General features: G+C 35.4%; 3 protein-coding genes and 5 pseudogenes across 3 annotated transcripts; 3 read left to right on the top strand and 5 right to left on the bottom strand.

Annotated features, from left to right (window-relative positions):
* The first annotated feature begins 8,816 nt into the window (after positions 1–8,816).
* LOC120171485 (serine/arginine-rich splicing factor SC35-like) lies at positions 8,817–11,406 on the top strand. Its single transcript, XM_039179194.1, has 8 exons — positions 8,817–8,969; positions 9,086–9,164; positions 9,240–9,319; positions 9,432–9,498; positions 10,102–10,161; positions 10,638–10,838; positions 10,924–11,179; positions 11,296–11,406. Exons 1-7 carry the CDS (start codon positions 8,894–8,896, stop codon positions 11,162–11,164), a joined length of 804 nt encoding a protein of 267 aa, XP_039035125.1. The 5' UTR covers positions 8,817–8,893; the 3' UTR covers positions 11,165–11,179; positions 11,296–11,406.
* Positions 11,407–11,644: 238 nt separating this feature from the next.
* On the top strand, positions 11,645–15,599 carry LOC120171544 (annotated as a pseudogene).
* Positions 15,600–15,602: 3 nt separating this feature from the next.
* Positions 15,603–16,966, bottom strand: LOC120171543 (annotated as a pseudogene).
* A 123-nt stretch (positions 16,967–17,089) lies between these two features.
* Positions 17,090–19,117, bottom strand: LOC120171446 (annotated as a pseudogene).
* Positions 19,118–32,953: 13,836 nt separating this feature from the next.
* Positions 32,954–34,385, bottom strand: LOC120171595 (annotated as a pseudogene).
* Positions 34,386–38,227: 3,842 nt separating this feature from the next.
* LOC120171596 (peroxidase N1-like) lies at positions 38,228–39,470 on the bottom strand. The gene is made up of 3 exons (XM_039179273.1): positions 39,051–39,470; positions 38,785–38,947; positions 38,228–38,691 (listed from the first exon to the last, which is right to left on the bottom strand). The coding sequence occupies exons 1-3, from the start codon at positions 39,453–39,455 to the stop codon at positions 38,276–38,278; spliced, it is 984 nt and encodes a 327-aa protein (XP_039035204.1). The 5' UTR covers positions 39,456–39,470; the 3' UTR covers positions 38,228–38,275.
* Positions 39,471–58,138: 18,668 nt separating this feature from the next.
* Positions 58,139–59,510, top strand: LOC120171594 (peroxidase N1-like). Its single transcript, XM_039179272.1, has 3 exons — positions 58,139–58,576; positions 58,670–58,832; positions 58,923–59,510. The coding sequence occupies exons 1-3, from the start codon at positions 58,172–58,174 to the stop codon at positions 59,342–59,344; spliced, it is 990 nt and encodes a 329-aa protein (XP_039035203.1). The 5' UTR covers positions 58,139–58,171; the 3' UTR covers positions 59,345–59,510.
* A 1,374-nt stretch (positions 59,511–60,884) lies between these two features.
* On the bottom strand, positions 60,885–61,773 carry LOC120171597 (annotated as a pseudogene).
* Positions 61,774–63,087: the final 1,314 nt, after the last annotated feature.

Here is a 63,087-nt window from a genome sequence, read left to right as displayed (position 1 = left end):
CCTATGAATCTTTCCCATCTAGCTTATCTTATACGTTCATCTTATCATTTATGTTCAAATCCCCTAGTTGGTGTACTATTTTCACTTCATCCTATAGATCAATATTATCCAGTTTATTTCACTTATCATATAAAAATATAATTATATTTTACTATGATCACATAGTTTATATCTCATACTTTGCTTTCTCATGTTCACCTATATCATGTCATATGGCTCATATCTTTCTCATGCAGTCACATAGTTCAGTTTCACATATGTATATATATATATACCTTATATAGCACATACTTCTCATAACATTACATTCAAAAGCATGTCAACACATATATTCATTCATACATACAATTCATGTCATTCATATACGTATAATCATATATTCATGCATTCTAACATAGGAAATAGACTTGTCGCAAGTCTTGTTTCCATTTAGCACCATAAACTAACTAATATGCACTCACCTGGCCTCACTAGCCAAATCCAATCTCTTATCTTTCCCTTGATCGATCTTACTTGCTAAACGTTCCGGAATTGCTTTATGCGTAGAATCTACATAAATGTACATTTCGAGACCATCATTAGATACCTACACCTTGTAATTGGATACTATCAATTTAAACGAACTTATTAAATCCATATCCCCAATTTCCTTTAGGGGGAATCGGTTCCCCCCCATGGGGGTATCGGTTCCCCTATGACATACTGTAAATTCTTGTTCGTTTGAAGGGGTATCGGTTCCCCTTGAATGGGTACCGATTCCCCTTGCCCAGAAATCATATTTTCAACCCGAAATTTACTTCATTTCCTCTCAAACACTTCATATATCATCCCCTTTTCATCCTTAACTCTAGTACACATACTTAAACCAATCTATATTCATTTATTTCATCTTAAACCTCAAAATCCTATATTCCATACGAGATTCAAAAATCATACCAAATTTTCAATGTGTTCTAATTCCAATTCTAACACCTTATACTTCTTAATTAGATTGATGACAAGTCAAATTCATCCTTAGAATTTCAAAAACCTTTCTATATCAAAACTTCATTTCTACTCTCTTAATAGAAATCCCTTTCTAATTCTCCCTTCTTGATGTTTTAAGTTTATACAAGCTTTCCTTAAGCTTATATAACCCCCAAAGATTCAAAACCAACTTATAAATTCCAGAAATTAACAGTTAAAAATCAAACTTACCTTTAAGCTGGGCTACGAGAAGAAGAAGAAAAGAGCAAGAAGAAGGCTTCCAGAACTCTCCCAAAACCCACGTATATCACCTGTATTTAAAGGAAAAATACAAAATATCCTTTAATCTTAAAAGACTGAATTACCCCTTTAATTATCCATCTATGCTATTCAATCCATCATCAAAATTCTTTACTTAAATCCCAACACTTTTAACTTATTTCAAAATTGAGCACTAAAATTCCCAAAATTTACATTTTAGTCACTGACCCGGCTTTCGGGATGTTACAAAGAAGCTCGACTCACCTGTCATCCCTCAAGAGTCCCCCCCCACCGTTCAAGAGGCCACTGTCATCGTTGAAGAGGTCCCTCCCACCATTCCAGAGCCCGATTCACATGGGGTAATATATCGAATTATTGAGAAACCCTCACCGTTGCCGGACATGATGGATGAGAGTTGGCTCTCGTATGAGTTACCGGCTAGTACCCTTCCGGTATCTAAAGTGGAGAGGAGACAACTACCGGAAACAATTGTGGATAATACCCTTTGGGCTAAGACCGCAGTTGATTTTTATCTACATGAGCGGAGCCAAGGGTGTTACACTGACATAAGCAAACTCAACGATGAAATGTATTTGTTGCTTGATCGGTCTTGGTGGGGTGTGCTATTAGGGGTTGAAGACAGTGGCTATTTCGATGGGGAGGTAAGTCTTATATTTATCTTATATATGATTTTGATTAATTTTTTTTAAAAATTAATGTAATTCACTAATATATGTCTTTTTTTGTAAAACAGTATATCGATGTGTGGGTGTCACGTCTTCTAATAATAAGGAAGCTTAGGAAAAATAAAAAAAATTCGCGATATACAATAATGCAGTGGCTTTTCACGCAGTTCACTTGAATAATCAACGAGATGAATCATTTTCGTTGGGCAATGGACAAGCTAAACTTTATCCTGCATGGTGGGAGGTCGATAAGGTTAGTGTTTATTTTTTAAATTTTTTAAAGGTGTTCATAAATAAGTGCGAAAATAAATGAATTATTACTTATGATTGCAGGTGTTTATCCCTGTTTTGGAACGTCGTCATTGGCTTCTCGTCCAACTTCAGCTCCCATCCCTGAAGATAATAGTATATGACAGCATGATAAATTACATATCACTGTCTGATTTGAGAGATATTATCAAGGGATGGAGCTCTCATTTGGCTAAATTCTTGGATGGGATTAATTATTGGACTCATTCTGGACACAAGAAGCCAAAGAAGTTCAATGTCACAGTTGTCAGAGACGAGACCACGCCACAACAATCGCCGGGAGCCAGAGGGGATTGTGGTCCTCTCGTATGCATGTGCTTGGCGCGTTTGACGACGGGAAACACAGAGTTTCTACCTCCAACCGATAGAGATAGAGCTGCAGTAGGCTTGTGGTTTCGGTATTATATGGCTAAAGCAATATATTCGAGACGTTGCCTATCTACATCCGCGTTATGAAAGTGTCCATTGTTAATTGGTAAGTCAAATGCAAGTTTTGTTAACATATATACTCCTTTTGGTTTGAAAATGTTTGGTTAAGTACCTAGAATTCAATAATTTGTTGTTTGTAGGTTTTAGATGTGTAGGAAGTCTTGTTTGAGCAAATGTTTGGTTTCTGCAGGTTAATCCTTAAGTGAGCTGCGTGAAATGGATGTACGGGTGCAAAAGTTGATTCATTGATTCAATAATTGATGAGGAAATAAGAATTATTATTATTTTTTGATTGTTTAATTGATTTGTAAAAGATGATTTGTAAATGTTGATTTGTTTAATTGATGTGTACATAATTCTTATTTGTGATTGTTTAATTGATTGAAATGTAATAGTTGATTTGTTGATTTTCAATCTGCATTATATTGAAGGCAAAACAGACTATCGCAACACGAAACTGACTATCGCAACGAGAGAATCGCAATGCGAAATAAAAATCGCAATGCGAAATGAAAATCGCAACGAGAAAATCTCAATGCGATTTTCATTTCGCATTGCGATTTTCTCGTTGCGATAGCCATTTTCGCGTTGCGATAGCCATTTTCGCGTTGCGATAGTCAAATGAATGTCTAATAAGTGATAACAACTGAACATATCATAACAATGTTCAAACTCAAGTTACTAATACATGTCTAACTGAAAATGTTAAAAGTGCACACATAAAATACACATAATACAACGTTTGCATTTAAAAATCACCTAAGTTAACGGTCCCAAAAGGTGAAGCCGGTTGTGATTGGGATTTTGAAGATGATTGCGATTTTGATTGCCTTTTGCTTGACACCATATGAGCTTTGGATTTTGATGAGGATCCATATTTTGGTAGAGGAAAAAGATGATTGTGATGGCACTAGTGAACCACATGTCAACCTTGTATGACCACTTTCCTTGCACCGACTACATGTCGATCTCTTTTTCTCTTCACCCTTAGACGGTATACGATCATGAATTTTTGGTCGGCCATGTAGCATTCTGTCCATGGCTGGTAGCAAAACTGTTTGTAAGTCATCTGGTATGTCCCACTCAGAAGGATGTGGAATAGGGTAGACAATCTCGGCATAAGTCTGTCGATATACTTCTGTAGTGTAGCAATCCATAGCGTATGTGCTTGAATCATCTTGGTTTAGATGAAGAGCAACTTTTATAACATGGCCACACGGATAACCAGATGTTTGCCATTTCATACAACTACACGTCCTTGCATTTGGATCGACAAGCCCATTTAAGTTATTATCCAGTACTTCAAACAAAGTGTTTGAACATGGTTTAACTATCCATGACGTTGACTTCACAACACGTTTCGTTATCTTTTTTTCAGTCCAAAGTGTAACACGATGTTCCAATGTTCCTGTAAATTTAAATAAATAATACTTAGTAAAATATATGATAAGTTATGAATTCAAATAAATAATATCTGCATGGTTTCTTTTCTTGTAGTACCACTGTTGAATAGAGGCTCGAAAAAACTCCATTAACATATTAATGCGTAATTTTCGGGAATGACGACTTAGAGCGTTGATTGATTCTGCACTATTAGACGTCATGAAACCATATCTTGCTCCAAGTTGATGTACTCTTGACCATCTTTCAAACCCGACATCTTCTAGTGTTTGAGCACACTGAGGCAAAACACGTCTTAAACAGTTTATATGCTTATTGAAATCCACTTCCCGATAAGCTTTTACAGCCTTCCAGTATGTCCATTTGTGCTTTTTTATACCAGCAGACCTTGATTTTAGATTTCTATACAAATGAACACCACAAAGTCCATGAAAAACATCTAGGAAACACCTTCTAACAGCGTTGTCAATTGAGTTTGCCCTATCGGATATGATTGTCAGATTGCTAATAGGACCTATGCAATCCCTAAGATGCCCCATAAACCATGTCCATGAATCAGAGGTTTCAGATTTGTCAACCCCGTAAGCTATTGGCAATATCCCATTATTAGCATCAATGGATACTGCTAATAAGTTTACTCCAAGGTATCGACCTTTCAAATGTGCTCCGTCAACTATAATAACTGGGCGCATGCAAGTAATAAACGAACAAATCTACAAAATAATATACACAAGAAATATAATCATTTAAATGTGAAATGCATGTAACTAATAAAAATGAGTCAACAGAATTATATTGATTTACTAACCGCAGCACCAATGGCGATAAACAGCAACTCAAAGCATCCATCTCTATCTGTTTTGATATGAGTTACCGACCCAGGATTTTTTAGCTTTAAATTGTGACAATAAGCCGGCAGTTGGGCAAACGATGCTTCTGGCGACCCCCTCAACAATTCCAAGGCATAACATTTGGCTCTCCAAGCTTGAGAATATGATATACTAATCTTGAACCGAGCATTCATGTCAGTCATAATTTCATGTCCCCGATATACCCTGCCATTCAAAAACATTAACTCAACCAAAAAACCACCAAACACCTTTTTGTTTGCCTGTCTATGGTGAGGAAAAACTTGGGTTCTTGAACATGTATGTTTATCAATAAAAGTCCTAACTTGAAACATTTCACAATCTTTTATCCTCTTTGCAATCATACGCCACGTACAGTTTTTGTCAATCATACACCTTGTTTCGAAACGATATTTGCTTGATTTGTTAACTTTTAGTTGATAGCCATCTTCCACACATTTCATATACAAAGCTATCTTCAAGTCTTCCTTTGTATCAAAACAATCATCTTTCTTGATACGAATAACTTTTGTGTAATAATCAACTGCTTTCTTTACCAACTCTTCTTCCGGTATCTGAAGTAATTCTGGCATATTCCAGTTATACTCCCGTGGCATTTTCTTTTCTTCGGGGACTTTTTCTTCTTCTTTTTCTTCTTCAGGATTATATGAATTACAGAACGGATGTTCAACATGTTCATTCACATTCGTAACTTCCTCCTCATTATCATCAACAACATCTTCCTCGGCAACGGCTGTTTCATCATCAAAATTCGGGTTTTGACCAATATCAAATCATTACACGCAGTGTCTGTTTCTTCTTCTGAAACATCATCAAAATCCGAGTATTGACCAATATCAAAGTCCGGGTATTGACCAAGATCAAATTTCGAATACTGACTAGTACTCACAATTTTTTCTGTTGGCTCATCATCGTCTAATTGGTCAATACAAAAACCAGAATTTGGTGCTGAAAGTTGATTGAGATTTGGATTAGAGAAAAGTTATGGGTTTTGAGAAAAACTTAGTTGATTACTACCCGCTACTGACCCAACAATACTACTTAGGTTCAACAACATACAATGTAACATCATAACTTGAAACACTAATGTAAGCAATGAATCGTTCAACATCTTCATTGTCGGTTAACAAATAAACTTTACAATTTCTCTGATAAGATAGCCTAAATCCACTTAGGGGCTCTAAATTCAATTTCTTTGAAACACGTAACATTAGAGTTTCATAAGTTAACTTTTTTAATAACAGTTTTAGTTGAAGATTCATGGGTAAAGGCATATATTGTAAAACACTATGAACATTCTCCCATGACCCTCCAAAACACAAATCTATCCAAACATGATCAATATTAGATGATTTCATGGTTGTAAATTAATTTACTAAACAAACGAGCTGCGAAATTAAGACCTGTTGCCGGATGGGGAAAGATGTAGGAACAGATATAGGAACGGATGTCGCCGGAGAGAGTGATAGATGGAGATGGAATGAGTTGCGATTTAGGGATTTATGTTATGAGTTGTTGCTGCTGCGTAGATATATACCCAAAAAATTTATGTTGCGAAACTAAAACCTGTTGCGAACTTTGAAAATCGCATTGCGATTCTGTATTATCTCGTTGCGAAAGTCAGAATCGCGTTGTGAAAGTCAGTATCGCGTTGCGATTTTGTATTATCGCGTTGCGATAGTCAGTATCGCATTGCGATTTTCCCAATTCGCGTTGCGATTTACTTATTCACATTGCGAATTGGGAAAATCGCAACACGAAATTGGAAAATCGCATTGCGATAGTCATAATCGCGTTGCGAATCTGGAAACTGATTTGCGATAATGGAGATCGCGTTGCGAATTAGCGATCGCATTGCGATTTTGTTGGTCATTTTGGCAAATCCGGAAAAAGTTAGTTAAAATCGTATATTATATGAGATTTTTGGTCACTGATGTTATTTTCTCAATATAAAAAGTTAAATAAGTTTAATTTTTATTTTTATCCTTCTAATTTATGAAAACTGAAAAATAAACTCTTTTATTTCAATTTATCAAAATCTAATTTAATACTTTATTAAAGTTAATATTAATATAATTGTTGATAAATACGAATTTGAGTCGCTCACTTTTATTTATTTATTTATTATATTTAAATTGCTAACAACCGATTTGTACTCATTCCTTCAAATAAAAAATAAAAACAATAATTTTTAAAATATTAAATAATAAGGATAATTATATAAACAACACTTATTTATGATTAATTACGTAAATAAGATTCATTCATGGTTAGTGTTTGAAATGATATCCTTGAAACTAAAGAGCGTTAGATATAATGCACTTTTAATATGAATCAACTTTTAATACTGTAAAGGTAAGGACGACCCTTCTAATTCAGTTTGTTCTATTTGCAATTTTCAGAATTTAAACCACTGACCTTACTTAAATGATCTAGTGTCTCATCCTACTAGATCAACTAATTGTTGGTAAAAGAACAACTCTGGATCGGTTATTATATTTTTAAATCTTATATTATTTAAATATTAGCTTTTTAAAGATTTAATTTTAAATATATATTTATTAAATGATTGAATATAAAATATGCTGTTATTGCCCGATTTAACTCATATTTTTTTATGTATTTTTTATTTTAGAACAAGAGACGATATGCAGAGCGCACTTTGGATGAAGTGTTTAGTGTAGAACGTTAGGGATGGCAACAGGTCGGGTTCGGGTCGGGTATTGGTTCTCCGTATTCGTTTAAAAAATTCGTATCCGTTCTCGCTTAAAAATTGTGGGAATTTAAACGGGGATCCCTATCGGGTAATTGAAGAAAACAGCGGGGAAACGAGTATCCTCGTTTAGCCTAAACGTTTATTTAAATGGGTATCGGGTCGGATATATATATATATTTAAATTAAATATATAAATATTATATATATATATATATTTTAATTTAAATTAAATTTATTAATATTATATATATAAATAATAATTATTATTTTTAATATTTATCGGGTCGGGTATCGGGTCGGGTATTGGGCCAGGTAATCGGGGCGGGGATTATCAAACTCGTCCCCATCCCCCTCCCCGTTTAGCATAAACGGTTTTTCCCCATCCCGTCCCAGTTTAGCATAAACGGTTTTTCTCCGTTCCTGTTTAATTCGATTTTCGATTTTCCCCGTCGGGTTCGAGTTTTTTACCATCCTACTAGGGTGGGAAAAAAAGAAAGAATGTTAATATGAAAATAGTATTAAATTAAGAATTAATTATTTTTAGAGTGATATTTAGGTAAATAGGCCAAAATCCGCAACGTCTTTTAATCTCCCTGATATTCATTACTAAAAAGAAAAGGACAAACTATGCATTTAATACCTAAACTATTAGTTTTGGTCTGTTTTAGTACATAAACTTTAAATTTTTAAAACCATATTTAATGTTTAGTTTTCATTTTATCTTAGTACTAATCTTTGAAAATTTAATGTGTTTAGTACCTAAGCTATCAGTTTTTATATGTTTTAGTACCTAAATTTTCAATTTTTTCAAAACTTAACGTTAAACTTTGAACGAGGGTAAGAAAATGAAACAAAAACTAAATTTTTTAACCGTGAGGCAGGGTTTCAAATAACGGTTGCGGTCGCATTTTCTGTAATTTCGGGTTTACCGTGATTGTGGCCATCTAGGGGGCTATTGGGCACTATTATGGGGGTAGCGGGTAACTCGAACGGCGGCGAAACTACAAAATCACGTTTTAGGACCATGATTTAAAACCCTGCAGTGAGGTACTAAAACGAAACAAAACTAAATTTTAGGCATGGTTTTGAAAAAAATGAAAGTTTAAGTACTAAAACGGACTGAACCTATAGTCTAGGTACTAAGTGCGTAATTTATCCAAAAGAAAAATCTCTTGATTTTAACTATACAAACAAACCCTAACCCTAAAACATTATTTTCTCCCCGCTCATCCTCTCTAGTCCTCTCAATCGGGACAATGTCTCACTTCGGAAGGTCAGGCCCTCCCGACATCAGTGACACGTACTCTCTTCTCGTCCTCAACATCACCTTCCGTAAGTTTGTTTCTCTTCGTCTCTCGCCCGGTTTTTTTAACAATTTCTCTTTGTCTACGAGTTTGTTTATACTGTGATTGAAACCTTCGATTTGGTTTGATTTTGAATTTGTATAGGCACGACTGCTGATGATTTGTTTCCGCTCTTCGACAAGTACGGGAAGGTCGTTGACATCTTCATTCCAAAAGATCGAAGGTTCATTTTCTCTTTTCATCTCTTTCTCGATTGTTGGGAATTTTTAAAGATAATAGCTTTTGTTTTTGACGGTAGGACTGGTGATTCTCGAGGTTTTGCATTTGTACGCTACAAGTATGCGGATGAGGCTCAGAAAGCTGTAGATAGGCTCGATGGTACATTTCTTGAACACGTTCACTCTCCTTGTTTCTTATATTTTAGAGCTTTAATATGCATTAAGTGTAGGTAACTGATTCAATATGTTGTGACATTTCATTGTTCTTTTAGGGAGAGTGGTCGATGGTCGGGAGATAACTGTTCAGTTTGCAAAATATGGGCCAAATGCAGAGAAGATGTAAGTTGTCATTCATTTATATATATTTCACTGGATCATATTGGAAGCCCGATATGGAGATGTATGCTGTAAGAAATTATTTGATGAAAAGGTAAATTTGACTATTGTTTTAAGAAGGTATATTGTGAAGGAAAACACCCTGTTTGGTTTTCACAGGGATAATGTCCACTTGCTTAAGTAATTGGTATTGGTGATTAACTCATTAGTATCTATAATGGAAGTTTGAAAAGCTTATTTGGCCTGTATGGGTGGGATTCTTAGTTTTGTTTTCAGAATAAGGCTGCTGACTTTGATTAGGAAAAGTGTACAGAGAATTGAGTTATTAATAAAAATCATTGGGCACTCTTTTCCTTCTTCCGCTTATTGACGTTGAACGTTGATAATGAATGGGGGTTTTCACCAGGCCCCGCCTATTTTCAAAAAGAAAAAAAAGAAAAAAAAGAAAAGCTTGTTTGGCATGTTCACTTAACATTTGAGGCTACATCTACGTTTATTTTTTTATGGATATCTCCTTATCCTTTTAGTATTTTTATATTCCTAATATTTTTCGTAAAATCTACACAGTGTAGTGAGTTTCATGTACTTTGGTAATTTTCTTTGCAGTCAGAAAGGAAGGATTATTGAATCATTTCCAAGGTCAAGAAGCCGCAGTCCTCGCAGAAGGTAAGTTATTCTGTGCATTCTTTTTCTTTGAAAGCTTTTTGTCTGTGGCTCATTTTCTATGATAGATAGCATTTCTTTGTCTTGTGTCTACTTTTCTGATGAGTTACTATAGATATAAATGAAGGGGTAACCATGGGGTTTTTTCACAGATGTTTTTTCCTTACCAAGTGAAGCACTCTAGATTAGTAGTAGCATGAAGGTGACAGTGCTACGTGGATAAATTGATTTAATTATTTATCTGCATGTTCCTGTGTTGAGTATCTGAATGCACTAATTGTGGTTTATTTCCCATTTACATCTTTACAATTTTATATTTGATTCTTTATCAGAGTTGATTTACGGGGGGAAGTCCAGTACTTGGTTGGTTGGATTTATAATGTCTTTTAAGCATGTTTGAATAACTAAACCTATATGGATTGGTCTTATTCTTTATGATCTCATGGATATGCAATGTTTGCTGTGTTTAATATATTCAGGCACCGGGATGACCATTACAAAGATGCGGATTATAGAAGTCGAAGTAGAAGCTATGACAGATATGAGCGTGATCGATATCGTGGGAAAGACAGAGACTCTCATCGCCGAAGCAGGAGCCGTAGTGCTAGTCCTATCCATTCTAAAGGGAGAGGAAGACGTCGCTATGGTGATGATGGGCGAAGTAGCAGTCGATCAAGGAGGTTTGTACTTTGCTATTCATGACTTTCAGTTCTTTTATCTCCCCATTTTCTTTAGTTAACTCATTGTGATGCTTTTGTAATTCAGTGCATCTCCTGCTCGCCGTAGTCCTAGTCCTCGAAAGAGTCCTTCCCCACGTAGGGCATCTCCACCTAAGGGTGAAAGTCCTGATAGACGGAGCCGCGGTGGAAGGTCTCCAAGTCCTCGAAGTGTTTCCCCTAGGGGTGAAAGTCCTGATAGACGGAGCCGCGGTGGACGGTCTCCAAGTCCTCAAAGTGTTTCCCCACGAGGCCGACCTGCTGCTGATTCACGGAGCCCGTCTTCTTGAAACTTGGAGATTGATGTAAGATTTTCCCCATTTTGTTTACTTTTCCCCTACTTTTTTCAGTCTTCAATTTCTTTTTTGTAAATTGTTTATTCAACCGGTTATGCTGACATCTCTGCTTTTGTATTTTGTAGGAATTATCTTGCAGATGCCATTGGAATTCCTTGAGATTTGACGCAGCATGTTGCTGGTTGCTATTTTGTTAATGTTGAGGACATTCAAATATCATTTTTTTTATTGTATTGGTAGGACTTGTTTGTGTTTTAATTGACTGCTCTGAACCTATTGTCTCCATTACATAAGCTGTGTCATGGTGTCCGACTTTTGTAGTTAGTAGCTTGATCTTTGACTACCCCATTAAAGATTCTGTGATTTAAGTCTTATCATAGTTTGCTCCCTAATACTTGTTTTTTTTAATTCTTTATTATTATTATTTTCTAAAAATGCTGATTGATCTCAAACCGTCTGTTGGCTTTTATAGCAATGTCCGGGGAAAGAGTGAGTTGGGCAAATGGCCATGATGTTGCTGTTGGTGCTGTTTTTATCTATTGATGAATGATCGTGATTGTGATGCTGGGTTATTGCAGTATGCTGATTGCAGGGACTGTTTGTTAACTGTTTCTAACTGAAAGATGTGATTGGTAAGAGCTGTTAATCATGTCTTGGTTTCCACAACGCTTTCTATCTTTCTGGTTTCTGATGTTTGCATCTGATTAATCCTTGGGTCTTCTGATTTCTAAATATTGGCTTTGGGGCTTAGTTGCGGTGATGGTAGTAATGTACCCTAGATATTTTGACCTGTTCCTGTTGGTTGCTGTGTTAATTGAGCTCTCTTGCATGAGACCTGATGTGGTGCAGGTCTGGTCTGGTCGAAACCTTATAGATGCATTAATTGAACATGGTAACTGGTTTCTGTTTAACTGTCTGATTGCTGAATTCCATAAAAAATGTTGAGTTGTAGCACAGTTGACCGTGACTGTCTGTAGCTATGGAGTGGTGGCTCGTCGATAACCACGAGTACCAACTAATAGTCTGTAGCAGACTGTTGCTGCCTCGTTGGATCATGTCGAAAATGGTTTTAACAGTCGTCTGGCCTTCTGCCTTACCTGCTTGTAGCGGGCTGTTGCTGCCCCTCCTGCAGGATCGTGTCGGTTTTAACAAATGTGGTGTTGAAATGCATACGATATGCTGTCGTCGGTCGGGTGATTTTGATATTTTTTTTATCTTTGAAAGTTCTTTTGCTATTGAAGTCATATATCACTCTACCTATAACAGCTCTTTACTCGTTCGTTATGAAAATGGTGCTTTGTTCATCCTAGAGTTGAAGCACGAATATACTCTGAATCCGTCCAATGAATGACGAATAACGAATCATTTATATTTTATCGGAATAGGCGTTTATTGTTTTCTTTCGTAATAATTTAGAAGTAATCTGTTTAATTCGATGATGTTTGTGAATGTGAGATGTTTTATTTTTTGTTTACTCCCTAAAAATATTTTGATTTTATAAATACTGATTTTTTATATTTTTAAAATTTAAAAATATTTTAATTTTATGTATTTATATCGTGTTTACGAAATAAATCATTCTAATTGTGTTATATAAATCAATATTATATTTTATATTAAATATTAAATTTATTATAGACCACTAAACTATGTTCTCTTTTAAAAGTTATAAATAATTATTAATTTCATCAGATTGTTTTATATATATATTGAAATATATCAGATTGTTATGGTCGTTACAGCGGTATAAAATCATCACTAAATTTACAAAATGATTATTAAAATTTATTAAATTGTACAAAATGGTCATTGAAAATTATTGAACTGTCGTTTTTAGAATTATGGAACTTTGTTATTGTTTTAACGCTGTGATGATTATTTTATAACTGTCATTTTATAACTTTTGAATTTTTATTGATAAAAAATATCATTTAGACATAATTAATTAGGAATCCATTGAGTGACTTTAGTGGTAAAAATTAATGTTGATTTTTTTAGGGATTTTGAGTTCGAATAGTTATGTATGAATCATGTATGATTTCAATTATTAAGAAAGATTTTGAATTAAAAAAAATCAAAAAGAATGTTGGCCAAAATAGAAGAATCTAAGTTGAAAAAGAAAAAGAGATTTAAAAGAAATTGAAAAACAAGGGTAAATTACAAATTTGGTAACTGAACTTTCATATTATTCCTATTTTACTCACCGTACTTTCAAAATTTTCAATTTGCTCATTCAACTTTTATGGATTGAATTTTTTTGGTCACTCTACTGTTAAACCTCTCGTGCCGTTATGATGTGGCTTAGAGAAATAATTTTTTAATCGTTAAAAGCCATAAATGCAATGACAGATCAGAAAAAAATAAAAGGCAATTTACAAATTTGATAATTGAACTTTCATATAATTACTATTTTACTCACTCACCTTTATAGATTGAGTTTTTTTTGTCACTCTATGATTATCTAATTACCTTATCATTGATTTATTTATTCTTTTATGTCTAAATTTAGGAGGAAGCTATAAAGAAAAAATAAGGTGGAATTAAGCCCAAGAAACCACCACTCATTTCTAAGGTAATTTCTGTGCGTAATTGTAAGTGTTAGGTTACGGGTTTGTGCTGATTCTCATCGAAGTTTATGTCAGGACCATGAACGTGCTTACTTTGACTATGCTGACTGGGCACTTGGAAAGGTACTTCAGAGAGTCTCCAAATCCCAATCAACATTTATTTTTGGTTATCGTAGCTTGGCAATGCTAAATTGCAAATAAATCCTGAGTAAGCTGAAGTTTCCTATATCTTCTTGTGTTTTGGATACCAACAGCAAGGTGTTAATAAGCCGAAAGGGCCACTTGAAGCCCTCCGTCCCAAATTGCAGGTACTAATTTAATGCTTGTAAAATTATTTGATTTAATATTCTCTTCTTGTATTATAGGATTTGACTTCCTTGCACTGCATATTTTGGTCCAGATTTGATGAATATGGAGAACTGAACTTTTAATGTGGATATGTATTTTAAGAATTATTGTTAACTGCAATGATTAGTAAGAGCAACGGAGTAAGTAGTCGTTTGCTAATGCTGCAGAATAGAACTGTTTAAAGAAAGCTTAAATCGATCTGGTCCACTTTTCTAGGATGCCCCAATCTGATCTACTTTGTTCAGTTTCTAATTGGGTCACAAATAGACCTCTTTATGGTTCAAATTAGTAAAACAGCTTGGCTAGAACTTTTGCATCTCTAGAGGAGCAAAAGGGATTGCAATAGTTAGATTCTCTTAAGGTCTTCAGCTACTGGATTAAATGGCTTGAACAATTGTTTCTTGACCTTTTGGTAACATGAGTTGGAAGACCAAGCCCATGCAAAATGTTGATTGGGGTTTTTGGATTTTCTTGCTTTATATTTATGTTGGAAAAGGGAAGTTGATGCAAAAGAATCTTGTTACTACCAAGATCTGAATTATAGCACACGTTATCTGTGTTGTGTATTGACATGATGCCAGTGGTTGTTTCCATAATTATTTTGAAGAGCAAAATTGATGGTTCTGAACTTCTGATACATGAATTTATCAAGAATCATGTTGTGATCAGGATTTTATGCAGTTCATGTTTGTTATTTCAAACACTTTACCTTTGAGAAAGAAAAAAATGGTTCGAGGGTGATCTGTTCAAATGTAGTTTACCTTTATTTCGTGTACACTAATTTTCTTGTGTGTATTTTGAAGTCCGGTGAGGTATTTCTGATTTTGATAAAGCTAATAATTAGCAGCATATCATATGGTCCACAATAGATTCTAGGGTCATAATGATGAATCTTACGGTTCTTACATACTAATTATGTGTTCTGTGAGTTAATCACTTTGTATAAATTTATTTAGTAATGCTATGATGCTTGTGATGACTTACTTTTCTGCATTTTTTTCTTCAGCCCACACAACAACAAACACGATATAGGAAATCCCCTTGTGCCCCATCTGAAGGTGAAGGTATGCCTAGTTACTGAACTTGACATAGCAAACTTGTATCGATGAATGTTCTTTTTGCATCTGCATTTTCTTTTTGTGCGGCAAAACGGCCCTTCAATCAATTTCATTCATCATGCCATCATGTAGATGGAGGAAGCGCTCAACTTGAGGATGGGCCTGCCAACGAGCGAGAAACTGCCCTCAGTCTTCTGATCATGTGAGGACTATTGATCGTTATTCTGATACCTGGCCAGGTAATCAATAGTTTTCAATTGTTCCCATGAATAAACTTTGTGCAGATGTTCCGATATTAGTTAAGTTTGATAAGTTACAACATTAATGCAGTCAAGAATTGTGAGAACTGAAATGTCTATTGGTCCAACTGAAATGTCTATTGGTCCAACATTTTTTCGCATGTGGAACATTAATCTTCGTGACACGAGTAAAATCACTTATTAGACGAATTTCCCCCCCGATTATTATCATATTCAGCCTATGTTAGGCATGTTCATTGCTCCATGAAAGTGAACCAGTCATTTCACTTTTGCATGTTATTTAAAGGGTAAGCTTGTTGGGTCTTGGTTGATGCTTAATGCGAAAACCTTCCCATTAACTACTGACCCCGGATCTTAGTTTTAAAAAAAAACGAGAAAGAGTTTCACCGAATCTACCATGACCCTGAAACATATATATTCCACTAAATTGTCTTCAGCAACCTTTGATCAACCCGACCAAGATACCGACAAGAATGTTGTTATTCTTGTCCTTGTTGCTTTTGAATTCCCGTAGCACAAGGTATTCCAAAGAGGTGCCTGTTTTGGATGCTAAAGCTTTGTTGATCCCTTTGATGTCGATTCCCGACCTGGTAATCACCGATCGAAGTAGACTCTCTCGATCATCCAAGTATTTCATCCTCAGTTGTTTCGCAAAAAATTTCTCCGGGTGTTGTATGTACCAGATCACAACCTGAAGTTCCTTCCCGAATTGCCCACATTTGCTTCTCTTGACGGACCTACTGAACTCATGGCCATATAATTGCTGGTAGGAATTAGTATGGCTCTCACTTGGCCATTGTTCCTTTGGCTCAAAACTGAATTGATTGTCTTCAGGTCTGTAGTTTTCCCACTTTTGAGTGCATCATAAAGAGTCTTGCCGTCACACATAGCCAAGCTCATATCCGCTTTACTACTGTAATTCTGACCGGATATCGTTTCGATATCGAAACAGCCAGTGGAACCTAAGCAAGATGATAAAAAGCCCCATAAAACGAGTTGAGACTTCAAGTTTGAGATAGCTACTTAATCCGCCATCGATTTTCACAGTTAAAACCTTTTTGAGGTTGGATTTATATCGAGTTTGATAGCGGTGCTTGATCCGTAACGACTCCGAAGATGTTCTAATGCAGGCCACTTCGTTGAGGCTATTGAGATTTAGGCTTCCTCCGAATTACGAATGCCTCACGCGTTCGAGAGGTTCAGCCATGCGGAGATAAGCTATCCTCTACATATACGGCAACAGAACATGACTATATTAGCACACATAAACTGTATAAATTCCAGGGGAAACTTGACGTAATTAACCCCGGAATACGTACTTACGGCAAATGAGTTGTTCCTCTGAACATTTGACATAACTGAAGATGATCTTGACTGCACCGGCAACCGTAAGTACGGCGAACGAGCTTAAATGCATTTGGGTCTCGATTTACAAATATTCCGACGAGTTCCTTGTTGCTAAATAAAAAAATTAATCATTAAATTAATTGATTGAACTTAAATAATAACCTTAAGAAGCCAACGTCCGAATGGAACAGATGGTAAAAGATTCTACGGTGACATAAAATTGCAATGTACGATTGTTTCTGTATTGTTTAGAATTTTTTTTTATATTTACATATAAAAAATTTAAATATTTTCTGATAAATCGACAAAAACCGACATCCTTTTTATGCATAATCAAAGTTAAAACAAGCAAGTTTTCAAAACAACTCATCAAATATTATTCGAATATCAGGACAAAGAAAAAAAAAGTATTTCCATGTGATACAAATTTTTGATTCAATTAGGCATGGGATGAACAGATAATGAACCTGAGATCGAGAGCATTACTCACTATTTTCCTCCAATTAAAAGCGCTTTTATGATAGCATCGGACATCACATCACCTAGAGGGAAGAAATGGCTTGCACCTGAAATTTCATGGTAGTGAATCCAGGGACGGTTTATTGTAATAGGCACAGTCTTATCCCGATCCCCATGCCAAAGGTGTACAGAGCCCTCATTGTTCGAAAATGGATTTGCTAGATCGAGAGGATCGAATTCCCATGCACCGTGTAAAACTATAAGATCACGATGAAGGGACTCAAACACTCCTTGTGTAACTTGTTGAGACGCCTGGCTTGACAAAGCATCAGAGCTGCTGGCTAAAGCACTAGAAACAGGGAACAGTTTCTGAGTGTTCCACCAGTAGAAGAGCCAGGGGCATAGAGAGCAACGCGAATAGCCCACTGGTCTTGTGTCGACTTCTGGTTGAAGGCTTCATTTGATACGTTTGCGGGAAAATTAGGTCACCAATAAGTAACTGCCGGAGCTAATAGCGCTACTCCAGCTAACCTTTGAGGTACGTACTTAAGACAACTTCAAATTGCCTGCCCTCCCATGGAATAGCCGATTACATAGAATTTGGATCCTAGTTCTAACTGATCAGCAAGCTCTTCGATATCCATTTCCATGCTCTTTACTGTTCGTTTTGGATTCGGATCACTTTCCCCGTAACCTGGTCTGTCGAAAGACACAATGTAGACCCCTAACTCTTCAATAATTTCCGGAGATAGAGTATTTGCAACATAAGCATTATGCCTACCAGACTTGAAACCATGGACGTAGATAATTTTATACTTGGCCACATCTTTTGGAACACCGTATTCTTTGTAGGCTAAATACCTTCCATCTTTTAGCCTTATTCTCGGTGCTGTCACTGAGGGGCCATTCGGAGAACCGCATATCTTCAGCGGAGGTGGTTGGATCACCGGTAAATCCATGCCAAAATCCCCACAAACAACACTGCTAGTATTTTCTTGAAGATACCTGAAAACTTCTACCTTGTAACGTAAATATTTTCGTTAAAAGTAACTAGCATGGTGGAGGTTCACAAAGAGCTATAACTCGGAGCATATAACTGAGCAGTGCAACAAGCAGCCGAGAAGGATTAAAGGTTAACAAACGCCATAGACCATTAAGGATAACTAGCAATATGTCAAATCTCCACTTCTGGTATAGGAATGTTCGTCTACTATTGTCAAGGACATGGAAGTTGAATATAATCATTAACATGCATTAGCACTTTATTAAGACCTCAACATATCAGCGAGGAGTCGACGACCGCCTTAAAAGTATGGAATTAGAAACAGCAGTCGGTCGGACAGTAAGTGCAAGAACACCAGAGGGGAAGTTGCATGCACAAAGCCATTATTTATCCTAAACACAAGCCTAAAACATCTGCAGGCCATCAGTCAGCTCAATTGTTCAAGACTTTGAATCAAGATCACACCTATCTATCAGATCCATTTCTACAGCTTTATCATAACAAGTATAAGGTAGAATTGAACTGCTTCAATCACTTACTCGAGAGCTATTACCTTAAAACCACCAATTTGAGGTATAAGATCAGTGGAAATATAAATTTAACGAAGGTATATAAACCAATTTAGAAGAAAAGTATGTTTTAAAATTTCAAAACAGTGATGAAATACAATGAATCGCAAAGGATCTTTTTTTCACAGCTGCTTATCTTATCAACCAAATCAGCAAATCGCGATTCAGCAGCAAAAAGCTTGAAGCTCAATTGAATCAAATGAAACTAAAATTCAAGAAAAACCCACCTCGAATGTTGAAGGAAGAGGTTTGATCAGATTTTCTGGTGTGAGCCCTGGCTGATGCCGCTGATATCTTCCTTTTAACTGCTCCGGTCATAATTTCTATGAGAATCTAATCATATGCCAAAACCAGCATCTAAATCTATCTACTCTAAATTCGAGATGAGTTAAACTCACCAACTCTAATTTAAAATTAAATTAAGGGTAAAGTATATAAATATCCCTTACCTTTTAAGTTTCTTACATTTTGATTACCTAACTTTTGAAACTTACAATAAAGTCATCAAACTTTTAATTCGTTTACAGTAAAACTCCTATCGTTGCCTCCGTCGGTTTTTGCTGACGTGGTACTTAAGTCCCGTTGACTCTCATCCTCCCCCCCCCCTCCTCCTCAGTCCTCACACACAAAATCTCACCTATAAAATCAATCATCTTGGTCTACTTAGGGTAAAATGGATTCTTTTCGTTACAGCCGTTACCCTAGTTTAAACTATGAAGGAGGAGCTTATTTCTCAAATGGATTCTCTATAGTCTTCAGAGAAATCGAGGATTGAGAAATTCATTCGAAGAAGTAATTTCGCCGGCAATCATCGGCAAAACATGCCCGATATGCCAGAGAACCATTGACGTTCGTGCTGCGGCTGTTCTGACGGTTTGTTCCCGTGCTTACTGCTTGGATTGCATTCGCAAGTGGAACAATTTGAAGAGGAAATGCCCTCGCTGTAACTCCACCTTCGATTCTTGGTTCTACAAAATCGATCTCTCCTCTCCAAAATTCCTCAAACACCAACTACCCGCTTCCCCGACTGTAGATCGGTTACTCTTCGACCTCCGTCCACCGTAATCGTTCGTCGACGGTGGAATTTTTGTTAACGAATTTCTGATTAAATGGAGTAAAGAATTGATTACTTAAGTTATTCTTTTTTTATTTGTTTATTTAGTGTTATTGAAAGAACTATGAGAGAAATTAACAGCGTTAATAGGAGACCGAGGCCATTGCCTTGGCGGCGATCATTTGGGCTAGCTGGGACTGTGCCACTTCATGTTATCGCTGAAAGGAAGCTTCAATGGCGTTCCAGGTACTTTATGTCGACCAGCTTAGCTATATGATTGTTCTTTTGTTTTTGGGGTTGAAAAAGAAGAAAAAGAAAATGGTTGATGGGAAAATTTTGGGTTTCTTTTTTGCAGTGTGTAATCGAAGAGTGCAAGCTGTTCCCATGTCTCATGGGATTAATTCTCAACAGGTATGTTTACATGGTTTAAGGTTGACAATTTTTTGCATATTGTCCTTTATTTAATTTGTTTCTATGGGGCAAATGCACTTTAAAAGAAGAACAAAGAACCAAAACAACATGAATCAACATATTAGTTTAGTATATGATCTTGATGTGTTCTCTCATTGCTTTCAGAATGTACCCAGAAATGCTTTTGATAAAGAGAAGATTATGCAAAGAATAGAACCATGGATTCTAACGGAGCTTCAGGCTATCCTTGAGGATCCAAATCCATCAATTATTCTTCATGTTGTGTCCTCACTTCTTTGTCCTGGACATGAAAGAAAGTTCGATGGCTCTTCTTCCACCTCTTCAAGACAGGTCAGTTTTGACAATAACTTCCTTGCTCCTTTGGAACCTTTCTTGCACGACCAAACCAATATGTTTTGGCATGAACTGAGGTGAGTGTTACACCTTTACCGAATGTTGTGTTTTTGTTAGAAGAAGGAGAAGGTTAACACAAGAGGAAAAAGAAGGTTAATGGAGGTAACATGCCACGTCAGCCCTAACTAATAGAAAGTAACGACAAGTACTTTACTGAGAACAACTAAAAATTTGATGACTGTATTACAAATTTTAAAAGTTAGATGACCAAAATACAAACACCCTAAGAATTCGAGAATTATTTATATACTTTACCCTCAAAATAATTTGCAATTAATGCGATAATAAGAAGTGATCCATACGTAAATTAGGTATAACATATTTTAAAAAAAAATACTTAAATATATATCGTTGATTTGTTTTTATGATAAGAAAAATAATACTTATAGCATCAGAACAAAAGAAATAATGTTTATTAAAAAATAATATTTATTTATAGCATCAGAAAATAATATTTATTTAAAAAACAAAAATTAATTGTTGAGATCGAGCCTCTTTTGATTATTTCATTATCTCAGATTGCCAAATTTGATTTGGTCGAAAATCTGAATACATTTGTTAGGCAAGCCATGCCCAGCTGTCACTTTTGGGCTAGCCGGTTGGCAGTTCAATGAAGCAGTCTACGTGTAATTATATACTAAAATATTTGAGTAAAAATAAGAAATAATTTAAAATCTAATAAATTCTTGGATGTAATTGTATCAAAATAAAATGATAGGTCTAGACGTGAAACAGAAACGCGCTCGCCATTGCAAATTGCAAGTTGATTCCTGTCTACGGCAACGAATTGGCCCCTCCCTGCATGCATAAATTAACTGACCATATTCCCATATGTAATGGGGTACGGGGAGGTAGGGAAGTAGGCTGTCCCCAACGTTAGGTTGAGAGCAACTTCCGTGAAAGACCTCCAGTAATTATGAATTGTCCACCGTGTGACTTGATCCCACGATCACAAGGCTAAGAACCTTGCGCTCTACCAACTCATTATTATTCTGCATGCATGAATTAAAAAATATTTTTACAAAAATCTAATGACATTTTGTAATTTATATTTTAGAAAAAGTTAATTTGATCCTTAATTTCTTTTATCTCTTTTAGTCTTAAACTTTGAATTTATCATCAAATCGAACCAAGTAACAACAAATAAAAAATTACAATTTTTCATATTTTCATACATTTATATTTTTAAATTTTTTAAAATATGCGTTATATTTTATAAAATTTTAAATTGTTTTTATGTTTTGGTAAAAGAATAAGTAATTGACTTTTCTAAGCCTTACCTTCATTTCACGATGCATATAAATCTACTCTTATTAAGGTGGGTGAATATTTAAAATTATCATATATTTTAGATTTTTACGTATTTTTTATTAAAAATTTATTTTTAACTCTGTAAAATTTTATAAATTCGAATTTATTCCTATAATATAAAATTTTATGTCCATGTCCGAATAAATATATATGAGATTGTCCAAAACAAATACAAAAACGTTGACATTCCATAAATGTCAAATTTCCTTTTAACATTTGACTTTTGTTCTAACTAGACTTCAAACAGTCCTTCTGAATTAATTAGCACAGTAATTTTCGCCGGTGTCTATCTTAAAATTATAATTATTTATATACACAAAAATTTTATATTTTAATATATGCATACACACTTTAAAAGAATTTCTAAATGTTTTATTTCTCTCACGCACAAAAATATAATGCAAATATCAAATAATATTTGAGTGTTTAAATTATTGATATTATATGTAAAGCAAAAATTGTTGCAAAAATTTTATTATTCCTTATTGAATACAAAGAAAATAATTTTTACAATTTCAACTTGTAGACACTAATTTCCGTCCATTTTTTTTTATTTTTTATTTTTTTATTTTTTTATACATATATACACATATATATTATGTAGTTTGCAAATTGTTTTTGAAAATACATATATAATATATAGTTTAAAACATTTTTTGAAAATATGTATATTATATAGTTTTTCAAATATTTTTGAAAATTATATAATATATAGTTTTTGAAAACGTTTTTAAAATATATATAATATATACTTTTGAAAACGTTATGAAAACATTTATATAATATATAATTTTTAAAAAAATCATTTTGAAAATATTTTTTTTTGAAAATTATATAATATATAGTTTTTGAAAACGTTTTTAAAATATATAATATATACTTTTGAAAATGTTATGAAAACATTTATATAATATATAATTTTTAAAAACCATTTTGAAAATATATATAATATATAGTTTTTTAAAACATTTTAAAAATTTATATATTATATGTTTTTGAAAACGTTTATATATATAATATTATTATTTATTTTATTTTTAATTTATTACTTATTTTTATTTATTTATTATTATTTTTTCTTTTCTTCCTTTCTCATTTTGTCCCAGGTCCAGTCCAATAGTCCAGATAACGGGCCTGAACCAGCCCAAACAGATGAGGGTTTCCTGCTTAAGGGAACCACACAGTCAGCGCCGCAAGGAGAGAATCAAGGGGACTGGTGCAAAACGGCCGGCGGAAATTCCGGGACTGACCCATCCCGGGATAGCCGGTATCACAAATGACATGCACGGGGAAACCGGAACGACCCCCTCATTTCGGGGCCAACAACCACCCCACCGGGGCTATAAAAGCCCCGGTGAGACATGAACAGGGGGAACCCCCAAGAACGCTGCCAGAATATCGAGCCATCACATACCAGAAACGAAACCGTAAAACACATCATCGGAGAGAACACAGAACCGAGGAAAACAAACGAAGAAGAAATCCATCTCAACATATCAGAAAAAACCAACAATCAACCATTACCAAACCCCCACAGACCCACAAACGGCCAACAGTAAACCAGAGAGCCCGTAACCAGAAAACAGTAAACAAAATCATACCCATCATCGAGAGATCAACATATAATCATCAAAATAAACCAAAATAAAACCAGAGCGAGAAAAAGAGAGATCACCACCGTGCGAAGCAACGGGAACGCCAAAAGTCACCGGCGACGCGGGTTTTTTTTAAAAAGGTCAAGGGTGAGAGAGGGCGTCTTTTGGGTGCGTTTGGGTTAGTTCCGGCCACCGGCGCCGCCGTGCGACGCCGTAGCTCCGCTTTGGCTCTCTTCCCCGATGAAGGAAAGTTGAGAGAGTCTGAACTCTCTCTCCCCTTCTCTTTTCTGGAAGCAAAGAAGAAATAAAGAGAATGCAAAGGAAAAAGCCTTTTTCGGGCTTAAATATTCGAACACAAAACGGTGCCGTTTTGCTACCAAACGAAACGACGCCATTTGGCCTCTATCCCCCGTGTTTTCAAGCATTTGGGGGAAAACCGCACATTTGGTCCTTCATTCCCTGTAATGTTTTTGTTTAGTCACTGAATGAAGTTTTAATTTTCTATTTCAGGCGTGCATCTTTCAATAGTTATATTTCAGTCACTAGTGGTTTATTTTATCATAATTACATATGTTTCATGTTGGTCATAATATTTTAAGTTATTTCATTTTAGTCCTTGTTAACATTTTTATCCCGTTTTTCATTTTATTTCATTTTATTTTATTTTTAATTTATTTCCTATCATTATTATTTTTGATTTCCTTCTCTTTTTATTATGTTTATTATTATTATTATTATTTTACATATTGTTTCCATTTTTTTTGAAATCTAACATTTGCTTCTTTTGTCACATTTTTATTCTAATTTTTTCCTTTGATTTGCTTATTAATTAATTATCATTTTTTTTGATATTTCTTTTTTTGAATATTTTTAGTAATAACATCAATCAATCAAAGGTAAGTAATTTGAATCGAATATTTTAAATCTTAATTTAAATTTCCATTTTCGTAATTAAAGACAACCGGTGAATTAATTGGTACCGAAAGGGCGGTTCAAGGGTGCTAATCCTTCCTTGACCGTAACCGACTCCCGAGCCCGACATATTTCTGGTGAAACGCGGATCAGGTAAGATGGTGTCCGGCCCACCTAAATTCGTTTTAAAGTGGTCGGTGGCGACTCCAATTCATTTAATCCAAGTCGAAGCCCAATTTCCAGGCCCAACCGAAAGCCGGATCCGACAGCTTGGCGACTCCGCTGGGGACAGGTAAGTGAGTCAGGCCAGAATTAATTTTCGGTTGTCTTTTTATGCGAAAATGGTAAATTTAAATTTTAATTTATTTATTCGATTCAAATTATTTACCTTTGATTATTTTGTTTCAAATAAATAGTTGTACTAATGTTTTTTAATGATTTCAGATTTTTTTCAAAATTGTCATCTCTAAGCTCTAAACCCGAGCTCCGAACCCTTTTAAGTGGGGGTGAAAGCGACGCATTCGTGTGAATTTATTCACTGCATATGCCTAGCAAGTAGCCTTCGGGATTCATATACCTTATGTCTTCGTGTGAATTTATTCACCGTGCGGGCATAAGGGAATGTGTCCCCTCGAGTTTAACTTAGTCCACACAAGCTTGTGATGGGTTTAGGACTAAGGGTCTGGTAAGCCCAAGGGGGCACCGGCAAGGAGAACTCGAGTACCGTTTTTAGAACCTAAACCGGGAGAGTACAGGGAAGTAGAGCCCACCCCAAAACCTCATTCCAAACCCTAGGATGCTTTGTTTCCTGCTTTATTTTCTGTTCAAAGCATGCGAACTAGACAAATATGCGGTTAGGATTTGTTTAAAATTAGCCTGCGGAATAGAAATCATGTCTGGGTAGGAATTAAAGCATGAGGGGTAGATATCATGTGGGGTAGGATTTTTTTTCATTTTTATTATTGTTTTGATTTACCTCACTAACTCTTTTATTTTTTGTCTTCTTTTATTATGTTTTTATCATTCGCATCATTTAAACGGGGTGTTGATCCACCAAAAATGTTTGTTAAACGTAAATAATCTGTATTAATGGGCAAAGGGGTTATAATACAAAGAGATAAAAAGCTCAGAAGTCCAACCGTGATCAAAGAATACTCAAAGGCAAAGTTGCAGGGGCAATACGAGGAAAAGGTCACTGACTCAGTCGCTCCTTTCGAAAATACAAGAACAAGATAGTGAAACACTAGCTGAGCTAGATGCCATTACTGACGAATTCAAGAAGCAAGCTTTGGATAGTTTCTCTCGATGGAGGGCTCCAATGACACTTTCGTTAGAAACAAGCTCGGTAGAAAGTGAAAGTCGAAGATGCAGTCCTTCGAGATCTTTTTTGGGGCAAGCATCTCATTATTTGCACATTTTAGCCAAAGGAGCCGGAATGGTTCGACAGGATATTCAACTAGTGAAAAAGACGAATCAACTTGTCAGAAGCTGTACATGATTCGTACCATCAAAAAGAGTTTTTTGTCTCTTCAGACGTAACACTTTTGTCACCAATAAGGGTTATTCAGAATAACAGGCACATTTTTTTGGATCAATGCCTCGAAAATTTCATGCATCATATATTTAGACATTTTGCATTTCTTATTTTCTTTGCATTTTGTTATTTTATTTGCATTCACATTAACTAACATAAACATGTCTCATCAAAGGGAACAAATACTGGATACACCGCCTCAAGCATTGGACACACCCCATCCACATAACACTCGTTTGAAGAAGAAGAGGATGGAAGCCAGAATTACACAAATCGAGGAGAATATGTTAAAACTACAGAAGGAGCTAGAAGACAAGATAAACCAGAACAGTCGAAATACTCTGGAAACAATCACAAAGAACCAAGAGTCCTTGGTTGATCAGATCGTTGCCAAGTTAATTGGCCTACAACAGACCAGTGTGCCTGGGGCAGGTTCATCGGAAGGAGTAACTATACAACCTATCCCACAAGTGGTCATCTCACCTGAAATCTTACCAGAACTTCGAGGGGACTCATCTGCTGCAAAAGCAAAGCCCTCGTCCTCTGTATTTAACCCTAAGAACAATCCGGGTTATTACCATGTACCGGATTTGGACGAAGAGGAAAAAGCGAGGAAGATGGAGAAAAAAATCAAACAATTGGAGGACCAAATGAATATAGTCAAAGGAGACCGTGACTACCATGAAATCGATGCAACAGAACTTAGTCTAGTCCCGGACTTGGTTCTTCCCCCGAAATTTAAGTCCCCGGAGTTCGAGAAGTTTGACGGGAATAGTTGCCCATCCGCTCACATCACCATGTTCTGCCGAAAGATGACAGGATATGGAGGAAACGACCAACTCCTGATCCACTGCTTTCAGGATAGTCTGTCGGGCTCAGCCATTCGGTGATACAACCAGCTAAGCCGATCAAATATCAAGACCTGGAAGGACCTGGCCAAGTCATTCCTGGAACAATACAAGCATAACAATGACATAAGCCCAGATCGAGTTATGCTACAAAACATGGAAAAGAAGCATAACGAGAGTTTCAGGCAGTACGCACAAAAATGGAGGGATTTGGCTGTGCAAGTTCATCCACCGTTAGATGAAAAGGAAACCCGGAAACTTTTCGTGCAGACTCTGAAGACTCCATACTTCGGGCATCTGGTGGCGATCACATCAGAAAGCTTTTCAGACTTGGTTATGGCCGGAGAAATGATTGAGTCGGCCATAAAGCAAGGCAAGATTAAGGATGGGGAAGCCAGTAAGAAGCCTCCTATGAGGGAGAGGGATGGAGAGGTTAATAACATCAAACACTCCAGCAAAGGTGTTACAATCTCCAGCCCAAAATCAACTGCAGCTGTACCGTTAGGTACTTCTAAACAAGATTCCAGGAGGGAAAGGGAACATTTCGACCCAATTCCCATGACCTACAAAGAGCTTTACCAGCAACTTCTTGACACCCATGTGGTGTCACCATATCCAGTAGAACCCATGAAGCCCCATACCCAAGTGGTATGATGAGAATGCGTATTGTGAATATCACGGCGGAGTCCCAGGGCACACAATTGAGAACTGTTACGCATTCAAGAGGGTTGTACAAAAGATGCGTAACCAGAACTGGATCGACTTCAACAACTTGGGGGCATCCAAGTGAGGAATTTCATTTCATCATTTGAGGCATTCTATTTGACTTTGTTTTTCTTCCATTTTTTCTCAAATTTTTGTAAAGACATTTTTATGTTACTTTAAAAGATGTTAAGCAATGGATCATATTTGCAAATTTGCAATTCTTTGCATATCATTTGAATTAAGAAACTCTGTAAACGGTTTAAAGTTACGAATCTTTGACGAAGTACATGATTTAAAACAAGGACTTTGACCTTATCCAGAATATACCCTCAAACACCATACCCGTTCTTGGAATTAACCAATTTTCCTTTCATAAGGTACGGACAACATGGGGCATCATTTGCATATGACAATTACTATGTTTTTATTTAAGATGTTCAATGACGATGATGATCTTTACAAATGAAAGAGTCGAGTATGTGAATCTAGTTTAGGTCAGTTGCTTGAAAATTGAACTCTAAAGATGAAATTTTTTACTTTCAACAAACACGTAGACTATAACAGGTTCTTCTTGACAATCTTAAGAAATTAAATCCGTAAAACTGAGCTATTCCACTAAGGCAATTGGTTATAGAGGAAACTTGAAAGCCCTGGCCTTATGAGTAGATTACTTTCAAACCATGACATTGCTCGAAAACTTGGCAATTCGGTGTTTGCTCCACTGCTTTTGTCAGGCTGAAGACTTATGATGAGACGAACCCTTCAGTTAAACCTGATAAAAGTGATTATAATACTAAGCTGTCCCTCTAAAGCAATTGGTTGAACGCCCCGACTTTATGGATTTTGCTAGCCAGACAATGGCAAAGTAAATGAAATTTATCTAAAATAAAAATTTTCGGTAATGTTGGACTAAGGGAGTTAAGGAACACCTGTTATAGTTGACTACACACAAGCACTCAAGAATTTCATTTTTAGACCGATATTTTTTGCACTGCCTTTGTTAGAAGAGCCTACAAAGCTTGAACAAATGAAAGATTTCAGAGGACTGAGATAAAAGGTCTAGTAATTGATCATGCTAGTTGCGTCATTTTGACCGCACCCAATTAAAGTGCCAAAGCATGTTGTGATTTTTAAAAAATGACATTTTTTTTACCAAAAAAACCTTAGAAAGGAGGCCAACCTAAAGCCGACTTGTCCCTTTGAACATTTGTCAAAGATTTGTAACTATGAAAGCATTAAAAGAGCTCTTGATTCCTTTGATATTTTTTGAACTCACATTTACAATTTGATTCAATTGCGAACAATACCTTACATTTCTCTCTCCTGAAACAAAAACGTTTTCAAACAGAACAATCTCAGATATGAAATGTCTGTAAAGCCCAAGCTCGAGAAGCAAATGGGCTTTCAGAGTCAAGCTTCGACTTCAGGATGAAGGTTACTCTACTTGCAAGCACCTTTAAAGAACGATGGTGTAACTCAGCAGCAAGAAGCTACACCTCAAGCGACTTTACATAACTACAGATCTCAGAACCAATTTCAGATGGGTTCGAGAACCAATTCAGATCAAATTCAGTTCAGCTCAACTCAACAATGAGCAACATGTTTTCAGTTAACACTTTCAAGCCAGATTTCAATTCCACGACGGAAGATATCCGGCTGTCAGAATTTATCCGTAGGTTTTCCTAGACCAGCTTAGGGGAACCACCGGAAGAGTCATGACCGTTTTCGACCCGTAAAGGGAAGCCATTTTTAAACAAACTATTTGCAGCTCAGCTCAAGGCCATAAGGGCTATCTGCCAAAGACCCCCGAGTTCGATTACACTCAGCTTCGAGGGCACATCATTTGCAGCATAACTTAAGTCGAGAAGGGTTATCTACCAACAAAAGACCTTCGAGTTCGACTATGCTCAGCTCCAAGGCATATCATTTGCAGCACAACTTAAGTCTAGAAGGGTTGTCTGCCAACACAAGACCTTCGAGTTCGACTACGCTCAGCTCCAAGGCACATCATTTGCAGAATAGCTTAAGTCGAGAAGGGCTATCTGCCAAAGACCCTTAAGTTCGATTACACTCAGCTTCAAGGGCATAACATTTACAGCATAACTCAAGGCTAGAAGGGTTAGCTGTGATCAAAAGACCTTTGAGTTCGACTACGCTCAGCTCAACGGCACATCATTTCCAGTGTAGCTTAAGTCGAGAAGGGCTATCTGCCAAAGACCCTTAAGTTCGATTACACTCAGCTTCAAGGGCATAACATTTACAGCATAACTCAAGGCTAGAAGGGTTAGCTGTGATCAAAAGACCTTTGAGTTCGACTACGCTCAGCTCAACGGCACATCATTTCCAATGTAGCTTAAGTCGAGAAGGGCTATATGCCAACAAAAGACCTTCGAGTTCGACTATGCTCAGCTCCAAGGCATATCATTTGCAGTACAACTTAAGTCTAGAAGGGTTGTTTGCCAACAAAAGACCTTTGAGTTCGACTCCGCTCAGCTCAACGTCACATCATTTGCAGCATAGCTTAAGTCGAGAAGGGCTATCTGCCAAAGACCCCTGGGTTCGATTATACTCAACTTCGGGGTCATATCATTTACAACATAGCTCAAGGCAAGAAGAGCTATTTGTCAATAAAATTGTCGAGTTCGACTCTATTCAGCTCGATGATACCTCAATCACACTACTGTCCGGCTGCAATCAAAGTTTTTCAAGTCGAGAAGAAGACCTTGGTTAACCGTGCCTTAGTGACAAGAAACTGTTTTTCGGCAACATAGTTTAAGCCGAGAAAAGCCATATGTCGACGAGGACCTTTCGAGTTCGGTTTTATTCAGCTCAAGGGCCTGTCTATCACATGGTGGAGTCAAGGAACTACTTTCCAGTCGAATTTTAACCAAGGTCTTTAATCCGGGAAGAAGACCGAGGTTGACTACAATTGGGCAACGAGAAGCCACATCCCGATTCAAACTTCGAGCTACGGTTTCAATTCCGTGTCATTTCGAATTCGCGAAGGAGGAGTCATCCGCAACCTGATTCGACAGGGAGTTATTCTTTCAGAGTCAATTTTTCAACTTTAAAGAGCGAAAATTTGTGTCTTTTTGTCTTTGTCCTATTTTTCGTTCCACGAAAAAGGACAAAGAGGGGCAGCTGTAGACACTAATTTCCGTCCATTTTTTTTTATTTTTTTTTTTTTTTATACATATATACACATATATATTATGTAGTTTGCAAATTGTTTTTGAAAATACATATATAATATATAGTTTAAAACATTTTTTGAAAATATGTATATTATATAGTTTTTCAAATATTTTTGAAAATTATATAATATAGTTTTTGAAAACGTTTTTAAAATATATAATATATACTTTTGAAAACGTTATGAAAACATTTATAATATATAATTTTAAAAAAACCATTTTGAAAATATATTTTTTTGAAAATTATATAATATATAGTTTTTGAAAACGTTTTTAAAATATATAATATATACTTTTGAAAATGTTATGAAAACATTTATATAATATATAATTTTTAAAAACCATTTTGAAAATATATATAATATATAGTTTTTAAAACATTTTAAAAATTTATATATTATATGTTTTTGAAAACGTTTATATATATAATATTATTACTATTTATTTTTATTTTTAATTTATTACTTATTTTTATTTATTTATTTATTTTTTTTTTCTTTTCTTCCTTTCTCATTTTGTCCCAGGTCCAGTCCAATAGTCCAGATAACGGGCCTGAACCAGCCCAAACAGATGAGGGTTTCCTGCTTAAGGGAACCACACAGTCAACGCCGCAAGGAGAGAATCAAGGGGACTGGTGCAAAACGGCCGGCGAAAATCCCGGGACTGACCCATCCCGGGATAGCCGGTATCACAAATGACATGCACGGGGAAACCGGAACGACCCCCTCATTTCGGGGCCAACAACCACCCCACCGGGGCTATAAAAGCCCCGGTGAGACATGAACAGGGGGGACCCCCGAGAACGCTGCCAGAATATCGAGCCATCACATACCAGAAACGAAACCGTAAAACACATCATCGGAGAGAACACAGAACCGAGGAAAACAAACGAAGAAGAAATCCATCTCAACATATCAGAAAAAACCAACAATCAACCATTACCAAACCCCCACAGACCCACAAACGGCCAACAGTAAACCAGAGAGCCCGTAACCAGAAAACAGTAAACAAAACATCATACCCATCATCGAGAGATCAACATATAATCATCAAAATAAACCAAAATAAAACCAGAGCGAGAAAAAGAGAGATCACCACCGTGCGAAGCAACGGGAACGCCAAAAGTCACCGGCGACGCGGGTTTTTTTAAAAAGGTCAAGGGTGAGAGAGGGCGTCTTTTGGGTGCGTTTGGGTTAGTTCCGGCCACCGGCGCCGCCGTGCGACGCCGTAGCTCCGCTTTGGCTCTCTTCCCCGATGAAGGAAAGTTGAGAGAGTCTGAACTCTCTCTCCCCTTCTCTTTTCTGGAAGCAAAGAAGAAATAAAGAGAATGCAAAGGAAAAAGCCTTTTTCGGGCTTAAATATTCGAACACAAAACGGTGCCGTTTTGCTACCAAACGAAACGACGCCGTTTGGCCTCTATCCCCCGTGTTTTCAAGCATTTGGGGGAAAACCGCACATTTGGTCCTTCATTCCCTGTAATGTTTTTGTTTAGTCACTGAATGAAGTTTTAATTTTCTATTTCAGGCGTGCATCTTTCAATAGTTATATTTTCAGTCACTAGTGGTTTATTTTATCATAATTACATATGTTTCATGTTGGTCATAATATTTTAAGTTATTTCATTTTAGTCCTTGTTAACATTTTTATCCCGTTTTTCATTTTATTTCATTTTATTTTATTTTTAATTTATTTCCTATCATTATTATTTTTGATTTCCTTCTCTTTTTATTATGTTTATTATTATTATTATTATTTTTACATATTGTTTCCATTTTTTTTGAAATCTAACATTTGCTTCTTTTGTCACATTTTTATTCTAATATTTTTTCCTTTGATTTGCTTATTAATTAATTATCATTTTTTTTTTGATATTTCTTTTTTTGAATATTTTTAGTAATAACATCAATCAATCAAAGGTAAGTAATTTGAATCGAATATTTTAAATCTTAATTTAAATTTCCATTTTGTGAATTAATTGGTACCGAAAGGGCGGTTCAAGGGTGCTAATCCTTCCTTGACCGTAACCGACTCCCGAGCCCGACATATTTCTGGTGAAACGCGGATCAGGTAAGATGGTGTCCGGCCCACCTAAATTCGTTTTAAAGTGGTCGGTGGCGACTCCAATTCATTTAATCCAAGTCGAAGCCCAATTTCCAGGCCCAACCGAAAGCCGGATCCGACACAACTCACATATAAAGAATACTAAAATAATTGATTATAAGAAAGAATCATCATTCTCGCGTGAACTGTAATTAATTTAGTTAATGGCAGAACAAATTCTTCGAATTTCACCGTTAGTGCCCGTCTTCATTCCGATGTTACTCATCTTCACCATGGACCTTGCGAACTCCACGTTAAAGTTCAACGGCCGCGACCCTCTCTCGCCCAAGAAACGCTGCACAAAGGTTCTGGTGGATGCATCGGTCCACAGTTTTTTGATCCGACTCCAATATTCCCCGACCGTTCCTCAAGTTGGCAAAGAAGGACGTGTCGAACCTGCTTCCACTACCGGTGTCCAAATCAACGCGCCTTGAGCCGTCACCGTTTTGCGGGCAAAGGGCTCGCAGTTGAGGAACGAACGCTGGGTTGATTGTGGGGTCGGGACCGCCGTTGGTGAAGTTGTATAGTCTGTAGCTGAAGAACTGGCAAGCTGAAGTCCCTATGGTGTGTCCTCCTGCAACAGGTTAAAGAAACATCAAAAGTTTAGTCAACCAGAAGAAATATAATTTCGTTAAAGACATTCCAACATTGAGGCAAAATAGCTTACCAACAAGGGCAACAAGATCCTGAGTGTTGAGACCAAAGGCAGCGAACTTTTGCTTCTGAGAATCGATGGACTCTGTAAATCCTGGCAAATTGGAAGTATCCGATGCCAATGAAACTCTCCCATCTCTGCGTCCCGTTGGCACCGCCCAGTTAATTCCTCGAGTCTGCATTTCATATACGTATGAAAAAACATAATCAGACAGTCGTCGGATTAATTTACAAAGTTTTTCCTTTCAGTAGTATATTATTACTACATGATTGAGAAAACGCAGTAGTATTTACCAGAAAGACGGAGTCACGAGCTGCGAGAGATAGAATATCGGCGCACGAAACGACGCCAGGGCATGCAGCTTCTAGCTGAGTTTTGGCATCGTCTATAACTTCGTAGCCTCTCAGCAGTCTGTTCGGAGGTGCAGTTTCTCAGTGTTAGGGCCATCGATGAGGATGGAGGCGTCACATCCTTGTACAAAGCAGTCGTGGAAGTGCATCCTCAGCAGACCGGGTGCGATGGCTGGATTAGAACGAAAATGGGACTGAACCGTTGACCTAACAATGGATTCAGCTCGAGGGCATGTTCTTGCGTAGAACCCTACTCGAGTTCCCTGAGCACGGGTCAATGCAGCCGCCATGGAAAACATGACTGCCATTGCAAGGAGGAATCTAGGGTTGGTGAATCCGATCTTCATTGCGATTGTAAATTGAAATGATAAGAAATAAAGAGGTAAGCTAAGAGAAAAGATTGGCTGTAAACTTGGTATATTTGCTTACGATTGTGTGGAACGAGAAGAGCTGAGCAGAGCAGGGTTTATTTATAGGCCAAAAGGAAATCCTGTCAACAAAGATAAGAAGTAAAGAAGGCCGGCTATAAGGAACCGCCATAGGAAAGTGCAGTTGGTATATAATTGTAGTATTTAAGAGCTTTTAGCTTAAGCATGCATGCAAGCGTGGGGCCAATTCGTTGCCGTAGACAAGAATCAACTTGCAATTTGCATAGGCGAACGCGTTTTGATTTCACGTGAAGACCTAATATTTTATATTTAATTATTGACATGCAATCATCCAAGAGTTTATTACATTTTTTATTTATTTCATTCAAATAGTTTATGTAATTAGATGTAGACTGCCCCCATTGAAGGGCCAACTGGCTAACCCTAAAGTGACAGCTAATCATAGGCTTGCCTGGTAATTGTATTCAGATTGTCGACCAAATCAAATTCAGTAGGCTTCAATTAATCAAATAAGGCTCTCGCTTTCAATCCTTTTCTTTTATATTCATAATTTTGGATGACATGAATAAGTCAAAATCTCATTAACTAATTTTTTGACTTTGATAAATTGCATTTGATGTAAGACATTAATTTTAATATTTCCTTAGAATTAAAAAAAAATCTATGATTTTACATCAAATTTGTCGACCATCTTTTTTTATCAATATAAAAACAATATTAGCAAGGGACACTATGGCACTTGAAGGTAAGCCTCATCAAAAATCTCCAAACTTAGATGGGGAAAAAGACTGCAAACCCCCTGGCAAAGCCACAAGTGACCGAGAGAGGCAATATAACTTCAGGATCAGCCAAATACAACCGCTTAACCCACAGCCACCGACACAAACCAAATAGAACTAAAGACTATAAAAAATCTGCCCAACAATGCAAATCTCTGCATCAAGAGATAGACAAAGCAGCTAACCAAAAAGGCCAGTTAAAACATACCAAACCACACAGAAGAAAGCAAAACTAAAAAATGGCTGCTCGATGCTGAATGATCCTCATCAATCCAGGCAACTCTCATCAAACCAACCAAAGATCTGCAAGGACTCGATGGAATTTTAAAAACAACCGGACCAATCGCACTTACCCGAGTATCGATTTCCACTAAGACCGACCACCTAGACATTGGACGAAGCATAGGACCATACGAGGAGAGCATAAATCAACTATAGAAGCAGAATCTACTCGCCTTGACTATACCAAAACCTCTAAGGCAGTCAAAATAGTTGATAAAAACACTCCCTCAACAGCGGGTGAGGAATTAACCTCATGCCGGTGACAGAGCCCTAAAAAACTACTCTAATGATCTCTTTAGTTGAACGGAGGACGCCTCCTACACCAGCATCAGTCGACAGAGCACCCCAGCAACAGAAAACGTGAACTCTTCCGTAGGCACAGGCGCACGAACTATAAAGGGGTTGTGATGCTTCACCAAGCAATACTTAGGATTACTCCACCAGTCCAACTCATTCACAACTTATTTTTAAGTGATTTAAGCCAAATCAGCGCACGAAGTTTCGATAAGAGAACCATATCCTTAAGCAGCTTTTGTTTTTCATTAAACATCTTTTCATTACGACTCAACCAAATAGTCCATAGCGCAGCCGAAAATGAAAACATACAAGCATTTCTTACCCAAATCGAGAGAGATATGGAGAAGCAAGAAAGAAACATATCCCCGATATTACTCGGTGCAGACCACCCCATGCTCCACCACCTAACAATAGTCAAGAAAGAAGCATTGGAAGAAGCGATGTTTACTTGTCCAACACTTAACTTCTTCATGCTGCATGGTCAAGAGGGATGAGCAATGGCGGTGAATATATTTATGGGTGTGTCTAAATGTACCAAATGTTTTACTAAACATACCAATTCTTTTAATAGAATAATAGAAAAGGAAAGAGAGGGCATCATTTTTATTTCTTTATTATTTTTTTAATAAATATGTAGGGTGTATGGGTGGCAAAGAAATAAAAATGGGCAAATGGGTTATGTTATTGTGTGACGCACGGGTTGGGTGTTATTCGATCAAAAGTCTCATATCTGCTATAAATTTGTTTGATTAAAAATATTTGTGATACCTGAAAATTCAAAGAAAAATAAAATTAATATGTAACAAAAATAAAATAAAATTGAAATTGAAATAATTTAAACAAATCAGAACCTACTATTTTTTTATTATTTTAATATATATATTCTCAATTCATAATTTTTTCTGATTTAACTCAAAATATATAAAAATGTCGAAGATATTTTTTGTTATTAATATTTAACTCTTCCTTACGACTAACATATGGGTTTCTCATGCAGATGCAACTTTTATATTCTAACATTAGTCAGATCATCTAACGGTTAATAACACGATGGCCAAAAATCAATGGATGAGATGGAATTGCGCACGCCAAGCATAAATCAATGTGTGCTAGGGGTGTGCGAATCTGGGTCGGTGATTTCTCGGTCCGTGTCCCGACTCGGATGTTCCGGGTACCCGATAATCGGGTACCTGGATTTTGCGGGTACCCGTATGTCGAGTACCCAGATACCCAAATTTTTTTCTTCAAATTATTAAATTAAAAAACACACATAAATTTGAAGACTATAATCACTTGAAAATCAATAGGTATTCATGTTTTATCATATTAACTGTTAAATGTTATTTTATGTTTTTAAAATTTAAATATTATGTTTCATGTGAAACTCTAAATATTATGAGGTTTTATTTAATGGGTAGTGAGATTTATTTATGATGAATTTTAGTGTGGTGGATTATTTAAAATAATAGGTAGGGGTTTGACTTGGTATGTTTAGAAAAAGTTGGTATCTTTAGTAGTACCTTATATTTATTTGTAATTGACATTATCCAAATAAAAATAATACAAAACACGTTGACATTGAATAAATGTCAAATTTACATTTAAAATATATAACTTCTTTTTGTAATAAATATAACATTTGACTTTTAATTATAAGTGAGGAACCCAAACGAGCAAAACCCGGATACGTACCCAAAGACCAAAGTCATTACACGACAAGATGCTCTTTTATTTTAATTTAGGGTTAAATAATGATTTGAATAATGATTTGGACGCAGAATTATACTTTATTAATAATATTATATTTTAAGATTTTTTTTTGAATTATTCTAGTAACTCAACTATACTTTATCCAACAACTTAGTAATTTAAGATTTATATCTCAAAATCCTGAGAACATTCTTTCTTTAAAAGAGAATACCAATAAAATACAATAAAAATCCTCATAAAATATATAATTTGTACAATCTCAATTCATACATCAAAGAACATTAGAATAATAGATTACAATGAATAACATGTATTATATCTTGTGAATGTTTGTAATTTTTATAAAATCAGATTCTTATTAATGTAATGTTATACTAAAATTATTTATAAATTCAATAGAGTTATTATAGTATTATCCTTTTTGGTTATTTATTTTCTACTTTCATTAATCATTAGATTTTGTGAATGATTTTGTTACTTTCTATTGCAATATTTAGTTTGTTCTGGCTTCTACATCACCAAAACATCGTTATGGTGAGTCATTGCCATATATCCATAACTTGGCCCGCAACATAGTTTGCTACAATTATACAAAATTAAAGATATCATTCAGATCAGTTGGTGGAGCACAAGGTTCTTAACCTTAAGGTCGTGGGATCGAGTCTCATGGAGGGTATTTCATAATTTGAAGGTCTCCTACGGAAGCTGCTATCAAACTAGTGTTGGGGACAGCTTACTATCTTACCTCCCGTTACCCCATTACATATGGAAACAAGGGACAACCATTTTTTTATTTATCGTATGAATATATATAAAAAAATTATTACAATTCGTATTAATAGTAAAAAAAAAATGTGCTTATGCTAAGAAGAAAAGAATCATTATCCTCATGAACAGCTTGCGCTGCCGCTACTTAAACAAACATGCTCATAACCATTTGATAGTGTAATCAAATTAATTTACGGAAGAACAAATTCTTCTAATTTCACCGTTAGTGCCCGTCTTCACTCCGATGTTACTCATCTTCACCATGGACCTTGCGAACTCCACGTTAAAGCTCAAAGGCCGCGACCCTCTCTCGCCCAAGAAACGCTGCACGAAGGTTCTAGTGGAGGCATCGGTCCACAGTTTCTGATCCGACTCCAGTATTCCCCGACCGTTCCTCAAGTTGGCAAAGAAGGACGTGTCGAACCTGCTTCCACTATCGGTGTCCAAATCAACACGCCTTGAGCCGTCGCCGTTTTGCGGGCAAAGAGCTTGCATTTGAGGAACAAATGCCGGGTTGATTGTGGGATCGGGACCGCCGTTGGTGAAGTTGTATAATCTGTAGCTGAAGAACTGGCAAGCTGAAGTCCCTATAGTGTGTCCTCCTACAACAGGTTACAGAAACATCAAAGGTTTAGCCAACCAGAAGAAATATAATTTCGTTAAAAACATTCCAACATTGAGGCAAAATATCTTACCAACAAGGGCAACAAGATCCTGAGTATTGAGACCAAAGGCAGCGAACTTTTGCTTCTGAGAATCGATGGACTCCGTAAATCCAGGCAAATTGGAAGTATCTGAGGCCAATGAAACTCTCCCATCTCTACGTCCCGTAGGCACCGCCCAGTTAATTCCTCGAGTCTGCATTTCATATACGTATGAAAAACCATAATCAGCCGTCGGATATTTTATAAAGTTTTCAGTTGTATATTATATGATTCAGAAAATGAAGTCTAGTATTTACCAGAAAGACGGAGTCACGAGCTGCGAGAGTGAGGATATCGGCGCACGAAACGACGCCGGGGCATGCAGCTTCTAGCTGAGTTTTGGCATCGTCTATAACTTCGTAGCCTCTCAGCAGTCTGTTAGGAGGTGCGGTTTTCTCGGTGTTAGGGCCATCGATGAGGATGGAGGCATCACATCCTTGTACAAAGCAGTCGTGGAAGTGCATCCTAAGCAAACCGGGTGCAATGGCCGGATTAGAACGAAAATGGGATTGAACCGTTGACCTAACAATGGATTCAGCTCGAGGGCATGTTCTTGCATAGAACCCAACTCGAGTTCCCTGAGCATGGGCCAATGCAACAGCCATGGCAAACATGACTGCCATTGCAAGGAAGAACGTAGGGTTGGTGAAACCGATCTTCATTGCGATTGTAAATTGAAATGATAAGAAATAAAAGAGGTAAGCTGAGAGAAAAGATTGGGTGTATATATACTTGGTATATTTGTTTATGATTTTGTGGAATGGGAAGAGCAGATCAGAGCAGGGTTTATTTATATAGGCCAAAAGAAATTCGGTCAACAAAGAGAACAAGTAAAGAAGGCCGGCTATAAGGAACCGCCATAGGAAGGTGTGCAGTTGGTATATAATTATAGTATTTAAGAGCTTTTAGCTAGAGCATGCATGCAAGCGTGGGGCCAATTCGTTGCCATAGACAGAATCAACATGCAATTTCCAATGGTAAGCGTGTTTTGTTTTGACGTGAAGACCTAGTATTTTATATTCATTTATTTTGGTACAAATACATCCAAGAATTTATTCGATTTTATATTTAAGTCACAGCTAGCCATTGGCTTGCATTATAAATTTATTCAGATTTGGACCAAATCAAATCTAGCAAACTGAAATTAATCAATTAATCAAAGAAGGGTATCTCATTTTCATTCCTTTTCTTTTATATTCATAATTGTGATAAACCAATTGACAAAAGTGACGAAACAACGTAGGGAATGGAAGGCCCCCTAAATTTTAAGTTTGAATCAAATTTTAAAATCAAATACTTATTAGATCTTAACCTTGAAACTAAATAATTTGATTATTCCCTTAGGGTGAGCATTCGATCGAGTCGAATAAAAAAATTTCGTGTTATTCGAGTTGACGAGTCATATTTTACAACTCGGAGTTGACTTGAAATTTTTTCTAGTCGAGTCGAGCCAATTTTTCAAGTTTCTATTCAAATTTAATAGTAAATATTTATAATATTATAACATTATTTGATTCCAATCTAAGTGACTTTCTATAATCATATATAATACAAATATACTTCTTCATATTTTTTCATATTGATATACACATATCATACAAAGTTCAAAGACTCGACTCAAACTTGAAAATAAACCCACTAATTACTAAAAATTTCGAGTTATTCGAGTAGCATTTTACAACTCGATTTGAACTTGAAATTTTTTTCGAGTCGAGTCGAGTTTATGAAATTGCAACTCAAAGTCAACCTAAGTCAAGTTTTTTTAAATCAAATCGAGTCGAAAAATTCGATTTTCGAATCAAATCAAGTTTTCCTCACACTTATCGTAATCGTGAACGTACTATTATTTTTGTTATTTAAGAAGGTTGAAACCTTTGTTAGTGTTGACATTACTAAACGTTCACCGTTGAATATGGTAATTGCAACAACAACAAAACCGTATTTTCATATGCAATGGGGTAATGGGGAGGTAGGGTAGTAGGTTGCCCCCAACACCAGGTTGGGAGCTGCTTCCGTGGAAGACCTCCGGCAGTCAGAAAATTAAAAATAAAGATAAAATACAATGCATGTATAAATAAATAAATAAATAAATAAATAAATACATAGTTGAACAATCTTCATATGCGCGTCTGTAATGGGAAGTAATCTATGTAAATAAATCTCTGCGTAAAAATCTCTGCGTAAAAATCTCTGCATATAGACAAAAACATAAGACTAGTTAAATTTAAAAAGAGGAAAAGTGAAGAGAATGATACACATAAGTCAGCTATAGCAAGCTACGAGAATGAATAAAGTCCAATGGGTTAAAACATAAACTAAGGCAACACTACTCCGCTACCCTAGTTCTAAGCCTTCATAAATTCCAATGACATAAACGTATAAAAAGTAGAAGTCATAGAAATTACTACAAAGACATTAAAAAGAAGACAGAAATACTACACCCGTGACCCACACTATTTAACTACTTGGTCTTAAGTTTCCATACTTTCTTATGATAATTGCATTAGATGCAAATGTCTTATTCAAAGCGTTGGAAAAAGAAAGGTTTACTTTTCTAACTCAAAATGCTTCATTTCATGCTTCGTTTCACATTACAATTATCACGAAGCATTTCTTAATCATAAAAATTAATACGATGTTATATAATTGGATCTCTTTTTATAATAATTTGTTGATGCATTTAAAATCGTTCATTGGTTTTATATAATTAGGATAATGGTACATAGCATTGGTTTTATATATTATAAAATGATATTTAATCAAAAAAAAGACTGGATTTGTCTAAAATTTGATAAAATTTTATAAAAATTTTCTGTAAGATTTTTGAGAAAACTAATCGGAAACTGAAAAAAAAGGAAGAGATTAATCTTTTACTTTTTTTCTTTCTATTTTTTTTGCTTGAACAACAGCTTGATTATGATTGGTTGACTGTTAGATGACAATATAAAACAATAATTTTTTAATTTAAATATTTACTAAATATTTTTTTTATAAAATAAATTAATCTCTACAATATTAAGTAATAACTTCGTTTATGAAAATAAATATTTGTGTCGGGACTAGGACGTTGGAGGTCATGTGTAAATTCTTAAAAAGAAATCTTTAAATATCAATTTTTTTAAAAGATGACTTTATTAACTAAAAAAATCATGTAATCTTTACAACTATAGCACAGTATTAATTATTGGTATTTCTCATATGATTTCAACAAGATTCAACCATAGATTCTGTAGTTTTGGGTCAAAAAAATTTACCATTGATTTATAATATTTTATTTGTTTTTTTTATTATAACAATAGTAATAAATCTAATTTTTTAAAATCTTATTATTTCGTAACCTTATTACGTCGCGCATATTACGCTGTCCTAGCTCCGCCTATATACCACACTAATAGATTTAACGAAGTACACAGAAAAATTATGTCTAAAAGATGGACCCTTAACAATATGAAAATGTTGACTCAATCCAGTGCAAGAAACGCGTAGAAAGAGATAGTAAACAGCTTCACAGATATAATAATAAAGTCGGTAAACCAAAAGGAAATGTCAATGTCAGTCCCAAATATTATCACTTGGCAATTGAAGAAAGATGGTAATGATTTTGTTATTTTTTTAATAAAATTGATAAAAATTTATTTAAAATATTATTTTTTATCGATTTTATTATTATTGGGTTAATTACGGGTTTTGATAAATACGGTAGAAAATTCGATAGAAAAAATAATGTTTTAAGTAACGTTTTACTGAATATGTTATCAAAATCGATATAAATAATAATATTTCTGATAATATTTTATTAATTGTATTAAAAAAATAATAAAACTAATAATATTTCTTTAATAATATATTAAAACTACTTCACATCATCATTTTCCATCTTTTTTTAAAGCCAATGACCGAATATCATCTTCTTTCACGCGTTTTGCCCTTTATTCCATTGCTCATTTCTTTTTGGCTTACTTCAACGCAAGCAATTTTAGGACCAACAAAGCATAGATGCCTTGAGCCATATATTATGATGTATATCCACCACCAATTCCAAAGCACCCTATGCAGTGGATTCCACCTCACTCTTTTCCCAATGCTCCAATTATAATTTCACCTAACCTTGTAATTATTACATAACTTCCTTAGCTTGCTCTTTTAAAAGATTTTGTATTGTCCTCATTCTAATTGAGGCGGAGTGTAACATCCTAGATCAATATGATACACAATCATCCGATCTAGATGCCACACGAAATTATCGAAGTGGATGATTATCTTTTTCTCTTTTACTTCTCTGACTTTAAGGCAACCGTTTTAATAAAACCAACCATAAAATACTATAATAAAAACTTGTTACATTGGAGAGCTCTCAAAATAAATAAATACTTTTAAAAAATATACACTCACTCATAATTAACTTTACAACTTAATACATTACAACTGGGTTTATGAATATACATGCAATTTAAGAAACTGTATGACGCACTCTGCTCTGCACTGGATATGGACCTTGGTCACTTTAAATCTTCTAGAACTGGCTGATCTACTAACTTGCTAATGAAAACATTCGAAGGCTGAGCTAAGTGTCACACTAACAGCTAAATCATACTAATTATACATCACTGAAAGGCTCAAGTTATTAAGTCTATTGCTTTACTATCTAGTCTACTGATTTGTTCTGCTCTGCTTTAGTGAGTATACTCGTATACCCACTCTCTACTCTATGGTAGACATCATGACGTGGCTGAGACCTGCATCTCGGAGCTCACACACCCCTTTAGTATTCCGAGAATGTGGCCCCCGGAATCTCTGCATCAGACACCACACTCTCGACTAGCTCGCTCCTTGAGTTTCAGACCTTGTGCCCAAACTAGTCAATTTAAAGTGCCTATCGCACTTGTTGAGTTAATCGATCGATGGAGTTGGCCAAGAGGGGGTGAATTGGCAAATAAAAATTTCGGTGGAAGCTTTGCAGAAAATTGAAAGTAATTGCGCAGCGATTTAGAGTGGATCGACTTTCTCAACCAAAGTCTACGTCCACTACCTTAGCTATCCACACTAAGGATTTTCCACAAATTCACTAATTTGTCTTTCTTTTGAGGACAAAGAGTAACCTTACAAATCCCTCAAGAATTATACCCCAAATTCTTGAGAACACTCTCTCCAAAAGAGAATAATACAAATTTTGCAAACTTATAAGAAAATCCTCACAAGGCAAAATGTTTGCACAATTCTAGAACAAAGAAATAACACTCAAGAATAATACAATTGAGCACAATAAGTGTTTCTTGAAAGCAAAAATGAATATTGAATGAAATAGGCTTGAAAATGCTCAAACTTGTGGTTTGATGTTTTCTCTTTGATTCTCTCTTGATTCTTGTTGATTGTTGTTTCTTGTTTTTGATCATTGGCTTCTAAGCTTGTTTAAATACACCTTCAAATGATTCTGAATGTTGGGGATGATTAGTGGAGTCAATATAGCCGTTTTAGTGTGAAATCAATTAATAAAACAGCTTGGAGTGTGGGGGGAATCGATACCCCTCATGGGGAATCGATAGGGGTATCGATTCCCTAAGTGTAAAATTCAAATATTTCGACCGTTAAACAGGGGGAATCGGTACCCCTTGGGGGGGGGAATCAGTTCCCTCCAAGCATTCTATTTTTCTCGGAGCCAAACTATTCAGGGGGGAATCGGTACCCCATTGGGGGAGAATCGGTTCCCTCTGAGCAATCTGGATTTTTGGCTTTGAAATGGTTCAAAATATTTTGTAAAATTGTTTTGAAATTATTTTAAGATTAAAACTTAATTTTACACTTGAGTAAGGATTAAAAATGACATTTGAAAGATTTGGAGTAATATTTTGATATTCGAATAATTATATCGAATATACTTAGAAAATCTTTTTGGAAAATCTTAAAATTAATTTAACTTAATTTGTTATATCGAAATATCAAAATGTTTTCAACAATCTCTCCCTTTTTGATATAACAAAACATTTTAGTAATTTTAAGATTTTGAAATCAAGTTTTGAAATTACTCCCCCTTACTCTAACACTTCTCCCCTTTAAAACACTTTAACATTTTTCTCCCTTTTTGTTAAATCAAAAAGACTTTTAAAAGATTTTAAACAAGGTTTTGAAATCATTTAGCCAATTGATTATAATTATATATAGCTTAAGCTGCGAAGATCACAATCAAGAGAAACGTTAGCCATTAGTTTCATAATCAATATTCATAAACAATGTGATATGGCGAAATTGATCATATATCTAACATGATGCAAGAATGAATAAATTTAACCAAACTAAATATATATAAGTTCAAACATCCATAATCCATCAAACAAATTCAAACATCCAACAATCAAAGTTAAAAACAATCCAAAGTCATTCAAAATGTTGAAACAATAAACTACATGTTCTATTTCAAAGTACTAAAGCATGACAAATAATCAAGCATCCGTAGGAGGATCTGGAGGAGGAAAATGAGCTCGCATAGCGACCATCTCAAGTGAAAGTGCATCAATGCATTCATTCATAGAAGCGTTGTTTGCGTGCACCTCCCGGAGAATCTCCAATTGTTGAGCTCTCATTGTGGATAAATGAGACTCTATGAAAGTGAAGTGAGAATCCATGGATGCATACCAGAAATCAAATGTCTCCATAAAGGATTGAAAATATGGAGGCATTTGATCATCTGGTCGTGTTTGTTCCTCTGGTGGAGTTTGTTCCTCGTGCTATTCTTGCCCATCGTCGGAGTCATCGGCTTCCGGAGGTTGTTCATGAATACGAACCCAAAGACCAGTCTCTTCATTAAACTTCCATCCCGATTTGGTTAAAGAGAAGAGGTTGATTTGGTTTTTGAGGGGAAATGAAGCATCAATACCAACTCTAAGCCCAGACTTCTTAAACAGATTACTAAGAATATAACCGTAAACTAAAGAATAACATATTTTTTTTATTGGGAACAAGATTTACGGTTTCGACAAGTTCAGAAAAGATAATATGTGGAAGGTTGATTTTGAGATTATTTTGGACGCAATGTAGCCAAAATAAATCTAAGGCTCGAAGAGTAAAGTAACGGCCTCTAGATGGTCGAAACCACCAAGAGATCATAAGGTGAAGAAAACGGTCTTGAAGATCTAAAACACTCGCACTATCCCTTTGTTTATACTAAGATCCTACCATTAGTTTTTCATTATCTAACCCATCATTATCTAATCCTAATGCAGTGGCAATGTATTCCGAGTCAAGATGAAGGAATCGTCCTAGAAGATAGGATCAGATTCCTATGGTTAAGGTTTTATCTCAGTTTTGAATGCAAACGGCATTAGAGTAGAAGATACGAACGAGTTGGTGGTAAACTATAGGTTCAAGCTCGAAGAGTTTATCAAATTTCCACTCTTGAAGAGTAGGAAGATGTTAAAAATTGATGTCTAACATGGCTTGAAGAGATGGGATTCGTTCTTCCCGAATTTTGTAGGACTCAAAGTATTGACAAACCTAAAGTAGAGATTTTGTCTACGACCGGGTTCATTGAAGCAAGAGTTGTGAATGGTCATGTTTGGATCATCGGGATTAGGATTAGGAATTTTTTGGATAGGTTGAGGATTTGGATGTGAGTTTGGAGGTTGGCTAGAACGACTAGAGGAAGGTATAGAACGTTTGTGAGATATGATTTAAGGTAATCGGAATGGAAGAAATAACCTGCAATTTTAAGAACACATGTATGCAATATAATCAATCCCATAACTCAATTGAGTCCTCAATATTTCAAGGTTCTCTAAACCAATCCTAATGGGCAAAGTTTTTGAAAACTATTGAAAAATAAGGGTTTGAAAATCAATATACACATAGTTTTCATAATAACAACATAATTAAATCAAAACACAACAATTTGAAAATTAATTTTTTTTAATTTCAAAAATTTTGAAAATTCTTGTGTTTTTGATGAAATTAGATGTAGAATCTAGTTTCTAATCACTAAAAAATCAATGTCCGATCTAAAGTTCAACCTAGAACTAATTTAAACTAGTTCTAAAATCAAAAATTGATAAAAATAAGATTTTTTTTAGAAAAATACCTTGAAGAATTTCGGATTAGAGTGAGATTGGATGAAGTTTGCATGATTTTGATGATTCTAACATGTTTAGGAGTTGATATTTGAAGTAATTCCTATTAAAAACGGTGTTTTTGATGAAATATGGAGATAGGGAGAGAGTAGAGAGGAGAATGGAGTGAGGAAGAGAGAAAGAGTTTGAGGCAAAATGAGGTATTCTGGGCGCAATATAACCAGAACCCTCAGGGGGTATCGTTCCCCTGTGGGGGGAATCGGTTCCCCTTCAAAGGGGGAATTAGTTCCCCTTCAAGGGGGGTATCGATTCCCTCTGCACTAAAATTGCTAAAATTTGATTTTAAACACTCAAAATGCTAAATTAATTTTCTCTAGTGGTATTGGCAACTCATTATGAAAAAATTAACTATGTTCAATTAATAAAATCTATCTTTAAAAATTATTTGAACATATAATCAATTTTTTCACAAAGAATCATAAACTCCCCCTAACTAATATCAAAGAATGCAATCAAAATTTTATAAGCATTTTTAATTTATTCTTAAAAGTGCTAAAATTATTTTAAATATTAAGTGAAGATAGGTCAGTTAAACATAATTCTCTCCTAAGTGTCCAAAATATTTCCTTGTCTAAAGGCTTTGTAAAGATATCCGCTAATTGATGCAAAGTATCAACAAATTCTAGAACTATATCTTCCTTAGCGACATGGTCTCTAATGAAGTGATGTCTTATTTCAATGTGCTTAGTTCTAGAGTGTTGGATGGGATTTTTAGTGAGACAAATAACACTAGTATTGTCACACTTGATAGGAATAATACCTACTTCAATTCCATAATCAAAAAGTTGTTGTTTTATCCATAAAACTTGTTCACAACAACTACCGGTTGAAATGTATTCCGCTTCAGTGGTAGATAATGCAACACAATTTTGTTTCTTTGAAAACCAAGAAATCAACATATTTCCAAGGAATTGACAAGTACCAAAAGTGCTTTTCCTATCTAATTTGCATCCTCCATAATCCACATTAGAAAAGGCATGCAAGCTAAAGCTAGAGTCTCTAGGATACCAAAGTCCTAAACTAGGAGTGTCCTTAAGGTATCTAAAGATTCTCTTAGCATCTAGTAAATGTGATTCCTTAGGGCATGATTGAAATCTAGCACATAAGCAAACACTAAAAATAATATCCGATCTACTTGCAGTTAGATAGAGCAAAGAGCTAATCATTGACCTATATAATTTAACATCCACACATTTATCTCCTTCATCCAAGTCAAGCTTTGTAAAAGAGCTCATTGGAGTATCATGAGGTTTCCTATTTTCCAGTCCAAACTTTTTGAGCATATTTTTGACGTATTTAGCTTGATTGATGAAGATGCCATCTTTTCTTTGCTTGATTTGGAGTCCAAGAAAAATGAGAGCTCCCCCATCATGCTCGTCTCGAATTCACTTTGCATTAGCTTAGAAAATTCTTGGCAAATAACATCATTAGTAGAACCAAATATTATATCATCAACATAAATTTAAACTACTAATAAATCTTTACCTTTATGCTTTAAAAACAATGTAGTGTCAACATTCCCTTTTGAAAAACCTTTTTCAATTAAAAAATTTGACAATCTTTCATACCAAACTCTAGGAGCTTATTTTAAACCATAAAGTGCTTTTGTCAATTTAAGAACATGATCTGGAAATTTTGAATCTTCAAAACCTGGAGGTTGTTCCACATACACTTCTTCTTTAATAAAACCATTTAAAAATGCACTTTTAACATCCTTTTGATATAATTTAAATTCATGAAAACATGCAAATGCTAATAACATTCTAATTGCTTCCATCCTAGTTACGGGAACGTATGTTTCATCATAGCCTATGCCCTTTTCTTGAGTATACCCTTGAGCAACAAGTCTAGCCTTGTTTCTCACTATATTACCACTCTCATCAAGCTTATTCCTAAATACCCATCTAGTACCTACAACAGATTTATTACTAGGCCTTTCAACTAATGTCCATACTTTACTTCTCTCAAATTGATTTAACTCTTCTTGCATAGCCATAATCCAATGTTCATCATTTAATGCTTCTTTAATATTCTTAGGCTCTATGCATGAGATAAATGCAACATAATTACAAATATTTTTAAGAGAAGATCGAGTTGTTACCCCTTTGGATGGATCACCTATGATTTCACCATCCCTTGACATAGTTGTACTCTCTTGGGTAAGATATTTCCCTTTCCTCAATGGTTGGATTCTCGAGAGGATCATGAGTTTCCTCATCTTTCGTTTCTTTCTTTGATGATGGTTCTCCAACGTCATGTCTAACATCATTTGTATTTATAATACATACATCATCATTCAAACAAGAATCCTTCATCGGAAGGAGATTATCATCGAAAACAACATGTATAGACTCCTCTACAACTAAAGTTCTTTTATTAAATACTCGATAAGCTTTATAACTTAAGGAATAACCCAGAAAAATTCCTTCATCACTTTAGCATCAAATTTGCCAATATTGTCTTTACCGTTGTTCAAAACAAAACATTTACATCCAAAAGGATGAAAATAGCTAATGTTAGGCTTTTTATTTTTAAAATGTTCATATGGAGTTTTCTTCAAAATAGGCCTAATCATTACTCGATCAATAACATAACAAGCGGTATTTGTGGCTTACGCCCAAAAATATTTTGGCAAATTGTTTTTACAAAGCATGGTTCTAGCCATTTTTTCTAAAGTTCAATTTTTCCTTTCAACAACTCCATTTTGTTGAGGGGCTGAAAAATTATGACTAATACCATTAGAATTACAAAATTCAATAAATCCAAGATTTTCAAATTCAGTTCCATGATCACTCCTAACACTAGTTATAGAGTAACATTTTTCGTTTTGGATTACTTTTGAAAACATGATGAATTTTTCTAATGCTTCATCTTTAGTACTTAAGAATAGAACCCAAGTATATCTAGAATAGTCATCTACCAAGAAAAATGCATATTGTTTTCCACCCAAGCTAGTAGTTCTAGATGGCCCAAAAAGATCTAAATGGATCAATTGCAATACTCTACTAGTTGATACATCATTAATGGATTTAAAAGAAACTCGCTTTTGTTTTCCTTTAGCACAATCATCACAGATTTTATCATTATCAAATTTTAGTTTAGGTAGCCCTCGAACCAAATCTCCTTGAATTAACCGTTGCAAAACACTCATACTAGCATGTCCTAGTCTCCTATGCCATAACCAACTATCATGTTCATCCTTAGCAATTAGGCATAAATTTGTCATATCTATAGAGTCTAAATGCACCATGTATATGTTTCCTATTCTATGACCAACAAGCATAATCTGATTAGATACAATATTAATAACTTTACAACCATTAGTTTCAAACATGACATTGAATCCTTTATCACAAAATTGACTAATGCTCAAAAGATTATGCTTTAATCCATTCACATATAAAACATTTCTAATTTGTATGGAAGAGGTATTACCTATTGTACCTATACCTTCGATGTAACCTTTTGAATTATCACCAAAAGTCAATTCTCCTCCATTTTGGCGTTAAGCTCTATGAACCGGCTTTTGTCTTCGGTCATGTGTCTTGAGCATCCACTATCAAGGTACCATGAGTTTGATACAATGCTCCTTTTCCTACAAAATAGATTAATTTCTAATTTTTGGTACCCAAATTCTTTTGGGTCCATATTCATTAGTTTCAAAAATCATAGTCCCCTTAGGTATCCATTTGTGTAGGATATCTTTATCTTTAGAAGTAATGAGTCCTTTAGGAACCCATATACTTCTAATAATTTTTCCATTAGAGGTTCTTCGGGGACCTCTATGATTGTAGTTTTTAAAACTTTTTCTAACAAAGTTGGATTTTGAATTTTCTCCATTTTCAAAGCGGTTTGTTCCAACTTCATCAAAAGAAGCTTTAAGATAATCAATTTTCTTTTGATGATCTTCATTGACCTTTGAAAGTAAATTTTGCAAATTAAAATTTTTCTTTTCAAACTCTGCTAGTTTGATTTGCAAATCACTAATTTTACTTTCAAAATCATTGTTGGTCTTGGATATGAGCTTATTTTTATTTTTCAATTTTGAAACATCATTTTTATATTTTAAAAACAATTTCTCAAAATCCGAAGCTAACCCATTATATTCCTCTAATAACTCATCATAAGATAAAACATCTAATTCAAATGAGTTAGAGGTTACCTTAGAATCTTCCCCGAATGCCATCAAGTACAAGTTTGCTACTTCTTGTTCCTCTTCATCGGAACCTTCTTCATCGCTCCATATAGCCACATGAGCCTTGTGCTTATTCTTTGATTGACTCTTTCTCTTCAATTATGGGCAATCATATTTTACATGCCCCGACTTTTTGCATTCATAGCAAATGATAGGGTCATTCTCTTTTGGTTCATTTTTTAGGCCTTCATTTCGTTTAATTTTTTTCCTCGGTAAGGTCTCATCATTTTTCTGAATCGTTTGGCAAACAATGTCATTTTCTCATCATCGTCATCTTCATCTGAATCACTCTCATCTTTTGTGGATTTGAGAGCAACTCCAATGTTTTTCTTCTTCTCCTTCTCCTTTGGTGTCTCGTTAATCGTATCGAGGTCCACCACATCTTCGAGCATCATTTCATGAGTGAGAAAGGAACCGATTAACTCTTTAAGAGTTAAGGACTTTAGGTTCTTAGCCTCGATGATTGCAGTCTTCTTGGATTGCCAAGATTTTGGAAGTGAGTAAACTAACTTCCTCACAAGCTTTTCATTTGGAATGATCTCTCCATATGATTTAAGACCATTGACAATCGTTGAGAATCTATCCGTCATAGCTTTGATATCTTCATTTGGTTTCATCTTGAAATTTTCATAGCTATGTGTTAGAAGACTAATTTTAGATTTTTTTACCTCATCGGTGCCTTCATGAGTGACTTTTAGTTTATCCCATATTTCTTTGGCGGTTGTACAAGATGAAACTCTTTCATATTCATCTGGTCTAAGAGCACAAAATATGATATGGATGGCTTTGGATTTGAGCTGAAACATTATTGTCTCTCCTTCACTCCACAATCTTGGATGAGTGAGAGGCTTAATATATCATTCTTCTACAACATTCCATGCTCCCATGTCACTTTCTTGAATGAAATACATCATCCTATTCTTCCAATAGGCATAATTAGCTCCATTAAAGAAAAGAGGTTGTTGACGGGCATCGAATCGAGACCGAAGTTGGAGTTTGAAGCGCCGACCATTGATGACTTAAAAATCGATGTAACTCTTCCCGAATCGACTCAAGAGGCGATTAAACCCTCAAATGAGTGAGACTCTGATACCAATTGTTGAGTTAATCGATCGATAGAGTTGGCCAAGAGGGGGGTGAATTGGCAAATAAAAATTTCGGTGGAAGCTTTGTAGAAAATTGAAAGTAATTGCGCAGCGATTTAGAGGTTCGACTTTCTCAACCAAAGTCTACGTCCACTACCTTAGCTATCCACACTAAGGATTTTCCACAAATTCACTAATTTGTCTTCTTTTGAGGACAAAGAGTAACCTTACAAATCCCTCAAGAATTATACCCCAATTCTTGAGAACACTCTCTCCCAAAGAGAATAATACAAATTTTACAAACTTACAAGAAAATCCTCACAAGGCAAGATGTTTTCACAATTCTAGAACAAAGAAAGAACACTCAAGAATAATACAATTGAGTACAATAAGTGTTTCTTGAAAGCAAAAATGAATATTGAATGTAATAGGCTTGAAAATGCTCAAACTTGAGGTTTGATGCTTTCTCTTTGATTCTCTCTTGATTCTTGTTGATTGTTGTTTCTTGTTTTTTTATCAATGGCTTCTAAGCTTGTTTAAATACACCTTCAAATGATTCTGAACGTTGGGGATGATTAGTGGAGTCAATAGAGTCGTTTTAGTGTGAAATCAATTAATAAAACATCTTGGAGCGTGGGGGGAATCGATACCCCCTCATGGGGAATCGGTTCCCTAAGTGTAAAATTCAAATATTTTGACCGTTGAACAGGGGGAATCGGTTCCCTCCGAGCATTCTATTTTTATCGGAGCCAAACCATTAAGGGGGAATCGGTTCCCTCTGAGCAATCTAGAATTTTTGGCTTTGAAATGGTTCGAAATATTTTGTAAAATTGTTTTGAAATTATTTTAAGATTAAATCTTAATTTTACACTTGAGTAAGGATTAAAAATGACATTTGTAATATTTTGATATTCGAATAATTATATCGAATATACTTAGAAATTCTTTTGGAAAATCTTAAAATTTATTTAACTTAATTTGTTATATCGAAATATCAAAATGTTTTCAACAGCACCCCTCAGGATATCCGGACTGAAATTATACTTTCGACTCTGCTAGCTTTTCTAAAGAAACTCGGGTGTCCGAATTGTTTCCCGAGCATCAAACAAGGCTAATCTTATTTGATCCTACTTTTTTTATTTCTACATTTAAAATTAATTTTATTATTGTTCTCACTTGTAGTGTTATTAGAGAGTAATTATCAGCTTTTAGAAAAACCTCACCTATCTCTAAACATCTCTTTTTTACTACTTAACACAAAGCCTTGGTATCAATACTGACCTTACAGTATCGATACTACCTTCATAATTCCCCTTGCTTTAAAACTTAAACCATACCCTTGGTATAGATACTGTCCTTACAGTATCGATACCCCAACAACTATTTCATCCATTTCAACCCAACTTTAAACACCTTATTTAGCACTTATTCTAGTGTATTACGCCTATTCGATCACATTTTTGGCATGGGTTTCGAAATTTCTCTGGCAGAATATCATTCTAGACAAGAGGTTTTAAAACCAACCCAGGGGTTTCGAAACCTATACTGCATAATTCACTTTTTAATTCGAGAAAACTCTCCAAAACACTCTAAAAACCTTTCCAAAATCCCCAAACTCCTACCTTGAGGTTTCCCATTTATTATTAAGTCTTATGTGATATTAAAGGGAATAAATAAGGCTCTTGAACATGCTATAACACCATTACAAAGAATTTACCTTTAAACTATACTCAACAATCTTCAACCATAATTCTCAAGCTAAAATCTCAACTTTCCAGCTAAAACTCATTTCTAATGATCTACAACTGATATGAAGAAGTTGTAAGTGTGTTACATGGCCTTCTTGGTTGCTAAACTCCTTTTGAATCAATTAGAAATTACATTTCCTTTATCTTTATCTTTGGAACTCTCTTTCACCCCTTTAACTAATCAAAGGTAATTAAAGGAATTACTAGCTTATTTAAGGCTTGAAACTAAGTTTAAAACATTTTATACTACTTAATATTACTCAGACAAGCTTAAATCTCTTGGTTTCTTTCAAACTCACAAAAACCCATTTTTGAAAACCAACACCAAAACTAAAGATTAAAGGCTTGAAATGAAACTTAAGGGATGATGAATATGATTCTTACCTTGGTTTATTCTAATTTGACTTGGGATTTAAAAAGCTTCTAACTTTTTGTTTTCTCGGGAAGGAAGAAGAAGAGAGAAAATGAGAGGAAGAAGTGCATATATTTTTGGAGCTTAGTTTTTCACGTAAAAAACACCTAAATAAGGGGGGGTTTGTTTCTTTAAACCAACTATGGGTAAAATATTCTTTTGGTCATTCTCCTTCTAACTCACTTTTAAAATCATCAATTCTCTTATACTTTTGGGCATTACTTAAGCCCAATACCTATAAAACTTGGTCCAACTATCTTGGGAGATCTAATTGGCTTGACTTAAAGGTCTCGGGTTAACCAAAACTACTAACCTAAATTTCGGAGTATTACAACTCTCCCTTCCTACAAAAAACTTATCCTCAAAATTTCCCTAGAGAAAGGTTTTAGTCTGAAACTCTACTGGGCATCTGCGACAGATCTTGACTATTAGAACATCTAACTCTAAGGGTGGAAACTCAAACCCCTATCTTAAGGTCATTGGTTGAAACTCTTTCTCCTGAACTAGTTCATAACTAATAGAGGAATCTTTATGGCACTCCAAAACTCACTACTAACACCAACTCTTTTCTTCACTAACCTTACTCAACCGGGTTAACTTATAACACAACCTGATAACCTCTTTTATCATCTGGGCATATACAACTCTGATAACTGATGACACTTGCCAAATCTTTTACTAAAGTCAACCGCTATCTTTTGGTGCGCAACTCTTATCCAATACTCATCTACGCTAACCAATTGCTTCCTCGACCTCGTGGTTCCTCCATGAAACCTTCACCAGAGGAATCCTTATAAGCCCTAATGGCCGACATTAACCTTAAACCCTTGGTTTCTCACTAAACACTGTTATCTTAGTCTCGTCTCCCATCCTAAGCTTAAGCCATCGAAACTTATATCTTAAACTCACCTTACTAGAATCACTAGCTAAGGAAACTCTATTCTTATGCTTACCCTCTCGGTTGTGGCATGAGCATTCTACTATTGCAGATGTAGAAGTATGAGATAACTCTTTAGGGGCATATATACTTATAAACTCTTTACTGACACTGACCAACACTGACCTGAGGGCCCTAAAAATGACTAAACCTCAACTCTAACACCACTAAATATAACACCCTAGACTAATACGACACACAGTTGCCCAATTTGGATGCCACACGAAACCATCGAAGTTGTTGACCAACTTTTTCTCTTCTACTTCTCTGACTTTAAGGCAACCATTTTAATAAAACCAACCATAAAATAATATAATAAAGATTTGTTACATCGTAGAGCTATCAAAATAAATAAATACTTTTCAAAATTATACAAACTCACTCATAACTGACTTTACAACTTAATACATTACAACTGGGTTTATGATATACATACACTTTAAGAAACTGGATGACGTACTCTGCAGATCTGAACCTCAGTCACTCTAAATCTTCTCAAACTGGTTTATCTACTAACATACCAACAGAAACATCCGAAGGCTGAGCTAACTAGCTCAGCGCTACACTAGCATCTAAATCATATTATTTATACATCACTGAAAGACTTAAGCTATCAAGTCTACTGCTTTACTATCTAGTCTACTTATCTGTTATACTATACTTTAGTGAGTATACTTGTATACTCACTATGTACTCTATGGTAGACATTATAGTATGGCTAAGGGGTTGCATCTCAGAGCTCACACACCCTTCTAGTTTACCGAGAATGTGGTCCTTTGATTCTTTGCATCGAAAACCAGACTCTCAACTAGCCTACTCCTTGAGTGTCGAACCTTGCGCCCAAACTAGTCAGCTTAAAGTGTCTTGTGCACTCCCTAAGGATATCTGGACTGAAACTATACTCAACAAGCTTCAACCATAATTCTCATGCCAAAATCTTAACTTTCCATCTAAAACTCATTTCTAATGATCTATAACTGATATGAGGAAGCTGTAAGAGTATTATCTGGTGTTCTTGGTTGCTAAACTCCCCTTGAATCAACTAGAAATCATATTTCCTTTGGAACTCTCTTTCACCCCTTTAACTAATCAAAGGTAATTAAAGGAATTACTAGCTTATCTAAGCTTGAAACTAAATCTAAAACACTATACTACTTAATATTACATAAACAAGTTTAAATCTCTTGGTTTCTTTCAAACTCCCAAAAACCCATTTTTGAAAACCAACACCAAAGCTAAAGATTAAGGGCTTGAAATAAAGCTTAAGGGATGAGGAATATGATTCATACCTTGGTTTCTTCTAATTTGGCTTGGGATTTGAAAAACTTCTAACTTTTTCTTTGCTCTTGAGAAGGAAGAAGAAAAGAGAAAAAAAGAGGAATAAAGGAATATACTTTTAGGGCTTAGTTTTTCACATGAAAAACACAATAAGGGTTTTTTTTATCTCTTTAAACCAACTATGGGTAAACTACTCTTTGGTCCCTCTCCTTCTAACTCACTTTTAAAACCATCACTTCTCCTATACTCTTGGGCCTTACTTAAGCCCAATACATATATAACTTGGTCCAACTATTTTGGGAGGTCTGATTGGCTTGACTTAAAGGTCTCAGGTTGACCCAAACTACTAACCCAAATTTTAGGGTATTACACGGAGATTGGTATAAATTTAATGTGTAATGGGCGGGTGTAGATGCAAAAGGTCATTTCTAGTGTAGATAATGGGTAGGTTATAGGTTTAAGAACTTACTCGTCCACATCTGCCTGCCCACTAAATACCCACCATATAAAATTTGGATCAGTATAAATTTAAGTATAATTTTAGAGACTATTCTATAAATTTTAAGATTTTATAAGACATGATTTGTAATTTAACCAAATATTAGAGTATTAATATTTTTTGAATTGAAGATCGTCGTTTCTCCTATCTTAAATTGGCGAGTATGAATAGGTATAGATGAATACGAAATGAGCGGTGGATATCCAGTTGAATAGTGGGTGTGGGGTGGATTTAAGAATACACCCGCATGAGCATGTGCGAATTTAAAAATTTTACCAATCGTGGGTGGTGAGTACGTAAGTAATGGATACGAAAACATAAGTTGGTGAGTCTGTCAGTTTGTCATCACTAACAATAACGTTGAAGACTTATATGCAAGAACGAAATTAAGATCAAAATTTTAAGAGGAATTAAACTGTTTTATATCGCGTAAAGTGTTTATGGGCCAAAAGTGAATAATGAATTTTTGAAATTTAAACTCAACTCGAATGATATAATCTTTATTTTTCAAGTAATATGTTTTATTATTAAAATTAAACAACGTGTTAAATTATTCATTTTTTATTCGGATTAAATCAAATCACGAGGCCAATAATCTAAATTCGAGCTTAATCCCCAACCGGATTAAGCGAAATGTTCAACCAAGAAGAGGTCTAGATGTCTTGGATCATATCAATAAAAAAACCAAAAATTAAATTTAAAAATGAACAAATTGGATAAAATTATTAAAATTACTTCTCCCTCCTTCCTTTTATGCCAAACATACCAGGTCAAAGTACTTTAAATAATACACTACTCGAAGTATGTGGATTCAAGAATGACGACTTTGTCTCTTCGTAAGGGAATACTGAGTCACTCACATGCATGCAAGTTGATAATGGTAGAGAAGTTGTAATCTTCTTTCAACTTTGCTTTTTGGCAATATCCCCAAACCCCAAAAGTCTTAGCCGATCGTTTTTGAATCTCTCCCTCGTTTACACTGCTCTCGATGCTTATCTGACTTTTGTTTTGCCTATATAAATCACTCCTCATCTATCAATCCAAACTCACAATCTCTCAAAATCGTCTTTCAGCTGAATCTTCAAGGTCTTCTCTTCTCCAACAACAATGGGGTTTAGTTGTTTTAGCCAAAGATTCGTTCTAGTTTCCCTGTTGCTTGCCGTGGCCGGTGGTGTATTGGTGGAAGGCCAGGGCACCAGGGTTGGGTTCTACTCGGCTTCATGTCCTCGAGTCGAGTCCATCGTGAGGTCCGCGGTTCAATCCCATTTCAGGTCTGATTCAACCGTGGCTCCCGGTTTGCTCCGCATGCACTTCCATGACTGCTTCGTCAATGGATGCGATGGTTCGATCCTTATCGACGGTTCCGGTACCGAGAAAACGGCGCCTCCAAATCTCTTGTTGAGAGGGTACGAAGTCATCGACGATGCCAAGACTCAGCTCGAAGCTGCATGCCCTGGTGTTGTTTCGTGTGCTGATATTTTAGCTCTCGCTGCTCGTGATTCTGTAGTTGTGGTAAGTGGTAACTATTTTTTTTGCTTTGATCTTGTTTCTATGTTGTTTGTTGGTTAGTCGTTAATGGCGGCTTTTGATAATGTAATGTGACAGAGCGGTGGAGCGAGCTGGGCCGTGCCGACAGGCCGCCGAGACGGAACGGTTTCGCAGGCATCCGATGCCGCCAATTTGCCCGGCTTCCGTGACTCGGTCGATTTGCAGAAGCAAAAATTTGCAGCAAAGGGTCTCAACACTCAAGATCTTGTCACCCTTGTTGGTAAGCGTTATAATTATATTATTACATTCGAATTCGAATATAAATTTAAATTCAAATCAATAAAAATATAATGTAATTTCTGGACTCCAGGGGGGCACACCATTGGTACTTCAGCCTGCCAATTCTTCAGATACAGGCTTTACAACTTCACCACGACCGGAAACGGAGCCGACCCTTCGATCGCCGCCTCATTCGTTTCACAACTTCAAGCTCTTTGTCCGCAGAACGGTGACGGGTCACGGAGGATCGGATTGGACACCGGCAGCGTTAACAGATTCGATAACTCGTTCTTCGCCAACTTGAGGATTGGCAGGGGAATTCTCGAGTCCGATCAAAGTCTATGGACCGACGCTTCCACCCGGAACGTTGTTCAACGATTCTTGGGCATCAGAGGGTTGCTTGGATTGACGTTCAACATTGAATTTGGAAGGTCCATGGTGAAAATGAGCAACATTGAAGTGAAAACAGGCACTGTGGGCGAAATCCGCAGGGTTTGTTCTAAAGTTAATTAACTGTAATAAATGTGGGTAAGATCCAATCATATAGTGTAAAAAAACCAAAAAGTTTTACACTGATGATGTAATTTGACCTTGTTTGTTTTGAAAATTATGGATATTGTCTACGTTAATTAATTCGATAAAAACGTGCAAATTTAAGGATAATCATTGTCAAATGCAACGTCTGTAATTGTTGATAAAGTTCTCTATATTGGACCTCTTGCTCCATATAATGGTCAAATTACAGCTTTCGTCCATATACTATATTCAGTTTAGAGATTTAATCTACTTTAACTTGATATAATATTTGATTAATTGTTGCCTTATTCTCCAAAGAGGTAGATAAAGTGCTATATACTATGTTAGCGGACTAAATATTGGCAGGAGCTAAAATCTTATATTTTTTAAAAAAAATTAGGACTTATTAGGTATTTAAACTCAAAATTAAAAAAAATGTTTAATTTGTTTAATATTTAAACTTACAATGACCTAAATTGTTATTAGACCAAAAATTTTGAGAACATTGGATTATCATTCTTTAATTCGGCCCCTACTTAAATAATTATTTAATAAATTATTGTATTTTTAATTTGAATATGAACTAAAATAATATTAGACCAAAATTTATTGAATTAAAAATTTTACAGGGTCGAGGCCCCTTTGGGCCTTAACATAGCTCGTCCCTGGTATCAATGGTAAAAAAGAGTGTTATTCTTCCTAGAGGTCTTGAGTTTGAACAACTACAATTGTAATGTATGCATGCATTGTCAATTAATTAAGAAAATTTTAAACATATATATTATATTATAATATTAAAAAAATATTAAAGATCATATATGGAGGATAAAGACTAGGGTAGTCGAGTAGTGTGGGTCACATCTATAGGGTGTATCATCTCTGTCTTCTTTTAATGTCTTTGTAGTATTTTCCATGACTTATACTTTTTATACGTTTCTGTTATTGGTATTTATGAAGGATTAGAACTGGGCTTGCTAACGTTGACTTCTGTGTATCATTCTCTTCATGTTTCCTCTTTTAAATTTAGCCGGATCTTATCTTATGTTTCTGTCTATATGCAGAGATTCTTTCGCAGGGATTATTATGCAGGGATTAATTCCCGTTACAGACGCACATATGATTTTAATGACTGCATATGAATACTGTTTAGCTATGTATTTATGTATTTATTTATACATGCATTGCATTTTATCTAAATTTTTAATTTTCTGACTGCCGGAGGTCTTCCACGGAAGTTACTCTCAACCTGGCGTTGGGGGTAGCCTACTACCCTACCTCCCCCTTACCCCATACATATGGGAATTGGGTTTTGTTGTTGTTGTAAAACTACGAATTCAAAAACTCAAAAGTAAGGTGAGTTCGTTTTATACATCATATTTTTATAAGTTAAAGGATTATGTTGATTTTTCTCAATTTAAAATATAAAGTAAATTTATAAATCAAATTAATTTCTTTCAAACATTAAACTTAAATTATTTTTAAAAAAAATATTTTAGTAAGAAGTCATCGTCAACTCAACAAACAACAACATTTGCAGTTTATCTACACAAAGATGGCCATTAATTTCCTTACAACCCAAGAGCACCAAGTGGCGTCTTTCCTTGGCCAGCCTCGAAGTAGAAAATCAACATGGCCAACATCGCAATTCTCGCATGCTTAATCTCAGCAAGCTTAAGTCTCTCAGCTTGTCATAATCAGGCACGTAAACCCCGTTTTGAATCGTTCCGGCAATCCCCAATGGGTCGAAGAACTTGCCGCCGGGGTAGCCTTGCTCGCCGGTGGCGTTGGCGAAGTTCTCGGCGGTCTTAGACCACGGTGTTGCCCATTCCACGGACTGTGATTTGGGGTTGAAGAAATCAACCTAACGCTTGCTTTCTACCCAACCCATGAGGATGAGCTGGTTTCCGAGGAGTGAACCGAAGGAGAATGGGGCTATGGTATCCGGGTCAGCTCCGGCTTCGAACCAGGGAATGCCACTCCAGGCTTGGCCGATGAAGATTCCGAGAACGGCGGCCATGGCCCAACGTCCATGGATCAGCTCGGTTTCTCGGTACCATTTGAGGAATGCTGGGTCCTTGCCGAGACCAAGCGGGTCGAATCCGTAGTCTCCGGGAGCCTGAAAAAAAGAAGAGAAACTTTAGTTAAGCAAGCGAACAAGAAATAGTAAAAAAAAAAGTGGTTTAAGAGGGGGAGGAAAAAAACATACGATCCATCGAGCCATTCGGGGTCAATGAAGTTGCCACCACCTTTGACGGCGGGAATCCAAGACTTTTTAGCTGCGGCGACGGCTGCCACAACGACAAACTTCCTAGCTCCACCGGCAGGGGAGGGGGAGACTTTTCACCCAAAAGAGCTTGGCTCCTCTTTCCTCCAGAAAGAAACGATGAGCATAACCCATTTAGAACAGCACCAGATGTAGCAGCCATTTTTTTTCTGTGATTTTTTTTTCTCGAGAAACAAGCAGATGAGTGGGGGAATCAAAAGGAAGGATTTGTAGAGAGACAAGGAGGATCGAAGAAATCTAGAGACGATATCTAAGTCAGTAAGGAGTTTAGATTTCGGACCAATGGGGAGTTGAAGTCCATCCACATCTCAACGTTGCTCCAGACCACGTGGAACCTGGTCTGGATATGATTATGCTTTGTGGGTCCTCTTTCTTTATTGTATTAGGGTTGTATTTTTACATTTATAAACATATAGTTTTTTATATACAAAATAATGAGTACACGGCACAAACATATAACATGTGAGATATTACGTGAAAAATGGTCATGAATAAGAACATATCATAAATAAATTAGTAATTATTTTATAAACTCAATCACAGTCGTAAATTATACAAAAATACGATGTAATATGAAGATAATATAACATCTTTCAATATTAATTATAGATTTTATACTGTTGTAAAATTAGATAAATCAAATAATGTTAAATTAAAATTAACATCTTTCAATAGTGCATCCTTTAATGTTTATAGATTTCACACTCATTTGACTTTATACCTTCTCGTAGCTTGGTATCGTTGACTTCTGTGTATCTTTGTATATAGGAAAGGGGTTTTGTTGTTGTTGTTGAAATTAATGAATTAAATCCTAAATTTTTGGCTAAAACCATAATTAAACTTAGAAATAAGATATTTGTCCCAACCTCAGTCGACTTATGCTAAAACCATAATTAAAATTATATGTACAGAGTAAATATAGCAAATTAGTTATAACAGTTTGTTGTAATCTGTCCAACTTCAGTTGATTTCTGTTGAGTATTGGTTAGGATTATTGTTAGCACTAATTCTATCCGATAGTATCCATCAAATCGTGTATATAAATTGAGCCGAATCTTACATTAAATATTAGGGTAAACTCTGCATTTAATATCTAAATTATTACTGTTTTTCTATTTTTATATTTAAACTTTATTTTTTTAAACGTATCTAATATTTAGTTTAAATTTTATTTTAATACACTACCGTTAAAAATTTAATAGTGGCGCTTATATAACATCATAAGGTAATATCATGTCATCATTGAAAAAATAAAAATATCATATCAACAGTTCTCTTGATTTTTTAATGACAGAATACTAAAAATTTATGGCTTCAACCTAATATGCGCATCTATAAACAGATTTTTAAAAAGTATTTTACGTTTATAACTTTTTTATCGTAAAATATACTTTAAACATCTTTTAAATAATCGATTTAACATTATATATAATTCTAAAAATATTTTTAAATTAAA

This window comes from Hibiscus syriacus, unplaced genomic scaffold (assembly GCF_006381635.1).
Source record: "Hibiscus syriacus cultivar Baekdansim isolate YM2019G1 unplaced genomic scaffold, ASM638163v2 tig00111834_pilon, whole genome shotgun sequence".
Taxonomy (NCBI): domain Eukaryota; kingdom Viridiplantae; phylum Streptophyta; class Magnoliopsida; order Malvales; family Malvaceae; genus Hibiscus; species Hibiscus syriacus.
The sequence above is the reverse complement of the archived record's forward strand: the minus strand, read 5'-3'. Positions and strand labels throughout refer to the sequence as shown.

What these genes read in the sequence shown, in the direction of transcription:
- LOC120171594 (XM_039179272.1), top strand. Translation starts at nt 58,172, where the DNA reads ATGGGGTTTAGTTGTTTTAGCCAAAGATTCGTTCTAGTTTCCCTGTTG. An exon ending in CTCGTGATTCTGTAGTTGTG is followed by an intron (nt 58,577 to 58,669) that starts GTAAGTGGTAAC and finishes GTAATGTGACAG; the next exon opens with AGCGGTGGAGCGAGCTGGGC. An exon ending in AGATCTTGTCACCCTTGTTG is followed by an intron (nt 58,833 to 58,922) that starts GTAAGCGTTATA and finishes TCTGGACTCCAG; the next exon opens with GGGGGCACACCATTGGTACT.
- LOC120171596 (XM_039179273.1), bottom strand. Translation starts at nt 39,455, where the DNA reads ATGAAGATCGGTTTCACCAACCCTACGTTCTTCCTTGCAATGGCAGTC. An exon ending in CTCGTGACTCCGTCTTTCTG is followed by an intron (nt 38,948 to 39,050) that starts GTAAATACTAGA and finishes TATGAAATGCAG; the next exon opens with ACTCGAGGAATTAACTGGGC. An exon ending in GGATCTTGTTGCCCTTGTTG is followed by an intron (nt 38,692 to 38,784) that starts GTAAGATATTTT and finishes AACCTGTTGTAG; the next exon opens with GAGGACACACTATAGGGACT.
- LOC120171485 (XM_039179194.1), top strand. Translation starts at nt 8,894, where the DNA reads ATGTCTCACTTCGGAAGGTCAGGCCCTCCCGACATCAGTGACACGTAC. An exon ending in CGTCCTCAACATCACCTTCC is followed by an intron (nt 8,970 to 9,085) that starts GTAAGTTTGTTT and finishes GAATTTGTATAG; the next exon opens with GCACGACTGCTGATGATTTG. An exon ending in AGCTGTAGATAGGCTCGATG is followed by an intron (nt 9,320 to 9,431) that starts GTACATTTCTTG and finishes TTGTTCTTTTAG; the next exon opens with GGAGAGTGGTCGATGGTCGG.